At 39.1% G+C, this 72,089-nt stretch overlaps 1 pseudogene; it reads right to left on the bottom strand.

Moving 5' to 3' along the window:
• Positions 1-32,230: 32,230 nt before the first annotated feature.
• Positions 32,231-33,186, bottom strand: LOC125702497 (platelet-activating factor acetylhydrolase IB subunit alpha2-like; annotated as a pseudogene).
• Between the last annotated feature and the right edge of the window lie 38,903 nt (positions 33,187-72,089).

The following is a 72,089-nucleotide window of genomic DNA, read 5'->3' as shown; positions in this document are numbered from 1 at the left end:
GCTTATTTCAAGATGTGAACAATTCACCTGTAGTCATCAGTAAAGGAATGTCCGTCTATCCCTACACGTTGTCCCATAACAGCTCAGATATTTCACTAGAGAAATCTTACTTTGTAGAGACAGGTGTTACCATGATCAGAAACAGAATATAGATCTAGAAGGACTAAGAGCTTAATCTGGCATGACAGTTTCTAATAAACAGTGCATGATCTCTGAAGATGAAAGGAAAGCACACAGTAGGAAGCGTAGAGCCAACTTCTTCTATAAAGCCTATAGTATAGTGCAGAAAAATGGAAGTGGGTGCAAATGGGTGTAATTTCATTGAAGTCTATTGCCAGGTGCTGAGGATCTAACCTGTTATATTTCAAACACCATGTTGGGTTTTTATTTCACATGTATTCTTTACCTGTCGAATACGCATAATGGTGGGATACTTTATTTTGTAAATGTGACAATCAACGTCTTCTCCACATTTTGTGGAGGATTAAAAGCAGGAGTTGGAGGCACCAGAATCACTGTCAGATTTCCCAACAAGTCAGTCAGGGATGGCAGGAAATCTCTATTGACAGAGCTCAGCTTTTAAATTCATCCTCCGCATGCAGTACTGAAAGTGTTTGCAGCACTCTTAGTATGTGTCCCAGATTATAATTAAAGCTCATTATATATCTGGAACAGGTGAAAGCAAAAATAAAAAAGAATAGAAAAAAATCTGCAAAACTCTTCTTCTGAGCCTCTAGCAAACTGGAAAAGATTTGGCAAACTCTCTTCATTAATTGGAAAATGCCTTTCCCATCAGAAAAGTCACTTCTGGTAGTTTTAGAGATAGTACAAGTGCTCACAGACTTAAAAGGAGAGAATGAAGTTCATGGAAGAATTTTGCTTTCAGTGAGAGCTGATGAAAATTTTTAAAGTCTATGATGGAAAATATAAGACATTGGCCTGAGATTTCATTGCAAAGCTAGCTGAGGCACACACCTGTTGTCAAGTGGGCACCTCAAAGATTAATTGATAAAACAGATTCTTGAATTTCGTGGTGAAAAATATGCTGCATGAAAAATCACAAACATTCTTAAGATTACTTTAAATTCAAACTAAATCAAAATACATTCATTTATTTTTGCTTTGTCATTTCTTTCTAAAGGAACAACTGTCATATTTCTTTAAGACATCTGTTTCTTTTTGTGGCTTTTCCACTGTTCTATCTAATTTGATTGTATTTCAGGAAGGCAAAGGAGAGCTTAATATTTTTTTCTTATTTACTTATTTCTTACTTTATTCTATATTTTTTTTTCTTATTTTACTTATTTCCTTTAAAATTGTTTTGTTTTTTAAAAATTGAACTTATGGACAACTGAAATGTATTTGATGAAACTCAAAGGTAATTCTAATCCATAGTTTTGAGCTAGAAGTGATAAACCCACTCCCTAAATCACAGTGCAGGAACAATCAGTCTGGAATCAGAGATGTGGGTCAGAATACAGATGAGATCAATGTACCAGTGTATTGACCTCACTAGATTTATCCACGAATAAAGCAGCAATAATAAATGAGGATTCACTCTTTCTTAGAGTAAACCTATTACTAGTAATGACATGCATAGCTTGGAGTCTGGTTCTCTCACTATCAGGCGGTGTGAGTACACAGCAGTTACAGCTGCTATGATTCCTGAGAGGACCAAGCAGTTTGGTTGGGAAATAAAATGAGTTCAGCTAGAACCTATGAAGAAAGAAGAGTCAAAAAGGTGACAGTAGGAAATCTCCGAACACGTACCTAATTTATTAGCAAGAAAAGGTCAAGACGATTCCTCAGCCACCTCATTAAGATGTTAGGCTCATCTAAATATACCGGAGCTATCAGTCACCAGCAGCATTTGACAGCAAATCAGCGTAGTTCCATTGATTTATAGTGTAAACATAGTTAAGCATTCATAGTGGTGGTCTCCACTCAGCTTCAGGCACATCCACAAAATGGCATGCAGACAAGAGCAGCCAGCCATGGAGAGGTCCTGGAAAGAGAGCAGGGAAGCACATCAGAGAGTACAAATTTGATCCATCCTGCAAGTTCCTCACCTGCAGTGAGAAGCAAGAGTCCTATTTATCCAGAAACACTAGAAAAGATCATAGAATCATAGAATGTTCTGGGTTAGAAGGGAACTTAAAGTCCTCCCAGTTCCAACCTTCTTCCATGAGCAGGTTGCCCCCACCAGCTAAAGCTGCCCAAGGCCTCATCTAACCTGGCCTTGAGCATCTCCAGGGATGGAACACCACAGCTCGCTGGGCATCTACCAGGGCCTCACTGCCCTCTGAGAAAAAATTTTTCCCCTGACATTAATCTAAATACCTCCTCTTTTAGTTTAAAGCTATTTCCCCTTATCCTATCAATATCAGTTCACAGTGAGGTCTCTGAAGAGCCTTCTTTTCTCCAGGCTGAACGAGCCCAGCTCCCTTAATCTTTCTTCATCGGAGAGGTGCTCATGCATTATTTTAGTCCAGTACTTGGTTCTACCCCTCTAAACCTTTTTCACCATGAAGCAAAATATGGACTTTTTTTTTCCTGCCTTGCATCATAGTTCATGCATCCAGCTGGCAATCACCATATTCCTTTCCAAACTATAACCTGAGCAACATAAAAACAAGCTTATTCCCCAAAACTTCCAGACCTTTCTCATGGTAAGCCCAAGTCCTGCTGAGTGATAACATCTTCTCCTTCAGATGCAAACACCTTAAAAAAGACTTAAAAATGATTCAACAATTGCTGGGCTCAATGGACAATTCTGTCACAGCTTTGTTCTAAAACCATAGGCAAGTTATATGACCAAAGATATTTAATTATATGTAAGTGACTATCTCCCCTTGCTTTCCTCTGTTCAGTAGGAATTAGGTGCCTAAATATGAGTTAGAAACTTATGTACACTTGTGGAACTATTTATTTCTTTCTCTAGTAATCAGTTTCAAAGATAAGCTACTCCAGAAGGGTATTGTGATGATAAATTGATGGATACTTTTAATACAGCGATGGAAAAAGTCAAAGGATTTTGATAATAATATCAAAGTTCAATTAATCTTTGCTGTGCTACAGTTGCTGATGATGGATGAATAAATCATACAGCCTATAATTAAAACGTAAAGAAAAATCCCAGATCTACATAGCTGCATCACGGGTCATAGATCACCAAGAACAGCAAACACTCCCTAGATCTTCCACCTGAACCTAACTTACGTTTCAAGGTGTAGAAAAATTAGCAGGTTGTTGCTGATAAAGAAGGTCTGATAAAAAGAAAAATAAGAAAAGAAGGAAAGGGAAAAGAAGACAACTCCTGAATTTCAGTTAAGAGAAGGCATGAAGCCCATCTTGAAAGATGGGAAGATGAGACATCTGTTCCATGTTTGTTTGGTAGAGAGAAAAACAGATGACAGAATGTTGAAACTAAGAAGAGCAATTGGAAGTATAGTCAGCATTTTGAACTTCAGGTGGAACTCAAGTTCCCAGAAGACACTGCAGTTACTGTATTTGATTTTGAATGCTACTTTGCTCCTTCAGCTACCGCACCTGGTTCAGCTGTTCACACTTTTCATTTCAGCAGCCAGCAATAAATCCCTAGCACCCCGGGACTGAGCAGGCAAAAGAGAATATGTAAGACATTTTAGCTGCAGCCCCCCAAGATGCCTAACCCCATGCTGCTCCTTCTTGGTACCTGCTGTGAATTCACAGGAACATACAAACTCTGGGTGGTTTCTTGTTGCCTAGGGAACTTAATGTCTGAGCTATTTATGTGTTACACACACTGGATTCTCCCTGAGTATTAATAAACACAAAGGAGGAGCAACTGCTTCTTCCATAAACATGCTCCAGACAAGACAATTCTGATCACAAGTCACAACGTTGGTATCCTACATTTGCATTTGTTTATATATTTGTTTTAGAACAAATCCTACAACTGTGGTCCTTACAATAAAATGATTGATTAATGAGTCTGGCAAACTAACAAGACCAGGATGTCTTCCAGTGTAGCCTTTCCTCTAGAGCAAGGCTGCTTCTAGTATCGGGAACTTGAATCCTTTGGCAAATATTAAGTTGGCTACTATCACAGAATGATAGAATCGCTTACATTGGAAAGGAACCTTAGAGGCCATCTAGTCCAACGCCCTGCAATGAACAGTGACACCTATGGCTCCATCGGGTGCTCAGAGTCCCATCTAGCCTGACCTTCAGAGTCTCCAGGGATGGATCATCCACCACCTCTCTGGGCAACCTGTGCCAGTACTTCACTATGCTTCCTTATGTTCAATCTAACTCTCCCTTTTTTTTAGTTTGAAACCATTCTCCTTTGTCCTGTCACAACAGACCCTGCAAAAGAGTCTGTCCCTTCTTTCTCATGGCTCCCCTTTAGATTCTGAAAGGCCACTCTCATGTTTCCTGCAGCCTTTTGTTATAAAAGCTGAACAAGATGCACATTTTGCTTCTACTGCTTAAAATAAGATGCAGGAAAACAAACAAGCAAACCACCAAAGAGTTCAGCCTCTGAAAATTTTCTGAATAGAGTTTCCTTTTTGTCTAGCAGAAGCATTTTTCACAGACAGTGACTCCCATGACCATTCTTCCATTGCTCCCAGCTCCTTCCTGCCATTAGATGTTTCACATACAGGGCACAGCCCTGCTGCAGAAGCCAGGTATGAGCTTTACAGTCAGCATGCAATTGTAACATGATGCCTTCCAAAGGAAATTAAAGAACTCTATGAAGTGTGTGCATAATAAATAATGCTTGCAATTGTGAATCAAAACATTGAAAAGTTAGAAGGTTCTAGAATTAGTGTTCCTTTGGCAAATCTTCATTTAACCCCAATGTAAAAAAGTATCAAGATGAGAGATTATTCAGTCATGGTTTCTTGGGATAGTATTCATCTCACTTCATGTTAAATGCCTAAAATACAGATGTGAAATTGAAGCATATGGGCAGAAAGAGACTGACACCACCATGGACAATTCATCCCATACCAAAATAAAGGTAATACAGTGTACAGGATGTCCAGTGAGTTGATGGAGCCAGCCATCTCTGGAGATATTCAACAGCCATGGAGATGTGGCACTGAGGGATATGGTTGGTGGGCATGGTGGGGATGGGCTAGATTATCTTAGTGATCTTTTCCAACCTTAATGATTCTTCTTCTTCTCTCTAAATATCTAAGGCTTTTCTAAGAGTAAACAGGGAGCACTGAATTACAGATCCTTCTCTTTGAAGAAGAGAAATACTGTGAATCTAATCCCAGCCTGCTGAGTCCTTTCCCATTATAGCCAGATAGAAGAAAAATAACAGGTCTGATAATTTCAGCTCCATTTAGCCCAACAAGACTGAACTTGTTCTGCTCAGTAGATCATAGTGTCCTCTAAAGCCAAGAGATATCGCAAATTCAAGTATTCCTATTCATTCTCTAGCATTTGGAATAGCTACGTGATCCCAGTCAACTCAGAAAAGCAGCAAGAAAGAAGGCTTTTGGATGCTTGTAGGACTTCCACTTTCACATTTCAGCAGGCAGCTGAAGTATGGAATTTCAGACTAATTAGGGAGAATCTTTGTAAATGCTGTTGCTTGTAGCATTAAATAAAGCAGATGGAGTGGCTTTCTTTTGGGAATATCATGTCAGTTCAGTGCATAACCCAAAACATGCGCAGGATTTAGATATACTATAAGCTACGTCCAGTCATTACTTGTTATGCACAGTAACTCCATATTAGTTACCTGTGGGACTTTGATCTTTTTCCACCTCTCTTTTCTTAAGCTCTTCTGTCTGGATTTCTCACAGAAATATGATATGTGGAAATGCTTTGTCGAAAGATCTTTTAGAATTGCATGCAATCTCCTACTGTTGAAAGAGTTACCCCTTCAGCTTTGCAGGAATGTACAGGAAAAGTTAATCCAGATGCAAATATGTGTATCTCAGTAGAAATTCATCCCAAATCTCCAGTTCCACACACCTGCAAATTTTACCAAAATATTTCCAAATGTGATTTATTTTGAACCTTTGATCCTAACATATAGAATTGAAATAGCTAATGAAGGAACGTAGACTCTGGAGAGTTTGTGATGTCTATACCAGCCAGCTGGTGAAGGCTGGAAAATAAAGTGTATTGAGCCTGAGCTCTACAGAGTAAGTTAAGGTACTCTGATATTTTTCTAATGACCTCTGAACATCCTAAATTCCTTTTCTGGAGTTTGTATATCATGTAGTGCTCTTTACAGCTACACTAAGAATTCCTTCTCAGGGGTAAATAAAATCGAGTAGACAAAAGAAGCATTTCAAATGCTGCCTTTGTGTGTGTGTGTGTGTGCAGAGTGAACTGAAGAGATCAGGTCAAACTTTTACTATGTCTGAGAACTTTAAGATGTTAATATGCCATCCTTACTACAATCCTCTCTACTTCACATACTGAATAAGTCACAGAAAGATTGTTTTGTGCCTTCTTTTTTATTCTGTGAAAGTAAAGCATATGTTCTTCTGTTTAAATATAAGGATTTCATAAGTAATATACCTGCATTTCTGCCAGTTTTGAAAAGGGGCTTAACATTTCTCTACTTTTTTTGCATGTTTCTTCTTCTTCCTTTCTGCTTTGAAGGCAATAACAAAATACTTATTTTCTTTGGAAAGGAGAGCCTTAATATGTGTCTGTCAGTGCATAAACAAATCCCACTGTTTTGTAACCGTACCATGGAAACTAAATATAGTCTTCCTTTCATATCTAGGTTAAGTGCAAAATCCCACATCACATGGGGTCCAGGCTATTAGGAAGTAGAGTAGAAATCCAAGATTTTATTTTTTAGCCTCAGATGTACCACATACTCACTGAATGCCAAAAAGTCACTGGGAAGATGTTATGAGATGTGCCCGACCAGGTGTCAAAGGGAGTAAAAGTGTCTTTTACTAAAACAGGTAGTGGCTAGGAGACAGGGCCTGTAGGGCTTCAATCAGTGTAACAGAGTCTTTGATTCAAGGTTGGGTGTTTTTTGTTTTTTTTTTCCAGTAATAAAGAACTACCAGGCTCAGCTGTTTCAATATGTGATTTTGGAATAGCAGTATGCGCCTCACTGCTATGAGGCTTCATTTACCTGGAACGCTGATTGCTTGGAGGGGAAAATTCAACAAAGAAACATTGTATTCCTAGCATATGAAACACTAAGGGACCAATGTACTGACAGGGAGCTCCAGTTCTCTTTGGCAATGTGACATATGAAGAACTGAGGCTGAAAAGAGCTGAGAAATATTCTTAAGGGGAAATGTTTTTCACAGACCTCTGTCTGTCTTGGCACAGAAACAATGTGTTCTAATTACAGAAAGTATGTTCGAACAGTCACACTTTAATGTTAGGATTGAAAGAGGCTAAAGAAACGCTGGTGGAAATTGTGCCGGCTTTCTCACAAGCACTGCAGACACAAATATGCCATTTCATTTCCAGATTTAATTCATGACATTGCTTTTGGGTCTTTTCTTTCTTTCTTTCTTTCTTTTTTTTTTTTAGGATCTGAGGAAGAAAAAATAACATCTGCTCAGCTCTGATAGTCAAAAATATCCCATACAACAAACACTGCTGGAGAATGTATCCATCTCTCTGATGGATGGAGTCATCCATTTTTCAAGCACCTTGATGCATTTTTCTCTCTCCTATTTTCCCTGTGTTGTCGTTTTGTTTCTTTTTTTTTCCTCCCTCAAACTAGCCTTAAATTTCAGTCTTAGAAATCATATAAGATGTTAATGATGCTTGACTAAGTGCTGAGAATTGCCACCGGGCACAAACAAAATGGTCAGTTTCTTCTCACAGTTAGTGGGGAAATATTGACGGTAGGTGGATAGTTGGACTGGATGATCTTGCAGATCTATTCCAAACTATGATGGTGATTCTATGATTCTATGGGGATCAGAAGAGCTCCAGAATTAACTTTTTCAAACTACTTAGGGCTTCTTAAAGTATTCCACCTGTGCTATGCTTTTTATTGAGTTGGAAATAAGTAAACTTAAGAAATAAGCTTATAAAAGTGTTAAGTAGGGGATGTGCTGAAGCTTTGTGTACTCACCACACTGAGGCTGCTTATTGGTTTGCCAGTCAGAAGACTTTTCACTTGAACTTCCCACTGGAAAGGTGACATTGAGAATCAGTGAATGAACTCTGAAATTTTTCTGTGCAGCTCAATTACAGGAACACCTGTGCTAAATCATTCTGTGCTGATTTATTGCGATCATTCATAAAGCTCAAGAGCCCTCAAAATGTCTCTTTCCTCATCTGCAGTGAGGTGGTGATGGTGGGCAAATGGTTCAGTATGAAACAAGAAAAATTGCTCATTCGGATCATCCTAAAAGGGCTTTTATTTTATATTTAATTTTCATGGCATCATTTGCCAAGAACACCTGGGCTACTCCACTTGTCTCTCATATATAATTTATTTTTTGTGTCAATTTTTAACACCCTTGAAAGAGGACAAGAGCTGCTACTGGCATAATTGTAGGTCATAGTTCCAAGTCAGCCTGAATAGGGATGGAGATCTGACACCAGAATAAATCTATCTTTCTCCCCATTTTCCCCCTTTTCCCATTTCCAAAACAAACATCCTCTGAATTTGCACTGCTACAGAGCTCTGAGTCCCCACATATGAGGGTTAATGTCTTTTTTTTCAGCCAGATCTACAAGGGTCTGTCAGCAAACTGGGAGTGTGACCTCTGTTTGGAGAATCACTTATGCTTCACAACACACCTGTACTGCATCCATCCCAGCACAAAGAGACTTTTATACACCTCATGATGGAAAGCAAATGGCTTCACACTTCTGTCTGTAGAGTAGCGGTTTTCAACCGCTTTTTTTTTCCACTTTGTAAAACCCTCAGTTTTCCAATATAGCTGCTGACTGACAGTACTTCCTTGAACTGCTTTTCCTAACTCTTGGAGTTGGTCCATAAACATCTTGAAAATGAAAAAACGAAAACCATTAGTTCATTGTACTCCAAAATACTTTCCTTTCTAGATTCTAGAAGGAATCCAAAACTTTTTACAGGGAGCATCCCCAGGAGAAAAAAAAAAAAGAAAAAAAAAGAGCTTCCTCATGAGCGTGCTGTGTTCCTCAGAGAGGAGATATCCTCCTTTTGGTTTACTGTGTGTTATTTGAAGAGATAAGTCTGTATCTGCAATCACAACTATCAGCACCCCATATAACAGGCTAAGTAGTGCAGAAGAAATATGTAACACGCAGCCAGTTCAAGTGAACAGAAGATGTGCATCACAACACTGAATCTGGCCCAGGTTCTGTTTTTGTTTTAAATACAATTTGTCATTTTGCAGTGGGTTTTCAGTTGAAGGCTCTCAAAATAAGGAAAGAACACCGTCACCATCTGATGGGCTGGTGTATCTAGAGCATGAAATCAAGGGTGTGAGTTGTGTACACTTAGGAGATTATGGAGGTGCTTGAGGACACAGAGCACACTTGAAGTATGTCAGGATACACTACAGGGCACAGAATACAACGCATGGCACAGTTGCAGCTATTTCGCTGATATACACCAATAAATAATCACAGAATAATTTAGGTTGGAAGGACTCCTGTCTCTCTTCATCTTTCATGAATGACTGCTCAAGGTGGGTCAGATGCATCAGTTATCTCAGGACCATATCTGCTGAGGTTTTGACTGCACTGGTGAAGACTCAATACCCTCTCTGGACATCCTGTTCCACTGTTCCACCACCTTCACAGTAAAAATATATACTCTTTCTAGTTTTGAACCAACTGCAAACAGAAAATCTCAATTTCCAGGTATGACTCAATCTTGTGGGATACTACTTAACTCTCTATTAGGTAGTATTGGTGGTAGTATTGACACCTGGTCTATACCACTAGCAAAGTGCCTTGAAATGGACTTTATGTTGCTGAACAAAAGCCAGTGTATCCAACTGTTGATCCATACAGTCGTCCAATTCTCTAAATCACAGTTTACTTATTATTGAGTGTTAATGGGAGACAGTGCCAAAAGTCTTGCTAAAGTGAAGCTAAAATACACTGTTCCTCCCTTGTCCACCAAGCTAGCACCTCATTATAGTAAAAAATAAGGTTGGTCAAGGAGGATTTTTCCTTTATAAATCCATGCTGACTATCCTTAATCACCTTGTCCTTTATGGGTTTGAAAATGATTGCCAGAATTATTTGCTCCATAACTTTCCAAAGGAGGCTGTTTTGACCCCATCTTCTCCCTAGGGCCACGCTGCATGGGATTTTTCCAAGCAGATCTTTACAGATGTTGAAATCTGCTGCTCTAAAATCCATGGCTATGATACTGCTCTTCACCTTGCTCCCTCCTGAATTGAAACCACTCAGTAGTGCGACTGCCACCAGCCTGAGTCTTGTAGACTTGTATCCTTCTCCTGAAATCCTGTCTGGGTCTAAAGCATTTAATAGCAAAGGGAGTTACTCCAGCAGCACCTGGGTACTGCAACCACCGTAACTAGTAATGTGTATGCAAACCAGAGAAATTTTGCTGGTCTTTCTGCACTGCTCAACAAACTGGTCTGTCTGTTGACCATCTCTTTGAGCTGCTCTGGACCTGGCTCTAGAGATCAGGTTTGGTTTCAGAAAAATTTCAGAAGAGAGTCCAGGAATAAATCAATTTCCAGGCAGTGTTGGCTGTCTGAACCACGTGTGAGTGTAGGACTTATGTTATTTGACATTGGAGATGCACTGTTTTCTATGAACAAAGAAGCGGTGAGCAGTTTATGAGTGCAAACAGCATAAACACTGTAACCATGCTGCAAGATAAAGTAGAGCCTGATGTCATGTCCCTTCCTTGCTCCAAGCTAAGAATCCTTTAGTTGTAGCTTTTACTGATTTATTCCCAAATCTGACATATTGTCAGAAATACAGACATCTAGAAATGGAAATCCTGGTCTCAGTGAAAACTGTGCCAAAAATCCTGGTCTGTTCTGCAGTTCATTGTCAGATTATAACACCATATTATACGAATTAGCTTTCCTTCCTGTACTTCTATTGTTCTACTTCAGCCATCACTGTCAAATCTCAAGTGCCTAACCTGAGTATGTATAAATTAATTATGAAACTGTTTTTCAGAGCAGTGAACTGAAAGCAAAAGGCCCAAGAGTTTTTAAGAGCCAGACAGTGGAAACAAAATTTCTGCCTTGTGCCTTCAAGGAAACAAGAATTCAAAATTCCATTGAATGCTCCAAAAATACAATATTTAGGGTAAGATATATTTGAATATAGTCATCAGGAGTTCAGTAATGATAACCCATGTTAATCATCAGTGATCAGACTACTGTCAACGAGAAATGACAAATGTATTTATTGGAAAATTCAGTCCATCCACATGGATACACATGGATACAGATGGAAAATCTGGAGGATGAATAGCTATGTGGAGGTAACTGCCCCTCTCCTTTGAGTATAGCAAGAACCAGTCCAAGTAGCTCAGAACAGACATGTGGCTTTAAGAAAGCTGAAGTGAGATTAATGTAATTCGGAAAAGTCGCAATATAGTCCTATATGTTTTGTTTTCAGTAAGCCTTCAAACTAAGCAGTTCCAGTCAATATTTGAAATGGGTGACCCCTGTGCATCACAAGAGTTGCAACAGATTTATTATTAAAAACATCTCCTGAATCTTTACTGAGTCACCATGCTGAGATGTCAGATGCTAGACACTCTAAGGTAAGTCATAAAACCTACAGTGACCTTTCATGCACGATAAAATCGTGTCCTTTTCACAAGAGAAGCAGTGAAGTTTCACACGAGGAGTTGTGAAGGACTCAGTGTTTTGGTCTTCTTCCAACTGAATAATTGCCTACTACGTGCTATGTTTTTCTGCACGGGAGAAGACACTATGTGCATATCATAGCTGTGCTTTGGTTACAGGCTGCTACACTTCAAGGTTAGGCTTCTTCAGTGCATATGACCTACATATGTCCTGTAGTAAAATCTGTGATCCAAGAGAAAGCAGAAAACTGTAGACTCAACAAGAACATTCATTTTAATATTCTACTGGAGAAAATAGCATCAAATGGTTCCCTTGGGAAACTATCTCCCAAATCCAATGATCTCTGAGGTATGTATCACTGAGGCTTGATTAATTACATTTCAGAGGATCTTTATTTCCTTCCCAGCTCCTCCAGAAGCAGAGCTGCTGCTGGATGGATTCCCATTGCAGGCCCCAGTGACATCTGCATCAATTAGTAGTGCTTTTGCAAGTATTAACTCTGGCATGAACTTTGAAATTTTAGAAATCTGTTGTGCCTACAGGGAAATAAAAGACCAACCTTCTCCAACAAAATGCCTGTTCATCTTCTCCATCAAAGTCTCACACAGGAAGAGGAATAGCTAGGAAATGAGAGTAATCAGATTGTCAAGAAAAACCTTTGTACTTGCCTTTATCTTTTCTCTTTCCTCAGATCGCTTAAAAAGTATGGAGTAGATTCTGCAAGGTTTGGACTACGATTTATGACTGAAAGGAATTCTCCTAGAAATGTCACTCACAGTCATTAATGCCTGCATCCCTCATCTAAAATGATATAAAATTAATATAGGTTTTAGCCATATTCAGAATGTGCTCATTCACTATTTAACCTTTCAAAGTGATTATAGGGTTGGATGGGATTGTTCTTTGGCTTTTGGCTCTAGAAACCTGAAATACATCCATAGAAGTGAAAAAGAAAATCAGATGTTCTGATACATAAACCTCAGGCACATATCTGTCATTGAATAATACATCAAGGATCTCAGAATGAAACCTCTTCATAATGTAATCATCAACTCAGAATTTCTCGCTGACGACATCTGCCAGGAAGAGATAAGGACAAGATGGAAGTTCAGGTAGATCTTTGTAGCCATTGATATTAAAGCTACATAAATGGATATAAAGCACAGATAGTGAGGTTTCTATCTCAGCTCTGGACTGGTGACAGTTTAACACAGAGTATGGTAATCAGGAGAAAAAAATGTGGTATGGGTCAGTGAGTAAGTCACTGACCTTGGAATCAGAAAATATGGGCTTTATCCCCAGTCCTGCCACTGGCCTGCTGACTAACTTTCACTAATTCCCACTTTCCTTCTTCCCTCTTACAGAATTTTTCTATTTGGGTAGTAGAACAGAATCCAAGATAGCATTTCTGTGCCTATGGACAGCTCCTTCAGTTGGTTCTACTTCGTCTTACGTAAATCAAACGTGCAACTCTACAAAAAGGGACCAGATTGTTCCACTGGTCAGTGGAGTATTGGATTCTTTGTCTGCTCCATATCTAGCTCAGGGCACATGAGTTTTATATTGTTTGTTACACAATCATTCAACTTCAATAGAGGAGCAAAGGAAAAAGATTGTCTTCTGTTCAACTTCCCTACCATATTTCATGCGCAGTTACTTCACTCCAAGGTTGTTACAGGAGTGTACCTAGCAGCAATCTGCCAGCCACTCAGTAGTTACAGGAAACGGAATTTCAACTACATATTAACAAATGCACAGCTGTGCCAAGGAGCAGTTTCAGACTCTGCAACTCAATTACACTCAGCAACACATAAAACATGTTATGTTTTGCTTAAAAAAAAAAAAAAAAAAAAAAAATTATTCAGCATTGGTAGCTTTGCTGACACCCTTCCACTGTCCTTCATCACCATAATTCTGTTTGAAGGGCTGAATGTAAAAAAAAAAATCAAGTTTGTGGCACAGTCTCACTGACAGGAGCACCATTAAGAGTGGTGGAATGACTTAAGACTTAACAACTTAAGACAGCTTCACTGCAAAACTGAACAGGTTTCATGATTGTGCTTTAAGTCACAGAGGTAAGTGGGAGCAAAGCTTTTGGAAACTTCAGCCAAGAACCAAGAAGCCAGAGGTGACGAGGGAATCACATCACCCACATAACTTCATCAAAGGAAAGAATTTCTTCTCAAAGAGAAGTCCATTGTTCTGCTCTATGCAAATCACTGAATGTTGCTATATATATTTATATATTTAAATTTACATTCTTATCTGTCTGAAGTTCATTTCTTTGTATGCAGGATACCATATTCAAAAAAAAGCTCATTCAGTCCCAAAGTAAAATATTTCATTTCAGACTCAAAGATTCAACTTCTTTTGGAATTAAATTGGAACTCTGAAGCAGAACGCTTCATCTTGGATCAAAGTGATTTAGCAATCTCTGAATGGGTTTTCCGCTTTTTCTATCTGAATCTGCAAGAAATGAGACAACTGAGTAAAATATTTTAGTATTGACAAAGCTTCATTTCTTCTTTTTTTTTTTTTTTTTTCTTTTTCCTGGAAATTGGTTTTATTAGAACTGCACACAGCTATCAAGGTTTATTTGCAGGCGGCTGAGAAAAAATGATTCCCATTGCTTCTCTGTATGTTTGGAATTTGTGAGTAATATGAATGCAAAAAATTATTTGAGAGCTTTCACTTAACAGGCACAGAGGCTCCTCAGTATCTTTGAACTGCTAACTTGCTTCTCGTGGGATGTGTAACAGCAACTCAACCATTTCCAAATGAAACCTTCTTTGCTTAGGGGCCACTCCATCTTGTCAGATTGACAGGATCCCAGTTTTATCTTTTAAGAATGAGGCTAAAGAGGCAGCCACTCCTCAAAACCACCCTGCTCCTGCACAGAGAGCACCAACAACTCAGCTCCAGGGCTGTTCTGCTGTTCTCCATGTGGCCCCCACCAGCTCAGCAAGGCCTGATGAGGACACTGCAAGGTCTGGCAGCAAAACAGAAAGCAATAAATAATTTCTCAGTGTGAGTGATCCCCAAAGATGGAAGGAGTTACAAAAGTCTTTCTAGAGGTAGTCAATAGTATCACCTGTTTTTCCCATACTGAGTAATAGTTTGTTTTCTTGTCTATAGTAGCCTATTTTGTTTGTTTTCTTGCATTAAAAATGAGTGTTTACAGTAGAATTAAATGGGAATAGCTGAACAATTTGTGATAAAAGGCTGAATCCTCCCAAGTCCCTCAAGCCATGTCTCCATTTGTATCATTTCCAGTGCTGGAACTGTTCAGAGATGTCCTCTTCATTTGTACTTGAATAAATCTATCCAGAAGTGACATGAAAAGAGCAAATAATGCACGACGTAGAGCAAATGCTTTAGACAACTACATATAGAAGTTCCTTTGTAGACCAGAGAGATTAATTCACAGATGGTAAATTGATGTATGCAAGCTGACAAGGGTAACTTCAATTATTATATGAAAGAATTTTCTATTTCATAAGATACTTCTGCCCCTGAATTCTGCTTTGCATTATTGTTTGTTAGAGGTCTACTGTGCGCTTCAGGGCTAAAGTACTTCCGAGACTGAAAAGTGCCACTTACAGCTGCTGATTTAAAGAGAGAAGATAACATTAGAATCCAAGAAGACTTCACTTGTTCAGATGAAGTCACAAACGAGCCCTGGAGGCAGATACTCTGGAACAAAATCGGCCAAATGAAAATATTACTGAGCCACTTTTCGATCATCATTGCGCTGCAGCCAGCGCTGCAAGCACAGAGCGCACAGATGGCAAAGCAGCGGTGTCAGCTGCGAGCGCTGCCTCTGAGCTATGGGAAGCACTCATTTTCTCATTCCTCCTTCGACCCTGCTGCAACTCTGCTGTTGTAAAGCTGACACAGGCCTGCAGGAGGGGAACCAAATCCCAGCAGAAAGCCTAGGGAGTTTGAGTCTCTAACTACAGAGGGGAGAGCGCTCGCTGCATCTTAAGATCCAGGTCAAGACAGGGAATGATTTCCATTTTTCACCTGTAAGGAGACTAGCTCTTTGGGAAAAGGTAGATTGGACAAACTCATTGCAAGGCACAGCTGCAGTGAAGCATCAGATGGTGTGTTCCCAAGGGCACAAGAAGCAGATATGTTCACGGATCTCAGAGGAGAAAAGGCAGCTCAGTGCTGCTCAGAGCTGCTGTAAACGTGAATCACAGCCTCGTACCTGTTGTGAGGCTCTTCTGCTGCTCATGTAAGTGGTGAGATGTCTTGTTGCTGTTTATGTACTCCCCTTTAGGAAAGAGGAGGAATACTTACTATTGACTTTGAATTTGAAGTATCTTTGACCTCAGCATGGTCAAAGCACACTTCAATCTCCAGACTAGTCACACACTGTCAGTAATGTTTTTTTCTTTCATCCTGCAGGAAAAAAAAGAACACAGTCTGCTTGTCTTAAGCTTTGCAGACACAGCAGCACCGACAATGCAGCTGCACAGCTTGGTTAGGGAATGGACTTTGTAGGGTAACATACAAGCAGTAACGGGTCGTAATCCTATTTGGCATAGAAATTGTGAATAATGGCAGCCAAACATTAATCAGTCCAAACAGAATTGGCTGAGAAACATCAGTCTGCTATCTGCTTGCAACTACATCTACTTTTTGAACAGGTAATAAATCGCAATGGTATCAGTATTTTATTTTATTTTATTTTATTTTTTTGTCATTTTTTTGTTAAACCTTTCTTTTCTGCGAAGGATTAGGTTGGCTGCTCAAGATAAAACAAGTTTGTAGGTGTTGCTACATATGTAATGTGGGCTGACAACCAAGCTCCCTATGCAGAAAAGTAAATGCACCTCAGCACAATTAGAAACACCAAATTTCATCTAACAAACCTACAAAACACCTGGCCAGAGACAGAGCAGATTTCAGAAGGAAAGGTGGATGCCCATGAAATGCCCTTTCACACCACCATGTATGCACTGCTGAGAGGAAAACAGACGGATGATCAGAGTCTTGTTTGCTGGGCACTGCATACATTGCATTGGAGGCATGGCACCTAGAACCAAGCTTATGCCCCTCTATTTCACTGCCATAGTCTGTCTTGCACTATTCAGTCATTGAACTGTAAGTATAAAAATGCACTAGACCACTGCACAAAAAGAAGTTAAAAATTGGCATATGGTGAGGTAAGAGCCTTGCTATGTCATGTTGAAGTGAAAAGGAGAAAATTAATTTTTATGCAACTCTACACAGTCATCACCGCTCGTCATTCTTGTCTAGCAACTTCTTCTCCTGCATCTTTCCAATGTGTCTACATTTAAGATATCATTTTTCTTTACTGAGGTGTTTTCAGACATGAGGGACGGGGTTCACAGCCTTGCCACTATTACACAGAATCTATGATCTTTGGCTCAGTTTCTTGTTTTATTGAGATTACTCTACTCAACAATGCAGCTGCAAATGAAACAGCTATACAAATAAGACAACACATTACACTTCTGAGACTAAAATGAGCAGCAGAAGGGGAATTATCTCAGCCTGGAGAGGCTTTGTTGCTTGGGGGAAAAAAGCACAGTTCAGTACCTAGATATTACATGGGGATTTTTTTGCAGAATGCCTTTCCACATGCTGCAGCTCCACTCATCCTTTACTGCAATGTGCAAGCAACAAAGCTAACTACTTTCAGCCAGAGTGGAGCTTATGCTGATGCAAACTTTTCAGATCCTCTCATTAATCTAGCATCTGGAAGCCTGTTAATCAGAGCTACAAGGTTACTTTAACACTCCCAGTAGCTTACACTCCTAAGCAATGCTTGCCATTTTGTGCAATTATTCATTACTGACTGTGTTACAGACGGAAAGAAGCAGAAATTTGTCAGCGATTGTGTTCTCAGCAGTCACTCAGTTATAAAGCAATGCACCTGGAAATCGGTTGTCTGAAGTGCAACACTATGGGTGAACCCAGTCTCCTATTATGGCTTCTTTCAGTCTCACTTGTGCTTAATTTTTAAGGGTATTCATAAGGCCACTAGAGAAAATGTTAGCATTAATTTTAAAAATATTTAGAGTCTTGATCTCAAAAGCTATCAGGCTCATTTCATGGGAAAGCACTGAGGTTGCTTACAATCTCCTGAGGACAGAGAAAAAAATAGGCATTCGTGTTCATTCTTCTAAAGCTGTCTTTGGGATCAGTCTTTGTTATCATTTAACCACCGGGCTAATCAAACCCAAGAAGGTTTTGACTGAAGACTAAAAGCTGTTTGGGGATGTTACCGTAGTACGATATATAAGACCGTTGAAAGAAACGATGACTAAATGTAGGCTGGTTTTTCTGAAGCCAAACTGAAATTAGGATTTGTGAGCTAATCAAAACAATCCAGAGAAGTTGAGTACTGTGAAGGGAAATTTTCCCCTGAAGACATCTCCTGGACACACCAGGGCCTTATTAAATAACACTTTTTTTTTCTTCTGACTTAGTAGACATTCACTCATGTCCTGATCCAATGATTTCAGGGATGCCTTGGGACACAAACAGGTTCAGAAACTGCCAGCATTTCTTCAACTTCACATCTAATTGCAGACAGATAGTCAGCAACATGCTCCTAAATAAAGGGAAATTATTTTTCTAAATCTAACAATTTAGTACCATATGAATGTGTTCTTCTAAGAAAACACTCTCCAAAAACAAACAAACAAACAAAAAACAAAACAAACAAACAAACAAACAAAAAAAAACCAAAAAAAAAACCACACACAAAAAGACCATGTTTGTGTTTGGGAATGTTATCATGAAATACATTCTTGTAAATCTTCCTTATTAAAAATAATAATTATAATAATAATCCAAATTCACAGCATTCCTATAGCAAGGTACACATTTCCTGGTACAAATGTTCAAATGTTTACCTGTCGAGTTTCCCTGAAGCTACTGTCTCCAGCTCTTGCAGCAAATTTTATCTTCTGGCAGTTTAGTCACTTGGAGTAAAGAATATTATTCTGAAAACAATGCTGAATAAGTTCTGGTCACATTCTGTGGTGTTATCTTTCTGCACTTTCCTTCCTCTGCCTGCTTGTGCTTGGTCCTGACAGCAAATCCTTTGCCATACAGCACTACAGCTTGACAGTCATTTTGGAGAAGGCAGGACAAAGCAAGACAAGGTCCTGGAGAACATTCGGTTTCTTTAAGACATAGAAATGAACGCTGATGAGGAGATATTTGTACAAACGTTTGGGAATTTTAGATGCAAAAGGGAATTTATGTTACATGAGGCAAATGTTGCCTTTACTGCAGCGCTCTGTATTTTGAGGAGAAAGAAAAGGAAGTCTTCCTCATAAGAAATAATGAAAATTATGTATTTTATTGTGAATTTTATATGTAAACTTTGGGATTTTCTTTGCTGTTTGCTAGTTTTTTGTGGAATGTACTAGGATAATAACAAAAAATTCTATGTACTATGGATTTTCTGTCAAAGTCACTTTTAACTACAAAATTGAGCTGGCAGAGATGTACAGGTAGGCATCCGAGCCAACATGGAGAAGGGAAGATGCATCATTAAGCTCTGTGCACAGAATAAAACAGGGAAAACACACTATAATAAATGTAATTATTACATGCTAATATTAAGTCATTTATATTTGATTTTAATTTATAAGTATTACTTCATTATTTATCTTTCTTTTTTGGAAAATGAGATATTGCCATTTTCACAGATAAGAAAGATAATCTCATTGAAAGAAGGGCAACAAAGCTGGTGAGGGGTCTGGAGCACAGGCCTTATGAGGAGTGGCTGAAGGAGCTGGGAATGTTCAGTCTGGAGAAGAGGAGGCTCAGGAGAGACCTCATTGCTCTCTATAACTACCTGAAGGGAGGTTGCAGTGAGCTGGGGGTCGGCCTCTTCTCTTGTGTAACTGGTGATAGGACCAGAGGGAATGCACCAGGAGAGATTTAGGCTGGATGTTAGGAAATACTACTTTTCTGAAAGAGTGGTCAGGCGCTGTAATGGGCTGCCCAGGGAGGTGGTGGAGTCACCGACCCTGGAGGTGTTCAAGGAACATTTGGATTCTGTGTTGAGGGACATGGTGTAGTGAGAACTATTGGTGATGGGTGGATGGTTGGACTGGATGATCTTTTAGGTCTTTTCCAACCTTGGTGTTTCTGTAATTCTGTGATTTTGTGATTCTGCAATCTCTAAATCACCAGTACTTGTTCTTCCAAGGGACAAATCAATTCCTGTCCATCAACTGCACTAAAGATGCACTGGCATAGTTTTTAAGAGACAAATTGCTACTTAAGGCCTCATCCTGACTGATTAAAAGTTTAATTCTCTCGCTCACCTGTCTGATAGTAGGACAGCCATGAACATGTGAGCTAGTCATCTCAAATTTCTTTTGTCTGCCCTGGGAAGAAACAGAGCCCGGTTACCTATGATTCATCTGACTGGTTTTAGGACAAAGTGAATCACATTCAATCACTTCCAGTTACTCTGCAGTGAGAGCAAAGCAAGCCAAGACAACTACACCAGATGTATGTGTGTACATCTGGTCAAATGAACCCCTATAAAATCATCCAGTGAAATCAGCAGACAGAAATTACTCCCAAATCTGTACTGAGATTAATGAAGAATGGCAGTATTTCTACCGTTGTGTAAAGAGTGTATAAAGGGAGTATTACATTACATGGTCAAAAAATACAAGAAGGTTACTGCTTTTTATTAAAATCAAGAGGATAATAATCCATTCTGCAGTCACCAGTCTCTCCCTCCATTTGCTTCATATCCATTTGCAACCTAGACCCACTTAATGTAATCCCAGCACAGTCTTTCCTGTGTCTTTTATCTCCCTGTGGTGTTGTTCTTCCTTTGTTATAATCTATTATGGACAAATGGTCATTAAAGAGGTCTTCATAACTAACCAGAAACATATACAGACACCAGAGATAGCCATGGGAAAGTAGCCTTGCACATAATTAACAACAGAACAAAGCTGCTGTCCTGCCTGTCTGACAGTTTTGATTGAGGAATTCAGTTCTTTATCTGAACACATGCCACAGACAAGGGATTTGCCAAACCCTACACAGAATACAGGGGAAAATGCACAGAAGGGAAATTTCCCTGTCACTTTAGGTGACCTCTTGCCAGGCAGTGCAACCAGGAATTGGTATCACATCACTTGGATGAAGCACATGTGCCTTTGGGTCACAAAATAAACTTATCTAAACTGGTGAAGAGTCATAGAGAAATAACTTCTCATACACCCCCCCCCCCCCCCCCCCCAAAGAACTTAGTGCAGGCCATGGGGCTGGATGTAACTCCCCCACACTCCATGGGAGTGTCTGAATGCTGAAATGTGGGTATTTCCATGTCATGTAGTTTCTTGCTTACAAGCTCATCAGCACCTCCTGTACAGAAGTATAATTAAAATTCATTTCTTCACAAGGTATGCCATATAAAGCCAAGACACAAGGCCAATTTTATGCCCTGCTTCAGCTTTTACCACTGATTTTTAGTGAAGAAGTACCACCTGCCTTAGGTCTGTTGCAGTGACTGAATCTTGTTTTGTGAAAGAATGTTTGGCACAATCTTAATATAGATTCTAATCACTGTTCTTGTCTGTGCTGAGCCATTAATGTCGTGGTCTTTTGGTTTTAGTACTTTACTATCATAGCAGATGTTTAGAAAATTGTGTTCATGGGATTGGATCCATTGCATCTGCTTCTTCTGATACATGCTGCTTTTCTTGCTCATTGCACTTTCTTAAATTAAAAGAAAAGACAAGAAATCTGATCTCATTCTTGATATTAATCAGAAGAAAACAAAAGAAAACAAAACAAAACAAAACAAAAAAAGGAAACAATATTTACATGTTTGTTTAAGAACTTGTTTGCAAACCAGAACAAGATTCAACTTGAAAAAGTTTCTCCAATTCTCTGAAAGGTCATATTTTATGCCCATCTGTTGATTAAAACTATTTCCAAATGAGGAGAAAAAACATTATCAAATGATGATAAGAATTAACATCATTACATGGCAGCTGTCTTGGGAGGTGTGGTACGCAAGTCATCAGCAGCAGAGTACTGCTTTCTGCCTTTTCTTTGTCCTCTTCTGTGATTTTGTATTGAGGTCAAAAGGCTTTAGATGGCTAAATCTGGGTGAGGTCAACCTCTTCTTGGCTAAATCTGGGTGAGGTCAACCTCCTCTGCAGTGCTAAATTTTGGTCTGGCTGGATGCAGATTCCCACACACTATAGTATTACTCGAGATGTGCTCAAACATCCTGCTTATATGCCAGCTGCTGTTCCAAAAAGACAGAGGTCTTGAACAGGTCCTGAATCATACCTTCAAATCTATCTACCTAGTCTCATTATACACCTGTATGTGGGCAACTAACTCAAGTCAATGTCAGCACTGGCTTTATTTCAAGGAGATGTAGACAATCATAGAAACAAGTCATCTATTCTGCTTACAGCCAGTCCACAGTTCCTACAGTATTCCCTCATTTCAACGCCGGGAATATCTGTTTATCCTATAATTTCCACCAAAACCCATAGAGAGAAGTTTTTACATTCGCTTTCAGAAATCCAAAAATTCACTTTCCAAGATGTGATTCAGCATGAAATATAAAGGCATAGGTATATCCAGATTAGAATGGCAGGAAATTATTCCAAGTAGCTCTGTGAAGAGAATCTCCATTACACTCAGTTTATATATAAATACAAGAACAAACACATAGCACAGGCATTTCAACACCAAATAATAAAAGAAAAGGAATGTTGGTTTCAAGACCCATGCTGTGGCTGAGAAAACAGAAAAGGACACCCAAGCAAGAAACAAAGTGCAAAATGCTGAAATTAAATGAAAGGATTTTGCAAAATGCTCAGTAAAAGCTTAAAAGTATATTAATTATATTGAGTAATCGAGTGTATCAATATAAACATCACCTGTAACAAAGAAGGAATATGCACTTCTGTGAGAGACAGAATCACACACAGTGATTTACATAAGAAGTCAGGAAGAGTTGCTGACATCAGTCTGGAAGGTCACTGTTGAGTCTAGTTGAGATTTAAGTGAATAACCATCTTGGGTTATGCACTTTTGATCAGTGCTTTGGAAATACTGCTGGAACACATACATAACTATGGGTACTGAAATGCAACACAAGTGCTAGTTAGGAAGGCGTCATATAAGATGTCAGGTGCATGCCTACTATTGATAACCACAGAAAATTCATCGCTACAAGTGCAAAGAATTGTTCTTTTTCTTGCCTGGCTTTAGTCTGTGAGCTCTGAAAGTTTGTAAAGAAAATACTGAAGAAAGTGTATCCACATAGATGTGCCCCTAAAAGGTTAGTCCATTGATTGAAGTAAGGATATTCAAAACTGTAAGGTTAATGAGCTAAGGGAAATTGTAGACAGAAAGACAAAACTGGAAAACTTTCCAAATAACTTCATATTTAGAAGCCCTTTAAATCTTAAATCTTTAAGCTTAAGATTTCTCCTCATAATAACCTCAATGAGATGCAATGGGATTTGGGCAGAAAAATAATTTCTTCTCATGTCAATGGCTTTAAAATTTCAGGGTTTTTCTTTTTTGTTGTTTGTTTGTTTGTTTTTACATTTGCATGCAAATGATATGTCAGTAGAGTTTTTCTAAACATTAAAAGGGAAAAAAAGAAGAAGAGACCAAGAAAATACTATGAAACCTGTAATTCCACAGCTGTTACTGATCCTACTGCTCTTGAAGACTGTGTCCTCTGAATTTGCCCTGAGGTTGCTGTATTTCGAGCTGATTTATGAGCAACAAATCTACTCTTCCTAAGTCCTCTGCATTTTTTTCAGGCTCTTCAAATCCCTTGCTAAAGTCAAACATCCTTTGAAAAGCAGAAGTATATAACAGGTGAGAGATCTGTTTACCAGATGGAAATTTATTAGAGAGGGAGGAGATGACAACTTGGTACATTAAATTTTTGTTTTTCTTAATAAGAGGAAAAGGACACGTGGCTATCATGCAATAAAGGTGAGATTCTGCCTTCTGAAATATTTGTTGAAGAAAACAACAATGAAGTCCGAATGCAAAAAGGTAACTTCCACAAAGGTTGACTTCCAAGGTTGGTTCTCTTGTCAGCCAAGCCACAAATGCCTCTTTGCTTTTTTTTTTTTTTTTCTAAAATTTTCTGCAGCGTCAGAGACATCTAGTGGTTGAAAAGTGTAAAACAAAGACATAGAATAATGCAATAGTTAAGGCTGGAAAAGATCTCTAAGATCATCTAGTCCAACCATCAACCAGTCATCACCATAGCCAATAGCCATGTCCCAGCACATGCAGCCGCCTAATCCATCTCCCTGAAATTCAGTAGAAATCGTGGGTCAGTCAATGAGCCCTTCCTATTACTGCTACCACACTCCTTCATCTCCCAAAATATGGAGCTGGGAAATGAGAATAGATCTGAGTGAACGAAAATACAAGAGAAATGTGAGCATGGGAATGAGATAAAGTTCTGTGATATACTGGTGCCTTAACCTGGAGCATAAAGCAACTCAAATGAACTATTTGAAATATAAGCTTAAATCTCACTCAGAATCACATGCAAAACAGAACAACAACAACAACAACAACAAAAGTTTCTGTTTGTTTTCCTAATTTTTTTTTTTTCACAACCTTTGAAATTGCCAACATGGACCATGACTGGAAATGTTAAGTCAGGTCATCAGCTGTTACTGGAATTCAGAGAGGTTTCTGGAAAAGTCGAGCAAATAATTTCCTGTCTACTGCTGAGAAAATCACTCTGATGCAAACTAAAAAGACCATGACAGGATGGAATTCAACACTTGGCTGGACAAAATAGGACAGTTTTCTTCCTGCTGCAATTCTGTTGAAATCAGGGGAGATACACAACAGATCAATTTGGTCAGTGCATTTCAATAATAACACAAAGGTTCCTGCTTTAAAAAAAAAAAAAAAGAAAGAAAATCAATCATAGTTCAGAGCTTGACTTCTATTATCTGAAAAAATGTGGGATTCCATTCCAGTTCACTAGAAGTTAATGATTCCTAAGGGAAACCATAGAGGAGAGATGTGGTGCACACCTACATCTTATTCCTGAAAGGAGGAGGCACACTGAGATATACATATACAGCACTCATCAGCTTCATAGTGTAGATGAATTCTGCAGACTCCCAGGCAGTTTTGCTATTTAAGGCACTAGTACATGTGGAGACAGTATAGCAAATGAGATACTTCATAAATACAAATACATACTTCTGTACATTTTCCTCTAGGTAACTACGTCCAGTCCATATGGATAAGATAGAATGTCTGTTGTGTTGTCTATAAGTTGCACAAACGTATACAGGAGATGAGGTGGGTGTGTTTTGCTGGCTTGCAAATTTTCTTGCTCTCTGTATTCTAGGCACCCACTTTCCTTGCTGCTTCATCCTGGGATATCAGCAGGCCTTTAGGGAGAAAACAGGACAAGGATGCACCTTTCCAAAGAGCATCTGAGGATGCTGAGCCAGGGGAAGCATCTGGGATTCCAGGTGAGGCATGGAACAGGGACAGCGAGGAGACATCCAGTACCCACAAACTGGGAAAGGGCTGAGAAAGCTGAGGAATAAACAGCTCAGCCAGCCTTGGAGGAGATGGAAAGCAAAGAGATTTATTCAAAGGTCACCCATTTAGCTTGTTACAAAGAAAAATCTGTCACTGAAGATACAAAGTCCTCCATGTGAATAGTGTGCCAATGACCAAGAGCTCCATGAAAGAAGACTCAGTTCTGCCCTGTACACTACAGGCAGAGTGAAGCCATGGTGGAATGAGCGAAATGCAATCATTGCTCTTCCCTCAGTTGTGCAAGAAAGGAAGTCTGGGGACTGATTCTTTCAGTCTCTGATGAAGCTTTAGGCATTCACATTATCTGTTCTTTCCAGAGAATCAATGATGCAATTGCTCTTGCAATTTTCTCTCTTCTTCTGTATGCAAGCCAGGACAAGCCAAGCATGTAAGCCCACATATAAACTGCAGAGTTATGTGATACATTGAAGCTGCAAATTAATAATGAGTTCTACATTTTCTCAAAATGGTAAATATAACAAGCTCTTTCTCAGCTCAGGTGCTTTGTTTATTATTCTCTTACCACTGAGGATTTTGTTACATCTACCCAAACTATCCTTTAATTGTCTCAGTCTTTTACATGTAAGCATCTGGTGCAGGTTATCAATACAACATATCAGCTATCTGTTCACTCTACAGAGCAGCCTTCCAGTGGCAAAGACGCAGTGGCCCTCTTTGGGAAAGAGTTAAAAAATCAGTTGGCTCTGGCATCACCATAGATGTCTCAATCTGCTGCTGCTGTCTTTTTTTCCACGATGCCGCTGTGTTCCTGTCAATATCATAACTGCCTCTCCACAATAACTATTATGTTCTGTCATGTCAGTTATCCAGAGCACCTGTTAAGCTGACCCATCATACAGCAACTCTGAGCTACTCGCGTCCTATTTTTTTGGCTGGTGACCAAGAGGCTCACATTGATTTTTTTTTACTAATTCCCGGCAAGATCAATGCACAACTGAAATTCAGTGCCACGCGGCTCTCTTCATCACTGTAATCAGATAGCTGGCTGCAGCATGCAGCAGACACAAGGGCAGCAAACAAAGAACAGGCGGAATTGGAGATAAGGAACACAGTATGCTGCAAAATGTCTCCATCAGCCAAATGGCTTTGAGTTTACTTCCCATCGCTGTCTCCTCCAAACCAATGTTCGCACTCTGTACGAGGATTGTATCTCTGTTCATGTACCAAGCAGCTTAATTTCTCTGTTGGTCTGTAGCTCTGTGAGGGCTCATCTCGGTTATCTGCATCTGTGGATAGGATTTGACTATATGTGAGCAGAAACTTGCAGAGATACATGATGCAACACAGCAAGGTACCTTACTTCTTATCTTGATCCCCGTTTTTCATCTCTCCAGTGGCTTCCCTTTATCTGTTATGCTTTGGACCTACCCAAGGCACTGCAGAAAACACAAGCAATATTTTTCTGCCTGATTTAACTAAGTGACAGAAAGGCAAGATGTTGGTGACTCTGGCTGTTTCTTTGTTTAAAAAATGACCAGGGCAAGTAGACAGCTTCAAGCAGCTGTCCAGGGAGGGGCCTGCCGAAGGAGGTAGAGGAGTCACCATCCCTGGAGGTGTTCAAGAAACATGGAGATGTGGCACTGAAGGACATGGTTAGTGGGCATGGTGGCAGTGAACTGATGGTTAGGCTAGGTTATCTTAGAAGATTTTTCCAACCATAATGATTCTGTGACTCTGTTTCAGCTACCAATGACATCCTTGGGCAGCATCCACACACCCAGACCAGTGCTGTGATCAGGGAGTGGTAGCAGCACTTGGAGACTGGTCCCTCTTGATTAATGGTTAGACAAAAATTTAACCATTAACTAGGAGAGTTAAGTCGTGTGCCTGTGACTGTTCTGAGCTGCTGAACCAGCTCTGGCTTAGTTTTTCTACTGAACTCAGTGCAGATGACAAACATCAGTCCTGCTCAGCAAGCTGTCCCTCAACGACCTTCCAGATATTAGAGCTGATGTTAATAGAGAAAAGTATCCTGTTACAAAGCACTGCAACAGACTGACCAGAATGGTTGTGGAATCTCCTTCTCTGGATGCTTTCCTGTGCGTCCTGCTGTAAGGAATCTACTTTAGCAAGAGTTTGGACTTGATGATCTCCACTGATTCTATGATCTTTTTCAGGATGAGGACCCAGAGAGCCTTAATCATTCATAAGCTTTTCTTTTGCATCTATTTATTCAACTTTCCAAAGAACAGAAGCAAACATACCAGTAGATTAATCAGTTTTCAATTAGGCTTAGGCTACTGAATGGAGAGCCTCAAGCACCTTTTAGATATTTTCCAAAATCATTCTTGGAGGTTTAGGGGTTGAGGCGAAACTGCACAACATCTGATGTATTTCTGCAACAAAGAAGGAATTGGACTATAATGACTGTATTATAATAGCTTTTCTTTGCTCTGTTTTTCTTCTTATAGGTAGTTCCAAAAGTAATGCCTCCTGTTTTACTCCATGGAAACTACAAGGGGTACAAAGAGCATAGCAGAGCAAATTCTCAGCTGCAAAACACTACATTTCAACATAATCACCTCTGTTAGCTATACATTTTCACATACATTTCAGTGATGAACAAGAGTCTGCATGCCACACTCAAAAAAATCAGGAGCAGTGGAGGTGACCCACTGCCATTGCCACCACTGCTGAGACGCACCACCCACCACCTCACTGTGCTCACATCCACTGCTTGATCTCCATAAACATTCATCAAGCATCAAAGAATGCCAACGAGTACCATTTTTTCTACATGGAAATACTCAGTTCCACACCTTTGCTTCATACACACTTCCATGTCACTCTGTTTTCACAGACTGCCCCTCTGCTGCCATCTGTCACACAGAAACAAATTGGTGGGAAGGTGGGAAGTTCATTGGCTGCTATGTGGCTACGAGCATCTCCCTAAACATAACTAGCTGTGAGATCAAAGCTTGTTTCAAACAGCCACTAAGTCAGACAGACTCATATAGATCGGTGTATGCCATCCCCTATGGCACAGCAACAGTATTTCTGGCAAGTGCTCACAACACCAGGTATCTGCCTAAACCATCTATGCTTTACTATTTGTCACAATAAGCCCTCCCTCTGTAACTGCGTTGCTCCAAATTATGTATCAGTAAAGTCCTGTTGGGAATTTCCACATTTGCTTTGCTGAAATTTTCCATGTAGACGATAACACAGCAGTTCTTATAAGCCTATCTGCTGGTATTACTAGGAAAATAAATCAGATCAGGTCTAACGCAGAAATAAATCAAGCACACCAGCTGACACTGACAAACCTCAGTGCTTTCATTAAATGTCAGCAAGCTTTTCATTGCTTATGCTTATTTTTATTTCATTTTAAATTTTTCTCATAAGTGCTCTGTACTTAATGTCTTCCAAATCCACTACTCTCCCAGTGCTTCGAAACATAGTATATCTCCTCTGCAAAATCATGCACCGAGCTTCAGATAATATATGTTTCAACCTATTGCATCACATTATTACTCTTCTTTAATGGGTCTTCCTAGGACAAAAAGTAAATTTAAAAATAACCTCCTCCCAACCAACCAACCAAATAAATAAATAAATAAATACATAAATAATGTGATTAAGTAAGCCATCATAAGGCCATACCAGTTCTGGACAACACAAAAAATATTCCTATTTATAACTGCCTCTTGAAATTATAGCCTGATGAGAATTAAAATAGTAGCTTTCAGATAACTGAAGGTCATTAATCCTTGGCTGTATGTCAGTTCACATTGAGAAAAAAAGAACATAAATAATCATTTCACACCTTATGTTAGACTGCAGGTCGTATCAATATCACCAGGATTCCTCTCTTGAAACAAAATGATAGATTTGCTCATAAGGTTTTTCCTTAGCACACCTCAACCTACAACACTTGCACACATCTCAGAGAAACGATTTCCTGACAGATTATTTGGAGTGAAAAATACTAGCTCTGAGCTGTATTAAAGTGTGCCATTAATGGCTGCAGAGCTTTTTCAGTAATCTAATGATTCCAACGTTTAAAAATTCAATTTTCTGAAACCTTATGTTTGTACATTCGGATTGCCCACTTAAATAATTCATTGTTTTTAAATAATGTTTCCACACATTATATCTCCCTTTCTTCAAGAGAAAAAAGGACATATTAAGAACCAAGTGCGCAGATGAGTTCTTTTTGAATATGTTTCTTCTGTATATGGAAAGTAGTATTAAAAGTATTAAATCATCCTGTCTCTGGGAACACATATGAACTGTAAATGAATGAGGTAGGCAATTTTGCTTAATTAGAATCAATAGTATCATCCTTTAATTAACCAGTATTGATTGCATTATGCAGAGGGCAGCCTTGCAGAGGATATGTTTAAATGTTATTTCTGTATGACTTGCAAAAATATGTCAAGGGTCAAACTGAACTTGTATGGAGAGTATTCCATCTGGGGGGGGAGCAATCGCCCAGAATTTAAGGGTCCTTCCCATAAAGCATGCATGAGTGGGAAGCCAATGTTAAATCCTCAAAGGAGAAGAGCAAGCTTTCACTCAGAGATGAGAGGTTTTGTAGTCCTCCTCCAGAGGAGCTCTGGAGAAGTACACATCCCCTTCCCACCCATTCCTTGCATCAGGAAGATCAGTAGAGTAATGCACAGATCAGGACCCTCACTGCTTTTGTAGCATCTCCCATAAACATACAATGCATGATTTCTTGTCACTGCAGTATATGACATGATGAGAAAATAAACTGGTCTCATGTATCTTCTCTCTGCTCTGAGTGCAGCAGCTCCCAGCAATTAATGGCACAGGGGTGCTGATGTTCCCATTTTCCTGCACACGCTCCAAGTGAAAGTAATCACAGAACTGTGGACTGCTGAACACTGAAATTGTATTAAGCCAGCAATTAAATGCTGAAACACACACCATTTCATGTCAATACCTCTGACATGAGGAATGCTCCTCAAAAAAACTGCCTGTGCAGCTTCCAGACACTTCTTTACAGTAGCCTGATAGGCCATGCATCATGGGTAAATGTGAACTAAAAAAAGGCAAAAAGCTTCTGAGTGCCAGTCTGTGAAGTCCATGCAGACTGGAAATTAGCTGGGCCTCCCAGAGGGAAAGAAAAAGAACTATCAGTGTATGAATATATCTCACAAGGTATTATAACACCAATAGAAAATTTCATGTTCAAACAAACATGGCCTCTAATGGGTAACAGCAGGTCATTGCAGAAGCTATTTGTTTGCACACTGTAACTCTTGACATTATTTGTCATTATGAGAATTTGAAGACCATAAAATTCTACCCAAGATAAGGCTCACGTTATATATGTGTATGTATATAGATATACACATATACATACATGTATATACATACACATGCTTGGCACACAAGCTCTTCTTTATTGCTTTTCATGGTGAAAATTCATAGTTAATGGTAGTGGAAGCACTATTTTATAGCTGAGAATTATAGTATTATTGTGTTATTAGTATCAGTTGTCATTTCCATGGGGAGAAGTTGGAGGCATTACTTTCAGAGTAACCCACATATATATATATTTTTTAAAAGATACAAACATACCAAGAGAGGCAGCCCTGGTTCCCAAAGGCCTTCTAGAGAGGGACTGAAGGAGGAAGGGAAAAACTAACTCAGAGAGATGAAAAGCCTCCCAGCCTCACAGCAGATCACAGATGAAAAGTCTTGCAGGCTTCAAAGCCTCACTTCAGTGCTCTCAAACTGTCTTCCCTCCTTTCTTTCTGGCAGCAGGGACTGATACATCAGATTTGGCTCTGAAAACACAGGTAGCTACAGCACCAGACAAATGGGAGTGAGCTTTTCTCGTTACAGAGTCTGTGTCCAGCAGTGGGATACTGCAGTGCAGCAATGTAATAAACACATGGGCACACACAGCACCACACAGGGCGGTCAGTCTGGGCATCCCTGTGCCGATTCTCCCAGTCCATCAATGGAAAGGAAAACTTTTGTGCTCTCCGTATGGCTGAAACGTGGCTGTACACAGACACACCTGTAAGAGTGGGCACCTGCCAAGGGAAAGCATAAAGGCCTGTCGTTAGTTCTGTCAGTGAATGGGGTAAAGGTGTAACATCCTCTCTGGCAACAAAACTAAAAGGTGCCAGGGGTGTGAGCATTACTCCGTCAGCAAAGCAGCAAGGGCAACGTGAACAAAGATACTCCTGTTCATTTCAATATATTACATTGATTGGGAGTAACATTCAGGTCAATTTTTCCTCTAGTCTTTTCAGTGAAATTATATATTTATTTGATTATTCACTTTCTAAGTAGTCTCCATTCCCAAGCTTCCCTTTCTGGATTATTTTCCACTAGCTGCCATTAATACAATCCTAAGGCTAATGAAGCACTCAATAGAATATAAATACTAATGAGGTGTGCTGGACTCTGCAGGTCTGTAGGGGGAAGAGAATCGAACAGGTGAGTGAAACCATGAAATTACACAGCTGCTATGCAGTAGATACTGTTTAAGTTTGTTGTCGTATTCCTTATCCTTTCATTTCTGTTGTCCACATGAGCCTTTAAGTCAAGAGCAGCTCAGAAGATTTTTTTAGATTTCTAAATTCCAGTTTCATGCTGCTTCAGAAATAAAAAGTGAGAAAGCAACATGTGCCACTTAAAAACCCCAGCAAAAGGAAAAAAAAATAACAAAAGTAGAAACCTTTCAAAGGTGGGACTGAGATTGGAAAAAGCTCTGTTATTAGCAAGTGGAATGCCATTCTTTTTCACAGGCCAATACACAGAGCACAACCCTGACAACTGGGAACAGTGAGCCAGGAGCTGTGTATAGGCTGTCAGAGACAAAGTTCTGGGACAACCACAGAACAACAAATACAAGAGAGGGGCACAGAGTGGCAGTCCTGTTCCCATTTTAATTGAGGAATGGTTTAAACGTCAAACTCTTCTTCAGTTAATTTCCTCCTGCAGTAAAACCAACCAATGAGTTTGGCCTGTGGCCGATGGGTATTTATCAGGTACATGATAGCATCAGTTCTGCCTGCTATTGTTTTTATGATGGGTAGTGTTTTTGTAATGATTTGTTCCAACTCAAATAATTATGACCTTTGATTTAATGTTGTTCATTTCACCATTCTTCAGCCTCCACAGAAGATATTCAGTGGTGTCTCCACCAATCCCAAAATTCAATGCATGAAGTGATGAGAAAGAGCACTCGCCATATCTCATACTGCTGAAGCAACTGCACCATGGGGTTTTTTCTCTTTGCAGTCCAAGACAGATCTTTTATGCTGCAACATCTGTCTGTCATCTCACTGAATATCCTCAGCAGCATGATAATCAGAGGGCTGGAGCACCACCCCTATGAGGATAGGATGAGAGAGCTGGGCTCTTCAGCCTGGAGAAGGCTCCAAGGAGACCTTATAGCAGCCTTCCAGTACCTGAAGGGGGGCAAACAGGAAAGATGGGGAGAGACTTTTAGAAAGGCAGGTGGGGACAGGATGAGGGGAAATTGTAAAGTGGAAGAGAACAGATTTCAACTAGATATCAGAAAGAAATTCTCTACTGTGAGGGTGGTGAGACATTGAGACAGATTTCCCAGTGAGGTTGTGAATGCCCCCTCCCTGGAAGCATTTGGGGCCAAGTTGAATGGGTCTGTGAGCATCCTGGTCCAGAGGGAAGTTTCCCTATCTACATCAGGGGGATTGGAACAAGATGATCTTCAAGATCCCCTCTAACCCAAACCATTCTATGATTCTATGATTCTGTGTGGAACTGCTGCTGGATTCTAGTCTCCTTCGCCCACACTATTAGGCAGCAGTGGCTCCCTCCTAACTCGATGGCTCACTTGAAAAGCTGTTATAAGTGGAAAAGTTGTTGCTGACATAGTTAGAGAGGAAAATAATGTAGTTCTCTTGCCAGAGTAGATAAGTCTTCCCCTGCAATGACATGAGCTATTTAAGCAAAGGTCTCTCTTACTGTTGAAAGCTGGGTATATAGAGAGTTTGTCGAGATAATTATCCCCATTAGAGACTAATATTTTCATGCCTTTTCCTGTCATGTGGGCAAAATTTCACAGAGTTCAGCTGATATTTATGGGAAGATATCTCTCATGTAATCTTACCTCGGTTTTCTGCAGTAAGGAATGACATTGTAGCTCTGCAAAACCCAAACAGGAAGAAGTGCCCTGGCAGGGATTCAAAACAGCTTTTAATTCGCTGCATGGCAGTGGTCAGGAAAAAAGAGTTCCTGCAAACACCTCTAATTAATGACAAAAGCAGAAACAACCAGCAAAAAACAGTCTGAAAATGTCTAATTAGGCAAAAGCGATGGCCCAATATCTCTTCAAAGAATATGGTTCAAGTCCACCTATTTCCCTTTGACTCTTAACCTGTCTACTGTCCTACTAATCTCCTACTAGTTAGAGTCCTACTAATCTACTATTTGGGCCCTACTAGTCTCTCAGCTGCAGATATGCTAACTAACAACTGAGCAGCAGCAAACTGTGGAGACAGTAAAAGATAGTTGTGATTGACTGACAATATCTTATGTATATGGATTTGCAAATGCATGTATTTTATCTAGTAATGAGGAATGTATCTCAGTGATTAGACTGAAGTATGACATATGGGATTATTTGTTTTCGTTGACACAGATTTAGGCTAAATGGGTTTCAGGAGAATTATTTCTCTGTACTTTGGTTTCCCAACAACACAGTTGCTTGTAATAAATCTGCCTTCTGATTTTTAGGATGGAGTAGCTTGTTACATGTACCTCTAAAAAATTTAGCGTGGGAAAGAATCATAGTCATAGAATCACAGAATGGTTTGGGTCGGAAGGGACCTTAAAGCCCACCCAGCCCCAACCCCCTGCCAAGGGCTGGTTGCTCCCCACCAGCTCAGTCTGCCCAGGGCCCTCCAGCCTGGCCTTGAGCACCTCCAGGAATGGGGCACCACAGCCCTCTGGGCAGCTGTGCCAGGGCCTCACTGCTCTCTGTGTAAAGAAAGTGTGATTTCAGCCTAGAACTGAAGACAGTAAGCTTAAATCAGTCTCCTAAATAGCCACAGAGAACACGAAAGTATATATATGGATTTGATGATAATATTTTTTTCACCTCTTTCCTTGTTGGATACAGTCCTCCTCATGGGAAAGACATTAGAAAGGTGCGCAGAGAACACATGAACAGTTTCCCAGCAGAGGAAACTCACAAGCAAAGAATGAATAAGGTAGTCTCCGTGCTTTCAGCCAGCACTGATGTAATGACCTTATCATATAACGCACAACAGTGAATTAATTCCCCTCTTTGCCTGTTAAAGACATTTGTTCTCTCTCAAATTCCTTGTCAAAACCTACGAACTAGGCCAAAAAAAAAAAAAATCCTAAAAAAAACCACAAAAGTTGTCAGTCTCAGTCACCATCCCATCTCCTTTTATTAATAGAACCTTGACATGGGAGAGTTTTCTGGCCAAGCATTTTTCACACCCAAATAGGCTCAAATAAAAAATTATTGCCAACACAATGATTTAAATGTAAGATGTAACACTACAGCACTTGCCTAACTTGATTTTTTAATGTCAACTCCAATGTGTCTGACACATGTGAGGCATAAATGAATATCCATATTTCTTAGGAATTAAAGGTTCCCTGACAGCTCACGGTATGGAGCATACGGCACTCCCGATGGGTCGTTACTGAGGACTGGCATTATTTTCACCTCCTTTATTCTTCCCCAGCCAGCTTCACAAATGGGAGCCAGAAGAATCTCCCCTCTAACCTCAAGGGCAAATGTCTCAAAATATTTGATATAAACCAGCCTATGTTATATTTGCTAATTGCATTTGTCAATCTCCCTTGCCAAAATTTCCTCAAGTAACAGAACCTTTGGCAACAAACGTGGAGATCTATGTATTTTGGTACAGAGAATGCTTTTTACTGTGCATGAGCTAGGGGCTATAAAAGAGGAATGACTCCTTGTTTCATACAGTTGGTTTGCAGAACTGCCTCAACCCATGCAGTGTCAGAATTGGCACCTTTTCCATTTTAAAATAACTTTTTCTGATGCACTTCTACTTGGTTTCTTTCTCTGCCTCCTAATCTCTTTGTTCAGTACTTCCTCACAACACCAACTCATCACTCCATTCATCTGCATCAATCTGTCTGCTGCTTGCAGACTTTGCTGGGTCTGCCCCATCAAGTGCAGGCACTAAATTCATATTTTTTTTTCAAATCAGTAATTGCCTTCAGCTTCACGCTGTCATTTTTGCTTCTGTTGATGTATATTAGATTTTGGTCTACAGTTTCCTAAGTCTGTGCTGGGTCTTTTGAGTCATGTAAACTCCAGTTCTGCCATTGATTTACAGTCCCATCTTGTTTGAATTTGTTGAAATTATGTTTCAACATATGAAATTTGCTGTTCAACATGGAAAAAGTGACATATGTAGCACCTGTAGATGTGCATTCAGATATCAAGCGCAGTATGTATCTTCTCTAATTCTTTAGGCTGTGATTAATTTAAAATTAAACTAGTAGCTGAATATGCCTGCATATATTTGTCTACATGTGAAGCAGTTTCAGAGTTCCCATTATAGCAGCGCAGACTGACTAATTCATTTGTTCTCATGTAAACCTCTAGTGCTCTTTGAGATGCCCTAAAGCGTTCTATGTGGCTTCCAGACACGTGTTCCAAGTCTCTTGTCAATATAGGAAGTAGAGTCTAGAGCAATTCAATTTATCCTAAGTCTGGCAAAAGCCGTCGGGTCAGCCGAATTGCTTTTCAGGCTCCAGTGCAATGATTAAATTTTCATTGACTAAAGCAGGAGCTCAGGCACTTAACTCACATGTAGGCACCTACACATGGGCATCTGAATTTAAATGCCTTAATCTGGAGGTGACTTCCACTCCACAGGCTCACTTTAGGTGTCTGAACATATGGTGCAATTTGCAATGCTTTAGAGTGTCCCAGTCATCCGTATGAGACTGACAGATATGGCACATCAGCTACTGGAACACTATTCAGAGCCACATGGAATACCCTGGGGCATCTCAAATGGCACTAGAAACTATGCTTAGGCTACTGAATGACTGCATGTCTACAGTATAAATGCCTAAACAGAAATGATTGTGTGAAGCTCTGAGTTAAGGTTTGAATTGTGCCTAGGAAAAGTCTAATCATTCAGGGCCTAAAAAAGACAAACATAGAAAAAATGAATAGAGACTTTGGCCAGAATACCTTGGCTGTATTCTAAGTGAGGATCTGTTGTCATCTAAAAATTAACTCTGAAGTCTAAGTAAATGTCTAGACTTGCTTCATGGTTAATACAAATATAGGTTCCTACAGATGACAATTCATACCACAATAATAGAGAAACTGGATAAATTGCCCTCCAGATAAATTGCTCTCTACAAATTATGGAAGGAACCCAACTAAGTATTTAGATATGTGATACTTAATGGACTAATGTTGAGCAAGATTCCATTCTGCCTTTCCCTTTGTGATTTGGTATTAATGATGCAGCTCCCTAGGTGTCAAACATGGGAAAGCATAGGTGCAAGATTTAAGCACTTGTATAAAGGGTGATTTTCTATCAGCTGACTACAATTCATCATTGTAGCTGTCATCATCGCTTCCTTATAAATTCACTATGTGTATGGTTGTGGTATCACTGTCCCTGGAGGTTTTTGAGAAAAGGATAGATGTGGTACTGACATGGTCAGTGGGCATGGTCGAGATGATGGATTGTTGGACTGGATGATCTTAGTGCTCTCTTTCAGCCTTAATGATTCTTTGATTCTTGTTTCTACGATCTATATCTGCATCTGATACTGCTGTTTCTGAAAAAAATAAATTATTCAGTCATGGAATTCTTTATCATATGTTGATGATTTCCCTCTATTGAGCCATGAGAACTCGTGTTGTCTAGTTGGCCGAAACGTCACAGAATTCTACACAGGAACAGGATAGCATTCTAATAAGGACAAACCTTTCCTTAAGAACGGTGGATCTTTCTCTTGTAGTGTAAATCACACCCAAAGGTGCTCACCTTCCTCTAAACTGAAAAGGGATAGATGAAGGACTTCACACACTAACTAGTGCAAGCCACATTCCATAAGTCACTATGAATGTGTTATCAATTCTTACCATAAATCTACTGCCTCCATAAAGATAAGAAATAGCAACATCCATTTGTGTGCAAGTTACACAGAAATAAAGTAAAATTCAGTCTCTTTGTATGAAATGACAATCACTTTCATCTTTTTTCTTTATTATTTTTTCAATTAAATTATATGCGCTTGTCAGCATATGCATAAACAATGCCTTAAATAATTTTCTTAAAGTAAACAGTACAGAATTAACAGATTTTTAGGGTTTAAATAGCGTTATTCAAAAGCAGTTAATGTGTATGATTTATCCATCACCTTTGTGTGAAGTCTTTGAAAAGGTTCTTTTGTTCTAAAGTTAGGGGGTGGAATAAGAATAACCACAATAATTCATAGCAGTGAGACTCAGGGAGGAGACATTCAAATAGCATTCATCCAGTCACACTGCTGAGATGAACAAAGGGACTTCATCATTTGTATTTTCTGAATTGTGTTGTCAAAGGGCTTAGCCTAGAACAAATCCTCAGACCCAGGTTAATTTTACCAAACTTAAATAAATATACAAATAAATAAAAATTAGATGTCTAGAACAGATTTTTCATATATAAAATACTTATCTAGTCCACACTAATCCTATACATCCTCTTTAGGCAAAGTGAAGAGATACAGATTTCTGGAGGAGAGTTTTCTTGCCCAAAATCAAATGTTTAAGACTAGAAAAGAAGAGTAGACCTCTGGTTTGTGCATTTTCTTTCTGACTTCTCTGCAGACTGCATGTCTACTGTAAACTTAATTTCTAACATTCAGACAAACATAGTTGAGAGAGAGAAGCTCCTCTGAGGTAAAGTGCAGTTCTGTCTTCAGGGAATCTTTTCCCTTCCCTAGAAATATCTGTACATATAGCTAAGATCATAGATGAAAGGAAAGTAGCTTCTCCTTACATTTTTCTAATATAAAACAAACTTAAGCTATTTTGAATAGTACCAAACTCACTATTTGATGTTATTACCTGCATTATTTGCTTGAAAGATTAATCGTTTGAACACAACAATTCATTCTTAGTCATAACCTCCATCTGATTATCACTTAATGCCACTTTTGATTAGCTTAGTGAACCTGTAATATATTTGGCTTAGCAACATGTACAAGTGTGTATTTGCTGGTCCGCACTGCTTTACAAAATCTTTTAAAGTACAGACAATAGGCTTATCCATCTTAAATATCATGAGGATCACAAAGGTTGAATGAATGCATTCCCTTTAAGAAATCGACAAACCACTTTGTCCTAATCTTAAATTAATGAATGGTTGTGTTCAAAATTTTAAACTATAGTTTAGAGCTGATGCACACTAATGAAGAGCAGTGCATTGTGGTCATTTCTACATCCAAGACTCTGAAGGGATGATCAGTTGAGAAAAGGACTGGGAGAACACATCTAAAAGAAAAAAAATACTCTTCCCCTCTTCCTCTGCTTCCCTGCCTCAACAACAACAGCAAAAAATCCACAAAGAAAAAAGGATGAATAGATGACCCCAAAGTAATTGTTGTGGATTTTGATATGAACTTGAAGAACAATCTAATCTGGAAAAAAAAAAAGAAAAAGAAAAAGAAAAAGAAAAAAATAATAAAAATATCTTTTATATTACATCTATTTTTCTATTTTATTCTCAGGTTGTTTTCATTTGTTTCATGCTAATTGTATATTATAGGAGTAATTGAAACTCTAGTATATATTTGGGATGGGTTTACAGGTTTTCATGAATGTGATGGGTGATATGAGAGTATATGCCAAGCAGGCCAGAGATAATTGTAGGAAACACAATTCTTTTATTCCTCCTCTCCATCCTATGTTATTAGAAAACAAGCTCCATCCCCAGAACATGGCTAAATTTCTTTGTAAACAAGAGTACTCTTCAACATGTTGAGGTGCAGAAAGGAAATCAAGTACAGTGAAGAACAACTTCACAGGAGCTCACTGGGCTGTGAAAAGCAGAAGCAAAGAAATAAGCTGACTGTTGCTTTCTGATACACAAGGTTTCACTTCACCTCTGGAAAGCTGAAGTGGCATTGCTGTATTCACAAATGTCTGAAGTGATGATTTGAAGCGTAGGGGAGAAAAAAAAGGTAGTGCTTTTGATTAGACCAAGTGATATTTCTGGATATAACAAGTTTTGGGGGACACAATATGTAGAATACTGAATATCCCTGCTCCAAATAGATGGAAGCCATGACAAAGTAGCAAGGGTTTACATCACAAGATGCTTGGGACAAGGTTCCCTTTGGAGCAGATCAGGTATATTTCTGCACCTTTCCTTGCTTTCTCTTTCTTCAATTTTTCCTTTTTTCTTTTTTTTTATTCTCCTTGGCACTATTCTCTGCTGCTATCCTACTTAGTGAAGACAGCATTCACTCTTCTCTGTCCTGCTTGAGTCCCTGTGCTCACAAGAAAAGTGTGATGGGCAGGACAGCCATCCGGTTTCTGACTTCTTTCTCTTACTAGGAGAGATCTGTGATCAAGTAAGTATTCAACCTATTCCCTCAGATATGATTTTCCCTACCTTTGCCCTACCACTGCCATCACACACATTCCCACTGAGCCATGGGGAAGAACCATAACACCCTACCAATTGGAGGTTTGTGCTAGCTGCACACATGGGATTTTTTTCAGCTCTGTCAGGTAATTCCATTATTGTACCTGAAATCAGTGGTGTCTGGGACTGTTAGTCTATACTTTTCATTTCTTTGATCTTGGAATGTGTTTGTTATGAACAATTGCACATTTATTTAGAGAGTAAGGAAGTGTAAGAAGCATTGAGACTCTGCTTATGGCCTGTCACGTTCTGTTACTGTGCTGCACTTTTTTCTTCTGCCTTAAGAACATTCATTCCATCTCCCAAGGATATTGGTTCCCTACCTCTGAAGCTAAAAATATTCCCAAAATGCCCAGTGGGTAAATATTTTTATGTCCTTCCACTTAGATGAGGCTGTTTTAGAATGATGCTGACTCACATGTGGTCTCTCTTGCATACTAATCAACACAGCAATAATTCAGGTCATTGGACTGCTAAGCATGTTCTCTAATGTATTAATCTTTTGCTGTTAACCTGCAGTATCCTCAGTATCCTCCTTCATTCAGAGCAAAGGAACACAATGAAGCAATGGGAGGATGAGGATTGTTAAATTGAAAGTAAGGGATGAAGTTTAGGTTATTTGTATTACAATACATTTAGATGTAGGAATTGAACTCTGATATCCTGAGTCACAGTCCACTAGCTTAAATCACAAGATTGTCCTTCTCCTCTTCTTCTGCAAGCAAAGGAAGCTTGATGACAGTAATGGTCTCTGCAGCACTTATTTGATTATTTACAGCACCAGCATCCTGATTAACCTTTGTCCTGCTTATACATGTTTTGTAGACCCATATAAAGAAGAAAAAGGTCGACATGTGACTTGGAGAAGCAACAACATTGTTTGAAAAAGCATGTTCAAAACCAGCAGCACAACACCCAGTATGAAACTAATTCATCAAATGTCTGCATGAAACATCTGGGGAATCAATTCAGAAATATATATATATATAAATGTATTCACAAATCATTCACACTAAAAAATCAGGGAGAATAGTTTAATGAGTTCTGCACTACAGCTGGGCTGCTTTGCTCTATTTATGTGTGGATATGGTAACTGCCTTTAAAGCTTCTAAATGTAAATGCAAAGCTCTGTATTCAAAATAATCACTTGGGTGATGGTTCTTGTTTATTTTTACATAAGTTAAAGAAATTAATTGCAAAATCAGATCAGAGTGAAAAACTTGTAATTCCCAAGGCAAGGAAAACTATGACTTAGTGTAGTGAAGGTGACAGCACATGACATCACTTTCCATGTGAAGCATTTTCTCCTTAGCTGTGTTAAACAAGAGAGTTAGCTTATCATAAAGAATTTCTACCAAGACTCATTTTACTTTGGTGGAATGATAATACCATTCCTTTCTCTTTCAAATTCAGTGTAGTATTCAATTAAATCTGTTCAACAGGAAGGCCTCTTCTTTGTTAATCATTCAGTGGATGAGTCCATCTCAGCTGGATCTTGCTCTTCTGAGCTGATGAGGCCACTGAGCCAATCTTTTTTTACATTTGTTTTTAATTTAATATTTTCTGTGAGAGGTATTTAGGGAAGTGTATAAATATAAATATAAATATAAATATAAATATAAATATAAATATAAATTAAATATAGTAACTGATGCTTCCTAGGTTTTACAGTTGCCAGCTTCCCTAAATGAAGGAAAGACAATCTTTTAGGGGTGGTCCTGCCTAGTGCTAAAACTGTGTATTAAAAGAAAGAGCTGTTCATTAGCAATTGCTTTTTTGAGAAGAAATCACTGAAATATTTTTAAATATTTACATTAATTAAATTAAATTTAAATCCACGAAATTAATTCATATTATAAGAAAAGATGCCAGTGAGAGACAAATTCTCACTTCTGGTTCCTTTTCCTTCTCAGATCCCAGTCCAGCTCAATTTAGAAGAGAATAGCTTTCTGAGGTTGTATTTCTCCTATAGCTAAATAGGAAACAAAAATGACTATATTTCTAAATTAGATACTTTCATTTTGTCTCAAAATATGATGTATGCCCTGATTGTGATGGTTCAGCACACACTGAACTGTAGAATCATAGGAAAGTGACCCCAAGATGCCTTCCAATCCAACACTTACTACAAAGATTACCTGGCATATCTCAGGTCTGCAGCCAGAGAACTGTGAAAAACTGAAGTTTACCTTTTCCAATTTAACTGCCATCCCACACAAAATGTTTTGTGCTACACAAAGATGCAAGTGAATTAATTCCAGGGTGATGTAAATGTTCCATGAGAACACAAAGCAAAGTTTCCATTCCAACTTCACCTCTTGCATTATGGGCATACATTACACTTAGACATAATATAGGCATATGGACATATGTCATTTTGTGTACATACATCTAAAATAACATTTTCAAGTGGAAACAAAACCATTTGGAGACAGACAATCAAAATGTCCTTTACTGAAATCATTTTTATCCTGTTTTCAAAATGAACTTAAATTAAAATGTATTTGTTCCTATGAGGGACTTTACTTTGCCAAATTCTGACAAGAAAGAGAAATGTTTCCACTCTGAAGACATTTTACAGCACAGATTTGATCTATCCATGGTCTTTTCTAAGTTCACATTTATGGCTGTCTCACAAAGTGCGTAGTTTTGCTTATAGCACCCAGAGTCACTTGTCAGGATATGAGATTCATTGTGCTAGACACTGTGTAACGTGTAAAACAGTGTTAAACTGTCTGGGCAGGATTCAGCTGCCTTTTTACGGGTTCGTAGTGCAATCTGGGACACCCGAGAGTGTCCTAAACATGTCCAGGGGGCCAGGTCTGCAAGATCTGCAGCTTTCAGAAGCAGCAGCTGGAATGACGAAGATACCCCTCTATGCTTACAAGGATGCTGAACTCCTGGTTTTAGGCAACAGATTCCTGCCCTTTACCTTATGAAACAGTCTACAGGAAGCAAGGATTATGGGATTACAGAGTATGCATTTAGAAAACAATTGATAATGCAGCAAGAACAGGAGCAGTAGGAGTGGGCTGACCATGATCCAGTGGTGTGTCACAGTGGGGCACAAACTGGAACACAGAGATTTCCATACAAACATAAGGAAGAAATTCTTTACTGTGAGGGTCACAGAGCACTGGCACAGGTTGCCCAGAGTGTTGTAGTCTCCTTCTATGGAGATATTCAAGTCCTGCCTGGATGCCTACCTGTGAGACCTGATGTAGGGAACCTGCTTTAGCAGGGGTTTGGACTTAATGATCTTGAGAGATCCCTTCCAACCCCTGCAGTTCTGTGATTCTGTAAGATAAAAGAAGCACCAGAATGCTATACCTGAGATGCAATTAGCCTGTTATCCTGTCTCTCACAGTAATCAAAAGTAAATGAAAAACTGAACAAAACCAGGGTACATCTACAGAGAAATTTCCCTGCAATATAGGATTGCAACTGAAGAACTTAATAGGAACTGATTAAATTGCAGTCAAAACCTAGCAAGCCATTATTTTATGAACAGAAAGCTAATGATAAATTGACTGCTTGCTAGGTATCTTGAGAAGAAACAAAAAGTTGGCTTTGCTTAGTATTTCCAAGTATAAAATCCACTGTTAACCTGTAACCTCTATGTTCTGGAGCAGAGCACTCTAATGTTTTGCTAATGGTGACAGAATTAGCAGCTATTAAAACCTCAATTAAGCAGGGCACGTCTAAGAACCTGTCTTTAGCACACAGCACTGAGTAAATCTAAATGGTAACAAGCCACCCAGCTCCAGCTTTCACAGAAGGGTTAGGAAATTCTCTGTCTTTCAAAGGCTTACAACATTTTTATCTGTAGTGGAGCAAGCCAGAAAAAAAATATTCACACAGATATTATTTCTACTTTGGTTAAATATTTCAGTTTTCTTACAGTTTGTCCTTTGGAAGCTCTGAAACTTTAGCAAAAAGATCTCCACACTGAAAATCTTTCAGGGTTTGATAATCATGTTATGGCAAGAATTGTATTTGGAAAATTGTCTCCATTTTCTGAAAATTAAATGTTGGTTTTGGGTTACGAGTTTTTGTAATGTCAAAATAACACCAGGCTCCTCCTAAGAGGCCCTTCAGATTCCATTTTAATTCTAATACTCAAAATACTACGTTAATAATTCTTGTATCTTCTTCACTGGGAAGTTCAAGACTGTAAACATCAAAATATTTTTTTTTAGGAATTGTGTGTCTTTCTGATGGTGACGCACCGTATTCTGAAGACATAATGCTGATATTCTGGTCACAAGGCAAAATATTGACCTTACAATAGGACAGAGTCGAGGGAATGAAAGATGACAAAATGTTCCAGTTTTCTAATATTTCAGGAAAAAAAAAAATTATAGAGAGATATTTATCCTATGTTCAGCAACAGTCCATCAGCACTGATCGTGTTCTGCCTGAACTTGGCTTCATATCACCAGGATCACCAGGGGTTTCATTCTAACTCTGTACCAAGTTTAATTCATAACTGGTAAATGCAGCATACACCTGGATGTCTTGGACGACAAGCTTGGCAGTGTATCACAGAAGCACAGAATTGCAGGGGTTGGAAGGAATCTCGAGGTCAAGTCCAAACCCTGCTAAAGCAGGTTCCCTATAGCAGGTTGCACAGGTAGGTGTCCAGATGAGTCTTGAGTATCTCCATAGAAGGAAACTCCATAACCTCTCTAGGTAGCTTGTGCAAGTCTGACAGTAAAGAAGTTCTTCTTTGCATTAGTATGGAACTTGCCCATTATTCTATTCTTGCTTGCCACCAAAAAAGTCCTCCCCCATCAACATGACTCCCACACTTTAGATATTTACAAACAGTGATGAGATCACCTCTCAGTCTTTTCTTCTCTAGTCTGAACAGTCTGATGTGTATCAGTTTCCTCATATAAGAGATGTTCCAGGCCCCTTATCACCTTTTCCACTTTCCACTGGACTCTTTCTAAAAGACTAAGTAGAATACTGTAAGGTCCAAGTGGCTTCTAAATCTAACCCACTGATGTTCTTACTGGACAAATGGCTTCTTATCAGTACACAGTAGATAAGGAGATAGATAAGGAACACCAAAACTGTCCGTGCTTCAGAGAGGTGACAATCTGGAAATCTGCCTTCTAAAAGGGAGGGAAAAACACCATCAGGGACTGGTGCATGTCAATAATTCCACATTTTTCAGCCACTTTGTGGAAAACGTAGCCCAAGTGCTCCCCAGGAGTGAGGTTAAATATAGGGTTCCTCTGAAGTATGTCAAAATTAATATACAGTTGAAACCATTGTATGTGGTTATATGTTCAAAGGACAACTCCAAACACTGCACTTTTTGATTTCTGGTCTTCTGGACTTTGTTGTACTAGTAAGTAGGCTGGGCTCCTCAGTTTAATTGCATCAGTGTTTTGAAAGTGAATTTCTGTTTCTACCTTTCATATTGTTATGATAGGGCCTGATAATTATCACCCCTGTCATCAGTGGTACATAGAAAGGAATGACAAATGGAGGTCTGATGTTGCTAGGCATTGCACAGTTTCTTCCCTGACAAGAGAACATGATGACCTCAGAAAAGAGAATTCATCAGAGAAAAGTACAGAGAAATTACCAATTAAGGAAATTAAGAGTTATACAAGGAGGGAGTAATGAGAGAAAGGAAAGGGCGACAAAATTGATTAGTAGAGATTCAACCTGAGATACAGTGGCTAAGGCTGAGGAATGTGCAAATAGCCCACCAGCAAGCTTTCACTCCCAGATGTTCAGATGCTCCCCATTGGCACCATTATGGTCTCTTGTCTACCAGTCCCATTGGTCTTGTTGCTGCTCCTCCAAGTTAGATTCTTTGGATGACTCTTTTACAGTTTCTTTCTCCACCAATGCAAATTATGTAAGTCTATGGGGGAAGTATGTGTAGTTTTTTCCATGACAGCAGAGTCTGGACTCTACAATGTAGTGGGAAAATGCACATGGAATAGGAACGTTGGCAGTGCTGTTCCAGAAAGGAGACAGTATCAACTTAAAGTAGACAGTATTAATTGAAAGTGATGAACTTTGCACCAGCAGTACTTGTAATAACCATGCATTTTTAAGTTAAATGTAATATTAACTATAATTGCTATCCCTTTATGAGTACCTGAGCATATAATCTCAGCTACATTTTCCCTTGTTTTGTCTGCAGTGAATAAATAAAGGCAAATAAGAGGACAGGAAGTGAAGGAAAAAGGATTAGCCTGTTGGAAATCAGAAGTAGGGAGGCTATTAATGATGAAAAGTTCCCAAAATACCCCTTTTGCTTCTTGCACTAGAATGTAATCCACACAGCTGCTGAAACACCAGCTTTCTTTGCAGATAACCCACAGGTTATATGCATACAAATTGGTAATATAGAAGAAAGCATTTATTAGAAATTATCATGGCCAGAAGCTCTAAGTCTTTGGACACTGGAATTGAAGCAGAATGAACAGTACAGAGCTTTTTAATAGATTAACCTCTTTTGTAAGTTCATAAACCTCCTTAAGAAAGTGAAGAGATGGCTCTAGGGTGACATCTGTTTCAGAAATGGATGGGATACACATTGTGGAGTAACTCTTACCTGCTATGCAGCAGTTATTGAATCCAGTTACACAAGAAGCTGATGTTTGTATGCATGAATGGCTGCCCTATACAGAGAGAACTCACCTCATTTCTCATTTCTGAATATAGATAGGAGTCCACGAATGTTTTTTTAACTCTTATTACAATGATGTCTATGAAAAGAAAAAGGACTATGAAAAGCTAAAATGCTTTTTTTCCTCCCCAACAAATTTACTGTTAAAAAAAAACCACAGAAGTCAACTAATGTCATAGATGAGGTCATCTGCATTCATGTTTATGTAACAAGTTTTATTATATAACTTGTCCCTAAGACAATCAATAATTGTCTTTGCTCTGCTTCATGTATGACCAAAAACATTGCTTGGCCTTCTCCCACTGATTCCTTGATTGCACTTGGGGGCATTCAAACTTTGCATGGCTGAAAGCAGTCTGGGGAACAGAATAACTGATCTGGCTGAAGATCAAAAGGATCTTGCCTTAACATTAAAAGTAATAAATGAAGACTGTTATTTTCTTTTCTTTTTTTTTTTCTTTTTCTTTTTTTTTTTTTTTTTTTTTTTCCAAAAGGTTATTCAGGGAGATCTTTGGAGAAGACTTGAATAGGAGCTAAGATTTCAGCAAGCCTGGACTAATGTGTTGAGAAACTGGTATGCTGGGAGCAGATTCCAGTTTTGAAGCACTGTGGAAAGGCCTAGAGGAGGCTGACAAGAAGAATGAACTACAGGATTCAGGATGCAGTTTGAGTGAGAGATCCAAGAAGCTCATAAAATATGGAGCAGGATCAGCATATAAGCTGCTTTATACATGTGCAACAGTGAAAGTTTAGGCACTTAACCCTCTTGAGTTAAGCAGCGACTGAGCAGTGGGTTTTGAGGGCTTTAGGTAGCTTAAGGTGCACATATGCATCTCATTCCACCATCAAAAAAATCACAGCCTGTACTAAAGGAAATAAAATCTCATGTTCTTCTTATGTCCAGGCCATCTTGATGGTTTGGAGTTTTATTCAGTCTCCTCTGGCAGGACTTATCAAAACAACAGATCTCTTTGGCTGATTAGTCTGTATTATTTAGAGCACTGTGGCTTCTGAATTCTTCAAACAAGAATGTTAGTTGTGGCTGCTTGTTACAGAAAATGGCATTATTCTGAAAATCTAATATTCTCAGACTTGTCAAAAAGCAGATAGGATACATTTTTCTCTGACTTTTAGAAGGATGAGACACTGTGCTGCAACCCTCCTGAGTTGGACATGGGAAAATGGTGCTGGGCTCCACATGAAGGCCATTTCAGCAGCAGGCCCAAGCATACCTGCTTGCTCACTCCCCTGTATGTCTGCACCATCTTCTTGTCCCCAGGTACTATGACAGCACAGTCTTATCACCAGACATGTGACAGAAATTGCTGTTAACACCTGTGCTTGGCACACTCATGCCTCAGGAGCTAGAAAAGTGTCCCCATGAAACTTAATATTCTTGTATCTGAAATGCCTACAGGAGTCACTTGGGAATTTTACTATACTTCCCTTTCAGTCGTAGTGTATGGAGATATCGTTGCATCTCCTTTTGTGTCAGACTGAAAATGAGAACAAGGTTCCATACAAAAAAAAAAAAAGAAAGAAAAAAAGGAAGTTTACACAGTAACACAAGCTCCAGAGCTATAATAACTACCCCAAGGAAGGTCTCCAAAGATCGAAAAATGAGACACTGCAGAGGAACAGATTATGCCATGTCTGTGTTGCTGGGGTTCATGCGTCCTCTGCAGATGGTGCTGGTTGCTGTTAGAGACAGGATGCTGGGCTGGAGAAAGCTGAGTGTGTTCCAGTCTGACAATTTCTGTGTTCCTAAGACTACCAGATAGAGAAAACATAGCTTATTTATTTAAACGACCTTAATTTTTCCCTTTCTTCCATGCAGATTTAATTTCCTTCTGGAAAGCAGTTACCCAGCTGTGGCTGTGAAACTAGTAGTAAGCGCACAGCTTCGGTTCAAAGGTGATCTAGCATGGCTCATATGCTTAAAATAATAGAGGATGGGAAAGACAGGAATGGGGGTTGGTTATGAAGGCACTTTTGGTGTTTGAAGTGATCATCCAGGGAGTACATCAGAGTCGTCAGAGTGAAACAGCAAGTTCTGTTCTTCCTCAAATCGTGCCTTCACAAAACAGACACAGAAAGCTTGTTTCTTCTGTGAAGAGAAAGCCAGGAAAAAAGCCTAAGTAGCTGCATGCAAAATCATTTCAAAGCTAATTTCACCCCTTCCTGTGTAACACTTTCACTTTCCTTAATAACAGCAGAATGGGATCACATAAAACTTTATACTTTTAAAATTATCACTCTTGCCTTTGAAACTGAAGGTTAGATCTTCTGGTGAGGAGAATTGAAACAGATACATTGATTGAATGAGGTTAGACCAGCTTGCACAGACCAAAGCTCTGGCACTAGTTCCTTTTTATACAAAAGGAAATGCATGTGGAAAATCTGGAAAATCTCAGTGGCCAAAAATGTCCTTCTTGCAAGCCTTGCTATTGAATTCTGAGAGCAGAAATCTCATGTGTAATCTCCTGTCCTTTCATTCCTTTCATTCCAAGGAAAGTTAAAGTAAAAAAAATTGAGGATCTATTGGAACAACAAGGCCAAGCATTACACTGTCTTGTTTCTTTAGAATCATTTTGTTTGTTTGTTTTTCTCCTTTCCCCAGCAAACTGTTGCATAGTTGCAACAAGAAATCAGAATGTTATGTCTGTGCATGATGGGTACGAGAGGGCAGAGTTCAGACTGAATCCCAGTGCTCCATCGATGTAAAACAAGGCCACGTTTGGTAGTCAGCAGAGCCATGTAGCTGAATGGAGTTGGGAGAGTGGAATATTCATGACTGCATGAGGGGTAAGGTGAACATTATAGGATAAAGGGGAAGATCATTTTGCTACTGCATAGGATGTATTGTGAAATGCATGAGACATGTATAAGAACACAGAACAGAAAGGATGGAACAGTCTGTAAGAATTATTGATCACCTTGTAAAGGGCAGAGCCAGTGTCTCGTGGAGAGCACAGGGACTGCCTGTGCTAACCAGCGTGCTACCAGATACACGCAGGCACAATCCAAGGACGGCAGGAATGAGGGATTGTTCTCCAAAAGCATTAAGGTCAGGGCAAACCTGCTGTAAGTCTATCTGCACACAGAAACCGTGGCACGGTTACATGGCACTGAAATTTATCCCAGTGGCAGAGAACAGGACTTGAGTCTTCCTATTTCAAGTTTCCAGGTAGCCATAGATTCTTCCCAATAGATGGGAAGAAAGAGGCAACACATGCATGCAAAGAAAAGCAAAATTTCCACCTGAGAACTCATAAATTGAGAAGATTGAATTAACAAAAAATTGCACATATTAATTAATTAAGCTGGGATAATGATAAATATATATGTACTGCATGCATCTATGTGTGTGTGTGTGTATGCATTTTCCTGCAGCCCTCTCTCCTACTTCTTGCATTCATAATTTTCCTGAATTTCACACTCTTTGCTGTGAGTAGCTGACAAATCTTCCTCAGGCCAAAGCACTGCTATGTCTCACACAACACCAAACAGTATTTGAGAAATAGTGATAGTTCTATCAGTTCTACCTTGGCAATAAACTTTGAAGGCAAATCTGGGATCTTTAACAATAAAAGAAGGAACAAAATGTCAGTTATCAGCATTCCATGAGATTTTTACATTGCCTGCACATTTAGGATTAATGCATAGTACAGAGAACTACTGGTTCTATCACCAGTATGCGTATACACATAGATTGACATAGACATACACATAGATTAACAGGAGCAAAGTTCCACTTCCCTCAGAATTTACATATCAGGAGTTTCTGAATCACTTGTGTATCACTAGGTTAATCAATTATAGCAATTTCAAAGGATTGGATGAGCCCAGGTGTTGCTCTCTCACAAATGTCCTTAAGAGCATCTCTGCTATAGCTGATAGAGACATAAATCACAGTGGAGCTGATGCCTTGGAGGGTTTAGTCTCAAACTCTTCTAATCAATCTAAACTTCAGTTGACAATGTCCAGACACCCCAAACACCACACTGCTGTCTGCTGCTGTGCACCTTCCATCATTACCATTTAATGAGGCAGCAGTCCAGAATTATACATCCGATTTTGCTCAATTAAGTGTGGCTTCAGAATCACTGAGAAGGAATCCATTTTCTGCTCAGTACTCCAAGAGTTTTATCAGTGAATGCATCATGTCCCAAAGCACAGTGCTACTGGGCTATAAAATATTCCAATGTCTTATTAATAAGTTAATTGAATCCATTGTAATTTTCCTAGTACTCATGCAGCTCACTTTGTCATTGATTGACAGAGATGAATTTGAAGATAGTTAAGAGTTTCACAAGCAGATGAACATCTATATCTGAATTATCATGAAAGAGGAATAGTTAATAAGGGACTGCAATAATCTTTCATTAGAAAATTTAATGTAGTAACCATTGCAAACTTAATCCTGTACCTAGCGACAAAGAAAGGATTTCTATCTACAGGATCAATGCAATTTTGATTCAAAAATGTCTGCTTTTTCGTTTTCGTTTTCGTTTTCCTTTTCCTTTCCCTTTGTCTTTCCCTTTGTCTTTCTCTTTGTCTTTCCCTTTCCCTTTTCCTTTGTCTTTGTCTTTTTTATTTCCCAGAAGCCAGGAAACTGCAATCAAGTGAGACAATGTCCAGAGGGCAAGAGAAAAGTTGGTAAATGTCAACTGCAACTAAACCATCTTCTTGGTGGGTAACACATTTAAATCCAAGGTAGATGAAATATAATCCAGAACTTAAGGGTTTTTCATGGTTTGAGTGGTATTGCAGGCACGTCAAAGCTTCCAAAACTTGCACAGGGATCTGTTTTTTTCTTTAGCATCTCACCACTTCACGTCCAGCATCATGATGCAGTCACATCTGTGTGACACCTTTGTTACTGCTTTGGGACAATGTTCTGTATCAATCCTTCATTCAGGGAAATAACCCAGTACTTGGTTCTGACCATGCCACACATGTGAGAGCTGTTTCTGTATGGTGTTTCCATTGCATGTTGCTTTTTAATGTTTGTTTTACAGTTATAGAGCAGGTCATTACTCCATCCATTTCTGTGACTCAGCACTCACTGGCACAAGTTGCCCAGAGATGTGGTAGATGCCTGATCCCTGCAGATACTGGAAGTCAGGCTGGACAGGGCTCTGAGCACCTGATAGAGCTGTAGGTGTCCCCATTCACTGCAGGGAGAATTGGACCAGATCACCTTTAAGCGTCCCTTCTAACTCAATCAATTCTGTGATTCCTAAAATTCTGCCATCAAGAGATGACAAAGTCAAGGCATCAACTTTAGTAAGTGCCAGTAGAAGCCTAAAATCACACCATTCATCATATATTCCAAAAAAGATAGTTAGAAACTGAGTGGGATGAGAACACTCAAGGTCTCACACAGCCACTTCTGGCTAACAGAGAGGTTGGGAATGAAGAAATGAGCAGTGGAGGAGACAAACTGCCCAGAACATCCCCAGTAAGACTCCTTTTCCTGGACTGTAGGTTATGGAATTACAGTTCATGCCTGGAGAACTTGAGTTCAAAATGTTCTATGGGACATTAAAAGTAAAAAGAAAAGAAAAATCCCAAATATTTTTTCACACATGTTCACAGAGAACACTGAAGTGTATTGGTTATTTCAATAGTGCTGATTTAACAATCCAAAGCAAACTAATTCACGCCTGGCTTCTGTGCATCTTCCAGACTGTTTTGCAAACAGCAAAAAGAACAGCTAATGAAACAACTCTGCTGGTTCTCTCCTTTCTTATATTAGTTATAGAGTCTCTTTTAATACAGGTGGTGAGATTAATTCAGTGAGTACTACTCTAGACAGTACTGAGTCTTGTGGAACTGAATTAAATCCATCTTTTGGTTTGGTTTGTGTAAGGATAAGGCAGGACTGTTGTACTCATAGCACAGTGATCTCCTATCTAGTAGTATGGGACCACATCTCTCCAGAAAGATTCTTATACCTCACCTTTACTTTGGAAATTGAAACTACCTACAGGACAGGAAAGACTGATTTAACTTTGAAGAGTTATTTATTTGTGTAAACATCTGCAGAGTCTGCAGATCACTGTGGTAGGACACACCAGAAAACCCACTCAATTTACACCACCAGGATGTCCATTTTCTGCTTATAACATATTACACTGTAATTCATTATCTCCAAATTATAAGAAAGCTTCCAGTCTTCTGCTTTGAGGCCAACTATTAACTTTATTGATCAAATAAATAAATGAACAGCTAAGTTGCCATGGAGTATGTATTGTTTATATTTTGAGGACAGTTCGTCTCAAGTTAAAGCATAAACTTGATACACTGCTAGTTGCATAAAACTGAAGAGTTGTTTCTCTACTTTCCCAGGAAACCGCAATTCTCATAGAAATTAAGAGCTATAACTGTAGAACAGGCACTTGGAAGCTTTGGATGCACAGATACAAATTTCCTTTTTTGGAAAGAAGCACCAGTTGGGGACTTATCTTCTCAAATATCATTCTGTACTAATTTAGTCAGTCTTCAAGAAAGATCAACTAAAAAAAACAGAGGGAACATTTTGAGAATAACTAAACAACACCTGATCTACCAAGGCTGACTTTCCATTACTTTCACTTCACTTTTCCTTCCGGTTATCTCTCACATCATCCCTGGGAGTTGGCTTTTCTAATCTGAAAGCCCAATGGTCATAACCAAGATATGACTTCTGTCCTCATACAACAGCATCCTGTTCAGGTTCCTTGTATGACACCTTATCTTGTAAGTAAATGCTATGAGTAAACTTGCTTTCAACACTTCCCTCAGAAGAGTGAGTTAGATAAAACCTTAAAAAAGAGAGAGAGAGAGAGAGAGAGAGAGAAACACAGAAACATTTTCTTTTTGATATAAAATTTGGTGTCCCATAAGGAATTTAAATTAATTGGAATCATGAGAACATTATTTCTGTGGGAATACATTTCAGTGCATATTTTAAGGTGCAAAACAGAGTATATCTGAAGGGAAGCTTTTTTAAATTTAATTTAATTTAGGTGTGCATTCTTTCCGCTGCTGAATTAAAGGAAGGATACTGGGCTCTTTGTATTCTTTTCAAAGGTGTTTTAATTCAAGATCCAAATTCCCAGTCTCTGAACTGTATATTTCTGCACGTTTAAATTAGTTCACAACATTTCTGTTAAAAAGATTAGTATTACTCAGAATCCTGTGCTGAGCCATAGATCTAAGGACTGGCACACAGCTTTCACAGGCCACAATACCAGGCAAAACCTTGAGCTCTGTTCCACAGAAGCCCGTCCTTTCATCATTAGCATGCTTCTAAAGCCGTTTCACTGACCCAGTCCTCCAGCCAACAGCCACGCATGACATCTTGATACATCACTAGGCAAGAAACTCCTTCCAGCAGGCTCCATGAGTGAGGCCAACCTGCCTTAGGGAAGAGGAAGGAGTTCAGTTGTCTGGATACAAGCTGTTTCCTACCTCTTGTTTTCAGTGCTAGAGAATGGGACCAACCCATCTTATCTGACTGTTCTAGGTATGTCCATGTAGGGTCAGTTACGCAAGTTTAGTAGGCGAGACAGAGCTCAGTCAATTTGAATATAAGCCTATTACAGGTGATTCACTAATCTCATAAAAATGCAGGAAGATAATAGGCATCTCCAAAGGACAAATCAAAGAACTGAGAGCAAATGCTTTGGGATAGACAAAAGAAGGATTGTGCCATCTCTCTTATGTAAAGGGATGTGAGATCTGATTGTTCCTGAAGTCTTGACAAGAGCTATAGCAACAACCATTTGTAATGAATTAAGAGGCATTTCTTTATCCATGGTCACAAAGTCACTGACAAAGAGATGCATTCCACTTACTGCCTACACACCCCAGAAGATTTATCAGAGTGTGGAACATATCCCAAAGCACAGCACTAACAGGCTTTAAAACATCCTGATGTCTTATTAATAAGTTAATTGAATTCCACTGTAGCACTCTCAGTATTAATGCATCTATGCTTGTCACTGACTGATAGACAGAGATGAATATGGAGATATTTTAATGTTTCTTACATGAACGGATGAACATCCATATCTCAATTATCATAAAAGGAGAAAAATTATTGGAGGAGTGAAACACAAATGAAAAGGAAGTTGATATGGTAACCATTGCAATCAAAGTTTGTTTTCCGTGACGTCAGAAAGAAAATGTGGGTTGACTTGATGAGGACTGGAATCAAAAGCTACAGTTTATGGCAGCAATTAGCCCTGAAATTATTTTACTAGGAGACTGACTGTTCCTATGCCTTTGTCATCTGAATATCTCAAAGAAAGAGAGAGGAAGGCTGAATGGCTGAGAAATGTGCTACTCTGACTACAGTAGGCTTTCTCCATCCTGCTTTTGTGGTGAGTTTGTAGCAGCTTATGGTCAGTTCAAGGATCTACTCTGATGTCCTCCAGTACACAAGCTATCGGATATTTCTCTTGGATATCTGTCTTGAGTCCAAAAAAAGTGACTGACCCAAAAGCAAAATTTAATCGCTCGAGGAATGAAATGCAATACACAAAGGCAAAACCAAGATACCAGACAATTCTAAAATGACCCCTTTCTTATGCTGGTGAGTGGTGGAGTAAGGGCTGCTAGTAGTCCCCCCAGTCAAATAATAACAAATTATAAAACCTCCCTTCAAGTAAGCAAAAGAGCATTCCCCTGGCAATTCACCCATGTAACTTCAGAGAATATATCAAGCCATCAAAACCTTATTGTCAAAGTGATTCAAGGCTCTTGAGGAACTCTTTTCTTGCCGAAAGCACATCTACACTATGAAATGTAGGAACTAGATTGAGCTTCTGAGCCACAAGCAGAACAGCCATGAGAAAAAAAAACTCATCATCCAGCAAAGTCATTTCAGTAAGATGTATGTACTGCTCCTGAAATTCGGACAAATACCTCATCATCCTTGTCTCCTGTGATATTTAGACAAGCTAACAGCTTCTGTACTCTTACTTAGTGATCCCATACATCACTGCATCCTGCTATGGAGTAGTGCATTTCATAAATGCAATAAAGCCAGGCCCAGAACTGGATTCACCATCTGTAAGTTGGTTGTCCCCCCAGTTTGTTCCTTTTGTCAGTCTTGTCTTGTGGTCTTTTTTTGTAGCTAAAGATAAAAGCTTTGGTCTCTTTCTGGCTTTACTCTGAGTTGAGCTTCAGTCATCTGTTTTAATGACAGGGAACACTAAATCCCAGGCCCCACCTTCCTGTAAATTCAAATATTTGAACACAGGATAGTTTAAAATTTACATAAACTCCTCACATTTACAACAATTTCTTCTCAAACTGTGCATTGACGTCTGCTATGGGCCTTCATATACCCTTCATATACCCTTCATATACCCTTCATAACTATGTATTTGATGATCAGACTTGATCTTAAGGGCCTTTTCCAACCTAAATGATTCTGTGATTCTACTCTCCAACTTGCAAAGCACCTTATAATGTTAGCTTCATCATCTTCCAGATGACAGTTCAACAGCACATGTTACACTGCAGCAAGTTCAAAGAACTTCTTCAGTTTATTCCTATACGGAAGTAGCATTGTGCTATGAGCTATGGTAGCTGGAGGAGACAGAGAGGTATTTTGATTTAGGGAATCAGTTTCTTCTTTTTTTCCTTTGCTGATGAGTGAGAGAAAGCAGAAAGTATTTCTTCCTCACAAAGTCTAGTTCTGCCAATTTTAACAAGGATATGAAAAGAAGACAACCAAACCAGATTCATCCTCTGCTCCTCTCCACTCTGGCTCACAGTGAGATGTGCTGTTACACTAAGAGGCAGAAAACCCCCCACACAATGGTATGATGAGGGAGAAGAGTGCATGGAAGGATTTACTTACCAGAAGATAATTTCCCTCAGAGATGTGTTAAAAACTGCCCATAAACCTCAAGGTGGTGCCTATGTTCCTGCTGACTTTCTCATGTTTTGGATGCAGGGAAATGTTAAATATTTTCATGGAGAGTTACAAACTCCTGGAAACTGAGCATGTCACTTATTCTTTTCCCCTCGTTCTCCACATCTCACTTCTGAGCTGAAGAGCAAAATGTGAGCCCTCCAGTGGCCAAAATAATGTATTTCCAATTACGTGTTTGATCATAGTGCACCCTTCAAGTGCTACTGCAGCTCAGAGAGGTATTCTCCTATGCACTACAGCCATGGCTATGGTCTGGGAACACAAGTGGCAGGCTGACTTCCAATGAATACATGAAAAGTATTGGAAGGACATGATTGCTCAGAAAGCATAAATAAACATCGAGAGTATTGTAGCAAAAAATTCCACTGCATTTGTAAAATACATTGGGAACAGCCTCTGGGCCTGTGTTCCAGTACAAGAAAAAGAGATTTTCATTGTATTACCAGACAACAGACAAAATTATCTCCTTTAAATGCTCTTCCATGTTTCCCCTCCAAGTACATTGATTATTCAGCATCCAAAATGTGCTTAGTGCTCACAGGATATAGGAAAGCATTTGCCTTTATCCAGAAGCATTACTATTCAAATTAGACATTCACAGAGAAGAGGAACGATAGATGATAAATTAACAAATATCCCCATGTAGCTGCTCTGTGACAAACCTGTTCCTCTGCCTCTTTCTTGACAAATCACCTTTTCCAGACTCACTCCCAGCACCCATTCAGCAAAAACAATAGAGCGTGAGACAGAGGTTTCCTGGTATGGTTTTCAAAGCTCTGACTTTCTGCTCCAATGACCATTATTCCAGTGCCAGCACATACCATGGACTTATAAAGATGAGTTTTTAAAGTTGGGGCCCACAGTATGGTGCTGTGGCATGGCATTTCATTCACTGCAACTGCACAGTTTGGACAGAAGGGAGCTTTGCACTGAGTGCACTGCTAATCCCAGCAGAAGACATCACAGCCTCTAGTCAGGAAACTGCAAGATTTATTTGTAGTTGCACCTCTGCCACGCACTCAAGAATTTAGAGATAGGTACATGAGAATGAAAACATAGGCTAATTATTATTATTAATGTTACCTTTCAGGGTTAATGGCTGTAAAGTAGACACAAGACTGAAAAGGCTAGATGTTAAAAGATTGTCTTTTGATCCAGAATTATTAGCTCCCAATCCTTTTAAGGTTGTACTTTCGCTACAGTTTCCATCGTCTTAACTCATTTTTTCATCAATGCAATTACAGAGTATTTCAAACTACTTTTCTAAAAACCAATTACATCTGATTAGGAAATGCCCTGATTTATCTCTTTTTTTTTTAATGAAAACTCAGAAGGAAAAAAAAAAAAGAAAGAATAAGTAACACATCTAAAGACATATCTGTTTTTTAAAACATTAAAATGGAGGTAGCCTTTTAATATGTTACCTTACACTTTGACATAATTGAAGCTGGCTGTGTCAGTAACATAGTAGTGGATTTGAATAACAGTGGATTTACAAACACAACTCTACGTTGTGCTATGTGAGAACAGCATTATAGTTATCTCTACCGTTTATTATTATTATTATTATTATTATTATTATTATTATTATTATTATTATTATTAATGTGTTTCCATGGTCAGGGCAGAAACTAAGAGTCAGTGCTTGAGGTTCTTGTGGCTCTGACAATGACTTGCCACATCAGGTAAGACGGGGCCAGACCATGAACAGGCACTCAACTACCCTGCCTCTTCATTCAAGGACGACATCTCCACGGATGCTTCAGCAACCTCCAGGATGAGGTCCACCAAGCCCAGGGAGATACATACAGACCTCTGAACAAGGTAAAGAAAGGCATTCAGGAAGGTGATTAATCCATTGTCTTTTCTTTTTACGACCATACTGTTATTACAAAGCTACAGCTGGGACCATATGTCTTCTGTGGTGACAAGCATTTGCTTCCACTACTGACAAAGATCCTTTTTAGCACTTGCATGGTCCCATACACGTGGCTGTGAACACAGTGAGCATGTTCACACTGCAGTCAACAGCTTAGCATGGGACTATCGAACCATAACACCTGAGTGACCAGGTTCAGAATAGCTGGACCACCCCATCAGACTTACCAATCCAAGGCAGCACTAGTTGAGCCTCATGCTGCTGTAGATGTACTTGGAATCATGAATCAGGACCTGCCGTTCCAGACTGTGAAAAAACAGATTGAAGCACAGACTCTGTCTCAGGGAAATTACAATGTATAAGTAAGAGAAACGAATGGACCCAGATGCATCACTGCTGTGAAAGATATTAAGAAATGAAACTGAGCAATTGGCTCAGTAAAAGAGCATCATGCAGTATTCGTTTACATATATATATCTTTCACTTAAGAAATCTTAATGGTCTTTGAGGATTTCCCAGTGTATCATGTTAACAACTGTAACAGAGACTTAAAATACCAGTATGATACTAATGGTATTTTAAATGCAATTTCTTTCTATTCAAGCACTCAAGCTTCTCTGACAATTCTGATTGAGCTCTTGAGGTCTGATGGTACAGAGGGGAGCAGAGAGCATGGAAATTCCACTTCTGGTTAAGAACTTCACAAAATCAGCAATGACAGCTCTGATATCTCTGACATATTTTGCATCACGCTGTTGAGATCAAAACATTTCAATTTTTCCACCTTTTAAATTATATCATAAAAGATGTACAATATATTTGCAAATAGATAGTATGGAATATTATGAATGTAATACACTAAAATAAAACTATGTACAGTAAAATACAAAAGTTAAAACAAAAAAAGTGATTATTCTCCCCCCACCCAAAAGAACTGAAAAAACTATCATTTTTTCTGAAAAGGTATGTTTGCATACTATGAGAGGGTTTTTTTTATTTTTTTCATATAATGTTCCTTTGAAATCAACACTACCTTATGAAGCATTTTCACACTGATGAAGCTGAATGCTTTTATAGAGAAACGGTTCAATCAGTTTCTCTTTCCAATTAATCCTCCTTTCTAGCTCTATTATCTGAGTCACAATCTACAATTTCAAGCAAGATAGTGGTAATAAAATACAGAGAATTTGTGGTTTCCATGGGATTTTAAGATACACTTGTGTCTAATACACTGAGCTGAAAAACTACAGGCACAGATGAAGCAACAGATAACTGCATGACTGAGCAGTCCGCAAAGAAAGGGAACAGCAAGGGAGATGCACCTGTCATGGAGAAGGCTTTGCACCATTAGGTATTATGCTTTCATTTCATTTTCTATGAGCTGTTCTTATTGTGAATGCAATAATTTAAATAAATTATGTTATTGCACAGCGTGGACTTAAAGAATGATTGTGAATCTTTAGAGAACAGACAGAAAGGGTTGTGTTGTTTTTAAAAAGAAACCAAGTCCCTGCAATTAAAAAGTATGTAATTTTCACTTTCAGATTGTTAAAATTAGGAAATGAAACATCAACATGTAGAGTTTCTCTGCAGCATGCCATTTAAACCTGGTGTCCAGCTTCCCAAAATCCAGGCTGCTTGCACATTCTGCAGCCTTGTCCAGCTGCTTAGTAGGCAAGAGATGCCACAGCCTACAACAGTGACTGGAAGTACAGCTTCAGATTTTGGCCATCCAGCAGCAGAGTCCCATAAAAGGACAAGCTGGTGATGTCAGCAAGGACTCTCTGCAGCTCCCTGACAGGAGGTTGTAGTGAGGTAGGGGTCAGCCTCTTTTCCCAGGTAGCAGAGGTAGGATGAGATTCAATGGCCTCAGTTTGCACCAGGGAAGGTTCAGGTTCACTATTAGTCAGCATTTCCTCTACAAAAGTGTGATAGGCACTGGAACAGGTTGCCCAGAGTGACGGTGCAGTCACTGTTCCTAGAGGCGCTCAAGAACCATGGAGATGTGGCACTGAGTGATGTGTTTAATGGGCATGGTGGGGATGGGCTGGCAGTTGTATTGGATGATCTTATGGTCTTTTCCAACCTTAATGATTCTGTGATCCTATGGTTCTGTGACTGGAGAATTAAGTTTCAAGATCCTGCCTTCTAACAACCTGAGAAAAAAAGAAGCAAATTAATGAGGGTTTTTGGAGTGGAACTTAAAAACAAAACAACAGCAACAACAAAATCTAAGGAAGTGATTTACTGTTCAAGTGATACTGTCCTTTGCCTTGAGCTAATCCTAATGACATTTGAGTGTCTTCCTGTTCAGTGAATCCTAAAACAAAACTTCTGAAAGGTCCTGGCCTTAACATAGCCATTCTTCATAAGTAATGGTGTAGTTTATCACTGCATTCCAACCAAATTTTACCATGGACAATTTTATCCTGCTAAACATCACAAGCAGCTACTTTCTGGCTTAGTTTTCTGCCCATTATTGCTGTCTCACTTCTAAAACAACTGCATTTCAGCAGACTCAGGTTGATCTCAAAATTTACACACAGCCTAAGTGCAGCCATGTTCAAAAGAAGAGCACATTTTCAGGAAGCCAGTTGCAGTCATGCACGTTATCTCTGGAAGACACTGAAAAGATTTTACCTTCATGAATTGTGAGTTGTGCTATTGAAGAGCAGGCAAAAAAGAAAAAGAAAAAAAAAAAAAAAAGGAAGAAAGGAAAAATATCAAAGTGGGAAAGAGATTATGGCTGGAACCTTAATGCATTTAATTTGGAATTATACTAAATCCAAACAGAATTATTTCATTATTACCAGCTTTTATTGGAATATTCTCTTGGTAACAGACTAATTTTAATGAAATTGCATATTAGAATTCAGACTAGGAAGAAAATGCAGATTCTCTTGAATATATATATTCACTGATAATTGTTACCTAGTGAAGAAAAAGGAGGAAAAAAAAAAAAAAGAAAAAAAAAAAAAGAAGATATAATTAAACTAGAATGTAATGAGTTTTGTAACTTCAGTGACTTTTGAAAGAGTGTGACACATTTGGTACGCCTATAGGGACTGAAGGAGAAATGACTTTGTGTTGCAACTCTCGTAGCCCATCAAGATTTAAGCCAAACACGAGTTGCCAACCATATTGCATACAGTGCTGTGAAAGATCAGCCACAAACACTGCACTTTCCTCCTGAAGCATCTCGATACTCAAGACTGGGAGCATGCAATGTATATGAAATCTATACCTCACACTGTTTCTTAAAGAACTGGAGGAGTGATGAGGGAGTGGATGAAAGAGCAGTTGGCACAATTATCCTGAGTGCCATGCAAATGTGCTATCAGGAAACACTCAGCAGTGCTGCTGAGTCTCACTGCAGGCACAACTGTGCCACTTACAAAACCTTGTATTATGAGGCCGAAGACTGGATTGCTTTAATAGCTCATTTTTTCCCCTCCTTGCTTTCATCTTCTAACTGAAACTGTTGCCTTATACAGGGTGCTTATTCCCTTCTAGTTCTGCTAAAAAGAGTATACCTCGCATTCTCGGGAAATCACCAGAATGCTTTCCAGGTGAAGGAGAGGTTCCCAGGTTTTTATGTTTCCTTCACTCAGTCAGATACAGAGGTGGCCAGAAAAGAAGGTAAGCTCCCTGTGAACAATTGAAAACTGTCTTATCAATATGGACATGCTTTAGTGGGTGAGGTGCTGATGGGCTGATGGTTGGACTAGCTGACCTTAGTAGTTTTTTCCAACCTTTAATATCCTATGATTCAATGGATACACTGTTGAGATAAAGCCTCACTTTGCTGTGTGGGTTCTCCACATCTTTCCTCAAGCTCAGTTTGCCATAGCCGTGCTTTCATTTGTATCCATGATGTGGTTCTGAAGCAAATATCCAAATTTTCTCAGCATGTTGTTCACACAAAGAGCAGTTTTGGTGTAGGCAGGATAGGAACTTGCAGAAGAAGCCAAACCAGAACTCTTCAAATTTTTCAGACTGGAAGAGGGGAGATTAGATTGGATATAAGGAAGTTTTATTGTAAGTTTAGTGAAGCATTGGAACATGTCCCCAAGAGATGTAGTAGAAGCTCTGTCCCTGGACACACTCATGGTCAAGCTGGACAGGGCTCTGAGCACCCGATCTAGCTGTAGGTGTTCCTGTTCATTGCAGGAGAGATGAACTAGATGATCTTTAAGGGTTTCTTCCAACTCAAATGATTCTATAGTTCTATGATTCTATGATTCAGATGCAGATTAGATGTTTCCTCACTCTATCCATCAGGGATAGTCTGAACAGTCTTGACAGTCTGAACCCCCCACAGGTCCTTCAAGTAAGATCACATCAAATGCGTCGTGGATCCAGTTCAAAAAACTAAAACTTCTCTGTGTAAACCCACTGACCTGGATTTACTGTAGATGAAGCAAGCAGAGGATAAGTCAATGAATGAAAAGGAAGAACTTGCAAACCAAAGAGGGAATCAAATCATCTCACAGTCACCTAAGCCAATTATATTTCTAAAGAAGAATCAATACAGAAAATAAAAAATTATGCTTGCTAGCTGAAACCTGAGCTACGGAATAAAGAAAGAGGGACTTCTCAAAAACATAATTAGAATAACATGTTCTCCTCTGTTTTATATCTGCCCCAATTTTCTCTTATATTATTTCTGTCTTTCCGGCTTCTTCTTACAGTAACCTGAGAGTCCTGCTGTATTATTGTTTCACCCTACTAATTCCAGGTTTTATTTATAATGGGTTATTTAAATGATTTTTTTTAGCCTCTTCCAGATGAAAGCAACACAGTGTGATAAAAACCATCCAGAAAAACAACAGGTGATGTTCTACCAACAAGCCCTTAATTTTGTCCTGCTGCGTGTATGTAGCACCTTCTCCCCATTTATGATTAAGGGCCTTTGCAGGTAGCTGTTGGAAGCTACAGTCATCAAGGACACAAGTGGAGAATGTCGCTGCGGGAATGGTAAACCTGCAGTGTTAACATTTGGAGGTATTGAGTCCTTTAGGGTAGGTTACTGTTTACCTGAAAGTGCTTACTGGATTACCCTCCAGAGAACGTTAACATCACAGGTCCCAAAGATGCATGGCAAATGCATGGCGACAGACAGTCCCATGTGTTTAGGGCTTCACTGAATCAGGGATCATTTTGGGATTGTTTAGTCTGGAGAAGAGGAGGGTCAGGAGAGACCTTATCACTCTCCACAACTACCTGAAAGAAGGTTGTGGTGATGCAGGAGTCAGCCTCTTCTCCCAGGTAACAGCAGTAGGATGACAGGGATAGGCCTCAAGTTGCAGCAGGGGAGGTTCGGACTGAATAGATGGAAAATAATTCTTCTTCAGAAGTGTGGTGATGCACTGGCAGAGGCTGCCCAGGGAGGTGGAGCAGTCACCATCCCTGGAGGTATTCAAGATCCATAAAGATGTAGCACTGAGGGACTGATGAGTGGGCATGATGGGGGTGGGCTGACAATTGGACTAAATTATTTTAGGGACCTTTTCCAAACTTGACGATTCTGTGATTACATGACTTTATGATTTCTGATATATGTAACTTCAAAAGCTGTGACTGAATACGAGAAACCTCTGTTGTCTTATTGTCTGTGAGGTCAGCTTAAATGATCCTTCTGATTTTAGAGAAATCTGATTGGACATAGAGGAGGCATCAAATGGAAACTTAAACTTTCCAGAAGAAAAAAAAAAAAGCCTTAGAAGGAATAGCATTGAATCAGAAATTTATCTGAGTATATTGACTTTGAGTATATGGCTTTAAGTGAAAGAAAGTGCATTTAAAAATCCAGTTATCATCCTCTTTTCTCCCAAAGAAAGAAAAGTTCAGAAAGAAAAAAAATACTTTTTAAACATCTGCTTAGATGTTCAGGATCAAAACCTTCTCTGTGTTTTACACAGACGAATCAAAAGGAAAAAAAAAAGAAAGCACTGAAATTATTAGAAAGGAGAAAAACACTCAGAGCTCTTCCTCCCCACTCCATCAAACACAGGGAAAAAGGAGACAGGTGTCTATCTGCTCTATTCGTACATATTGCAACATGACTAAATACAGGAGTGCTGCTGGCAAGATGACATCTAGGCAAATTGCCCAACAGATGGTACAACCTATTAGTGAAGAAACTTTGTAAAGGATAACAAACCAGGAAGTGCAGACCTTTTCATATTTCAAGGCAGGTGCTCTGCAGGGAGGTTGAACCCACTGAAATGTGTGAGTTACTTCTCACTTCTTAGCTCTATCTCAAATTATGAAAAGTGCTTACCTCTGTGTTCCAGGGGTGCTTCAAATGTTATGCTCAGGGTTTCAGGCATATCTGAGGTAAAAGAAACATAAGACAACACACCTGTGATGTAGGTGATTAGGGAAAAGACAGCTGAGGATTTGTTGCTCTTCTCTTATTGTTGCTTTCTTCAATGCAATGGGATAATTCCGTTTCCCTTTCTCATGGAAAAAATGATGAGAGAAATCTAAGATCTGGATGGTGTTCAGCTGTAAACCTTATAAGACAGAAAAATTCCTCTGAGATCAGTGAAATGGTGTTGATTTCTGCCAGTTGAAACCCCTTTCCACTCAAAGATGAATGATTTTCTGAAAAAGTTGGATTTTTCAATATTCTTTTCATAGAACTGGCTGGGTTATCCTCACCAGAGCTATGAGGCTGTGAGCCTCTAATTACTCTCATTCATTTTATACTGTAACTATAGGTGCAAAGAAATCTTGGTAGTAGTTTGCTCACAGTTTTTTTCTTCTCTGGCCTTTATATATAAAGCAGAGCCAAAAAAAAAAAAAAATCATTTCTTTGTAAAAATGAATATTGAATACACTCTAAAAGCAGTGGAAGAACCTGCCAACCCTGAGTACGTTCATACTGCGGCCAGCCAAACCTAACAATGCACAAACAAAAAGCACTGAACACAAGAAACGCGGCTCAAGCCTATGTGATATTATAATACAAGCAACAGCGGTCTGGCACAAAGTGTTTTGTTGCTGTTGGCTAAAGGTTCTTTGAGTCTGCGTACTCCTTTCTCCAAAAGAAAAAAGAAAAAAAAAACAAAACACAAAAAACAAAAATGCTGTGGATGAGAAATCATTGTTGCTTTGTTTGTTCTCTGGTTATACACTCAGAAAGCCAGAGATTGCTCCGCTATTGATTCAAGCAGCCCATTCTCAAATCTTTTCCTTAGGAGAGCACTCATTACTCACCTAACTATTCTTGCCGCAGCAAATTTTATTCTGAGCAGCATCCAACTAGGACAAAGCAGAAGGAAATTTTAAAAGTCTATGTATCCCAGCTTTTATTCCGCTGACTTCAGTGGTACCTCTTGTGAGCTTGACCTATGATTTGTACGTGTTTAATTTAAGGTGAGATATATAAATTGTGTAAACTCTGATTTTATACGTATTTATAAAATATGTGTGTAATGAACGTCTGCCAGCAAACTTGAGTTAGCCAGCACGAATGGCTCTGACTCTCCTCTCACTCTCTGAAGTTTACAGCAGTTGCTCCACTGGGCTCATCTCAGGTGCCTCACCTAAGTGCTGCTAAAGCATCTCCAGATGAAACTCTAGCCTTTTGCTTTCTGTGCACAGAGCTGAGAGCAAGAAGGACAAAGCCCCCAGATTGCTGTACAAGGGCTGAATGAAGTGGTCCTACAGTTGCTTTACTATCTTGGGCAATTAAAGCTATTTACTCATTTGTCTGAAATGCACCTGGTTTTCTCTCAGTGGCAAAAAGAATTTGTCAAATTCCAGAAGCAGTTTTTATATGCATTTATATCCTGTTTTAACGTACTCAGAGCTTCAGGAAGAGGCTGAGATATGTCTTGTAACAATTTATGCTGGGTTTTAGCTTCCATTTACATTTGAATATTTACTTCTAAATTACCAGAACGTTAAGTAAGGTGAGCACACAGCTCAGCACGTATGGCAGCCATAGAAACCTGTGGAGAAACTTCCACTACACTTAACAAGTTGTGGATCTGCTATTCTATCCAAGCTGAAAAGAAACAAAAAGAAACAACTTGGTAATTATGCTCATATATGATTTGCTGTAAAAAAAAAAAAAAAAAAAAAAAAAAAAAAAAAAGTCTCTGGCCTCACAGTATGTGGATTTGAGGATACAGTTATGACCTCATAAGACTGACATGATAGCTTAAGGTTGTCATTAGAATACATGAGATAATCCTTTTTTTAACCCTTTTTTTACATCAGTCACATTTTGCATTACAGAATTACACAGAATCACAGAATCATAGAGGTTCAAAGGAACTTGTGGAGATCAAGTCCACTTCTTGACTCAAGTAGGCTCCCTACAGCAGGTCAGACAGGTGGGCATCCAGATGAGTCTTGAAAATCTCCATAGAAAGAGACTCCAAAACTTCTCTGGACAGCCTGTGCCAGTGCTCTGTCACACTCACAATAAATAAGTTGTTCCTTGTGTTTGTATGGAACTTCCCGTGTTCCAGTTTGTGCCCATTGTCCTTTGTCCTGCTGCAGCACAGCACTGAAAAGTACACAGCCCCATTCATTTGACTCCTGCGATTTAGATATTTATAAACCTCTCAGTCTTCTACAGGCTGAAGAGTCCCTGGTCTCTCAGCCTTTTTTTCCTATGAGATAGGTTCCAGGTCCTTACTCGTCTTTGTCATCCTCCACTGGACTCTTTCTAGAAGATCCCTGCCTTTTTTGAACTGGGGAGCCCAGAACTGGACACAGTATTCCACATATGACATCACCAGGGCAGAGTAGAGATGGAGGATCACCACCCTCAACCTGCTGGCTACTCTCTTGTTGATGCATCCCAGGATACCATCAGCTTTCTCAGCCACAAGGGCACCCTGCTGGCTCAGTGGCCAACCTGTTGTCCCTATCCCTATCAGAGCTACTCTCCAACAGGTCAGCTCCTAACCTGGATTGATGCATGCAGTTATTCCTTTCCAGGTGTAGGACTCTACAACTGCTCATTCAGGTAGTGTTTACATAGAATCATGTTTTACTTGTGGGAACGTATGTTTTGCTATGCTGAGCTGAGGTCTCGATCCCAGGGATTGGCTCACCCTTCTCTACCTGCCCCCACATCTGGATGTCCAGTTTCCAAGCACCAACTGCAAGAGTAAACAGAAAGATGCTTCATATCCAGGTCGTTTTCTAACAAGAAGTAAAGATTTGCTGGCCACATGTGGTCAAACCACATTTTGGCATAACTTATCCTAAAAGGAAAACTAGCAAAGGAAACAAATTTTGCTGTCTCTGGTAGCATTCACTGATTCTTCTGGTTTGGCTAAACTTTTCAAGGATCCATGTTATCCATGTCCCATGCAAGCTGTACCACCTGTTGTGGGTTTGCATTAAGGCTCACCTGAAGGGTGTCTGACTCTGTCAGATTCCTGCTCTTTCACAAATGCAGTTTTAGAATGTAAAAGAGCATTAGTGAAGAGCTCAGACAGTAAGAGAACAATGCCTTTAATGTGTGCTGAGCAAAGCACAGATTCTGCTTTCATTTCCTCATTGTGCTCACCGCCTCTCAGAGCAATGCATTGGCAATCTAAGATTTTCCAGGTAAATGCTCCAGTTCCTATCCTCACATTTTGCAGAGTTCAAAGAATTTATATATGTAATGCAGCTTATTCTCTATATTAGAAAAGCAGTTAATAAGGCCCATAAATCAAGAAAAACATCAATAATGAGGAATAAATAAAATAAAATAAAATAAAATAAAATAAAATAAAATAAAATAAAATAAAATAAATAAAGCTAGAACACAACCAGCAAGAACTATGACTTATGAAATAAGAGTATGGATTGTTGCTAGCAAGAGCAGTTTGCAAGACACCCAAAGAGAAGTTGATCCAGGACTGTGGCTGACATTTTGTGTCAGTTCTGACAGCAGTAACAATTGTTCCTCTAGATGTTGACAGCTGAAGAGGAGTGGCTAGAAAAGAGACATTTTCTAGACTCAGTTCAGAAAGCACTGCTACTTAAGTCAGTTGAGACAAGTGTCTTGGACTTCATTCTGTGAGTTAAATGTGAGTTACAATAAGCATTTGACAAATTCAATCCCACTTTTTTCTTCTTGACATCTAACAGTTAAAGGTAATCTTTGCAAGCCATCTGGCCAAATCATAATCCACTTCTGGTTTTTTTTTGACAGATCAGTGAGTGACCATTCCACAACAAGTGGTATACAAAGTAATGAACATGCTCAAAGGCATGTTTTTTAATTTACTTGGAACAAAGCTCAAAAAATATGTAAGACTGAAACAACTTATTCCCATGGAACTCTACATCCATAGATTGTTGAATGCCTTCATTTTTATTCCTGAATTTTTTTAACTGAACCTTCAAATGCATGAAAAAGAAGCCCAAACACTCACAGGAAAATGCAAAAACTGTTCTCAAATTTCAGTCAGTTGCATTCTCTAATTAATACGCTTTAGAACCTTTTTTTGCCAGTCACTCTCCTTTTCCTAGATGGTTTCTGTGGCCAAAATACTATTTATAAAGCACATTAATCATATACAGAGACAGGACATCAGCCCTAAGACCTAAAGCCAAGGTTGTGCCTTTTACATGACAAACACATGGTAGCTTCTTTTAGACATGACATAAACCAAGACCCTGCCATTTACCATCAGTAAAGAAGCACAGCTTGGCATTGAAGGGATGGCTGCAGTTGGCATCCCATTAATTGTAAACTGGATGATTACATTCTTCTTCCATGTGATAGACTGTCCCTCTAGGTACATACATTGTTCTTCAGTGTCCTTCATACATTGTTCTCTTCAGTGACAATACTGTCAATTATAGGAGTAGGTTCCCAGTTGCACTGACTGTTCAATATATCAGGCTTTCCGGGTTCAATTCTGAAGAGACAGTTTGGGATAAAAGTGAGCAAGGAAGAAGTTTATCAGCACATTTAACTGTGTGGATAAGCAAGCAGAACAAGTAGTTTAAGCAGTGCTGACACTATGCATAGTCCTCTATGTTCAGCCCTAAAAGCAAATGTAATGCCCCCAAGGACACCAGTTCTTAATGATTTTCTCTAAAATCAAGTGGTTCTGCTGATTAAGACTGTGTCTATGCTTTACTTCTTTATTATTTGGTTCATTGTGTATGGCACACATAAATAGTGTAGTCATAGGACCGTTCAAACAATCTGCCTGTCATGGCAGTGTGTGACACACAGTAACTCTTCTGTAACACAAAGCCACACTTTTTCTGTGTAAACATGGGACATTAAAGATAAATCCCAGTTTTAGTTTCATAAAAAAATTAGAAAAATGATGTGAGTGTTCTGACTCAGAAAGAGGAAGGCTCTCCATGATCTGATGACAAAGGTATATATCGAATTCCGGATGGCCCAGGAATTCAAAGGTGGCGACATCTTCCCATTCAGGGGTTGTAGTGAGATATCCTCACAAGTTTAATCATCTGTATTCGTCAATGCACTGCTGAGATTTCCAGGAGAGAAGTAAAATGGTTTGGGCTGCTTCATCCACTCTTTCAACAGCTGACTTCCATCTCACTTTCTACATCTTTGAGCAGCTTGACAATGTGATGTTTCATAGGGCTCAGGAGCCATTGCTTGGGGCAACAAAGTCAAAAGCTTAATTTAGCTGAAGCCATTGCAGTATTGGTTAAAATAAGAGTACAGAACTTTACAACCACTGTGACGAGGAACTGTGAAAGCTAAAGTTAAACTGCAGAAATGAATAAACACTTCAAATTAAGAGATCATTTCTCAAGTTCTGTCTAAAAAGCTTTGTTTTCATAGCTGCATTATTGCCTTACTCTCATGAGGTGGCAGAGTTCCAGTGGCTTTAGAAATTTATTAAAGTTAGCAGTAGATACATGGCAGGAGAGACACACAAGACCAATATTGTAATGAAAGATTGTTACAGCAAAGGTGTCAGCATCATAATATGTCCATGCAGACATCTATGCAGGCACAAATGCATCTACATGTTTCTAACTGGTTCCACTAAAGCAGTCAAGTACTTCCTGAGTAAAATTAGCCTTATATATTGCATAGAGGTTTGGGATGTATCAGGCTGGAAGGACTTCAGAGGAAAGGGACACATGGGGAAAACCAGAGGAAAAAAATATGAGGATTATTTAACAATGCAAGGAGTTTGAAACAGCATCTTAATATTAACTGAGGAATTGCCACCAAGCTATTTTTACTGCAAAGGTGAGATGTCGAATATCATTGCTATAAAACATATGAATTTTAAATAGGGTGGAAAATTAACAGCTCATTTAATGTATAATAATACTAAAAGAAGCAGTTACTCATCTCCTCTGGGACTGTATCATTGAGAGAAGTTATTGCCTAGTACCTGCAATGGAACCTAATGTAAAAGATCTGTCCTCTGCCAGGTATTTTATGGTCAGGAACAGCTACACTGGGACTTCCAACAGAGAATCAATTGACGTGAGCGTGCAGAAGGATATTTATTTTCAAAAAGGGGCAGATAAACTGAGTCTATTCTTTCTGTACCCGTCGTTCATCTTTAATGACTGATCCCCCTTTAACCTGGGCATCTAGGGGCTTATGGAGAGTCAAGTAACCACTGTAACACAGAGAGCACATTGAGCCTTGTTTAAAATAAAAGCAAACTTATGAAAGTATATTTAATCATTATCAGCAATCCTTTTGTGAATGAGCAAAGGCTACTGGGTTGCATCTAGTTAGGAAATCGCATCATCATGTTATTCATAGGAGTCTGAAAATATGAATAACTCTCGTCAGTGATCCTAATTATTCCCACAGGAACTAAAGGTCAGTTACTGAGTGGAAACTGGTGATAAAAGAAGCATTCGTTTCTGGCAGAACATACTTCAGCAGCAGTCAGCAGATAATATACAACTACTTACACCACTGCAATACATCAGTATAAATACGATTTTTTTTTTTTTTTTTTTTTGAGATAAATAATGAGTATCTTTGATTTTTATTGGGGTTTCATCGTTACGCTTCTCGGAGTGTTTTACTCTTTCTTCTAGTAGACTTAAAAATTATGGATCTGGACCAATGACCTCTGAGGATTTTTTGCTATGGTCACCAAATTAGTCTCTACTGCAGGAGTTAGTAAATAAAGCGGTGATATATCTGTATCTCTGGAGAGGAATGCTGAACTCTGACCAGAAATGCTTACAGCAGTGTTTTCCAGTAGCAAGAGAGGAAAAATTAAATGATAATCTTGCATTTAAATTTTCAATTGTGTATATTTAAAGTAGGCGAAATATTAAAAGAGCAGCTGGAATGTACCCCTGGTAACTATATTTACATGGAATGGACTAAAGGACTTCTCCGGTTGCAAAGACTGATAACCTATTGCCCTCCATGAGAAAACACTGCAGTCTTCTTAATACCATGTCAAAGCCTCAGATTTCTATTAACTTGGGTTTTGGGATCAGTTCTTATCACAGCTAAGTAAGCAAATATCATTTACCCCTTGGCTGTTTTTCATATGAAGATTTAGTGGTTGAAGCACTGAAATCCATAGATGTTATGCAATGCTGGATTGTGAAATCAAGCCTGAGATTATTTCATTATTGAGGTTTTCATCCTGTGCCAATGATTAAACTGGCTGGTTAACACAGAAAA

The sequence above is a fragment of the Lagopus muta genome, chromosome 1, assembly GCF_023343835.1.
Source record: "Lagopus muta isolate bLagMut1 chromosome 1, bLagMut1 primary, whole genome shotgun sequence".
Lineage (NCBI taxonomy): Eukaryota > Metazoa > Chordata > Aves > Galliformes > Phasianidae > Lagopus > Lagopus muta.
The sequence above is the reverse complement of the archived record's forward strand: the minus strand, read 5'-3'. Positions and strand labels throughout refer to the sequence as shown.